This window comes from Pinus tabuliformis, chromosome 5_1 (assembly GCF_031772625.1).
Source record: "Pinus tabuliformis cultivar Carrire ecotype Pingquan chromosome 5_1, CPIR1, whole genome shotgun sequence".
Classification (NCBI taxonomy): domain Eukaryota; kingdom Viridiplantae; phylum Streptophyta; class Pinopsida; order Pinales; family Pinaceae; genus Pinus; species Pinus tabuliformis.
In genome coordinates, this window is record NC_142305.1 from 115,503,283 (window position 1) to 115,575,371 (window position 72,089).

General features: G+C 40.1%; 1 protein-coding gene across 1 annotated transcript; it reads left to right on the forward strand.

The window, feature by feature from the left end:
* The first annotated feature begins 20,982 nt into the window (after positions 1–20,982).
* Positions 20,983–37,666, forward strand: LOC149163693 (uncharacterized). The gene is made up of 2 exons (XM_089430786.1): positions 20,983–21,956; positions 37,317–37,666. Exons 1-2 carry the CDS (start codon positions 21,683–21,685, stop codon positions 37,487–37,489), a joined length of 447 nt encoding a protein of 148 aa, XP_089286912.1. The 5' UTR covers positions 20,983–21,682; the 3' UTR covers positions 37,490–37,666.
* The last annotated feature ends 34,423 nt before the right edge of the window (positions 37,667–72,089 follow it).

Sequence of the window (72,089 nt, forward strand, 5' to 3'; positions counted from 1 at the left end):
TCGAATCCCTTACAATAGCTATCTGACATTCCACCCTCTTTCTTTATTTTATTTACAGTTTTTTAACATGTTTAACAAGTCGACAAGATGAGCGATAGATTATTCCTCTTTTAGAAGTTCAAGGAATTCTTCTAAGAGTAAGTATTTAGATAGACGTTGTCCTTCATTTTATTTCGTAAAAAATTCGACAACTTGTTTCATTGAATCATTGTGATCCTACATGTTATAGTATTTTGTTGTACTTTTGATTGGACAAACTATTTGATGGTCTTGGTTGGTCATATTCTTCCCTGTGCCAGATCTGGTGACTATGTGAAGATTTTTAGTGTTTAGAATCTCATGGTTTGGAATAGTTTGTAGTAAGTTGACAGGCCTTTTGTTTAGGATTTTTTTTATGATTTTAGGATAGTCTTCTAATGAGTGGTTGCCTGACCTGTTAGCACTCCGTAAATTTCTCCAAGCTGAGGAGAGAAATCCCAGAGGTAACCACAAACCACTTTTAGGTTAAGGTCCAGTCCCCCTAACCTTGGAGAGGGCTCTCTCACTGGATCAACTATCAATCAAAGACTGATAGGATATGGATTTTAGACTGGTTATTAAGCTCAGAAGGTAGATGACATAAGATTTAATGAAAATTGTTGGGAGAGAGGGCCATTGAAGTATAAGATCATAGAACATTAGGGCATGCATGAGCCATCTAGATAACAAAGGCAAGGTAGGCGCATATTCCAAGTCAATTATCGATTGTAGTATAGTGAAGAATGAGGGAAACATAAAAATATCCAATCAAATGCAACAAAGCATATGATTATGAATTCTGCTACATAACTAATGACCAAATATTCAGAAGAACCATGAAAAAGCAATGAAGAATTCCATCATATATGAGATCCACAATTATCCTGAGCATCTAAGGATGAATTCAAGACAACAACTTCAGAAATGGATATCATATTAACATAAGGAAAACACAAACTTGAAACCACACACCATAAGAATCTTTGAAAACAGAGGCGCAAGCCTGCTCTGAGCTTTTTATTAAAATATTTACACACACAGGGTCTGTTTCGATTCAAACCAACCAACCAACTAACCCCTTCTTCCTTGTCCATCACGATCTTAAATACATTTACATCATAAAGATATCTCATGATTAGGTTCAATGTACGATCTATCCATTCAGAATGGACTGGAACACACACAATTAGCAACCCATTGTTTTTTCATCAAAAAATAGATAAAGCAACCTTAAACAACATCTTTGTCTTTTAAAGAAAAAACATAAAAACTACTTTATACCTATCCTTTCAACCTATCTAGATAACAAAATTATCTCACAAGATCTTATCTTGACATTGAAATCTCAGACTAATGATGAAAATGGAAAAGGCAGCTTAGGCTATGTTGTGCAGTAGTTGCGCAACAACTCCATGTTGGCATGCTTTCTTGTGTACTGGAGGAAAACTTGGCTGATGGTTGGGCGCTGAGTAGACATCTGAGTAGGCAATGGACCCTTTCATCCATTCTATGACAATTTACAACCTCAAAATATCCATTCCATCCATGTGCAGCGTGTGCGTAGTAGTTGTGCAGCACTATGCAGCGAAATTCAAAACTGTGTTTGGCACTTTCTTCCTGCCTCAAATCAAACAAGGTGGTTATATCTACTTCATTGAAATTCTATTATACACCAACAACCTCCAGAATAAAAAAATATCTATACATTTCCACATTTTCAAACCGAAATCCAAAAATTTCATCATTCTGTCAACAAAAACTGCGAAAATGGGCCACCAAGTGACACGTGTAACTCCCAAACGGTAGCACCTGTGTAAAATATGAGATAGGTTTTTGTACATAGATAGGTTCCAATCTGTATAGGTGGCCTTAAATATGCATTCGAAACTCCTAGTCTATGACACCTGTGCAAAAATTGGAAGAGGTTATTGTGCTTTGGTTCGTGCTTGAGAAAAAACTCTTTCAGTTTTTCAAAATTTGGTTCCATGTGGTCGGAATCAGCATTTCAAACTAATGACTAAAACATGGTATTTTTCACAACATTGTGCATCAAATAGTCTGAGTAGCACTGATGCGCAACGAATTTTCCACAATAAGTGTGACCTTGTTTCTTGTCAATTACTAACTAGGGATCAACCTGTGGTCTTCTGAATTGCCAGTTGATTAGCTCAGAACTAGCATGAAGGTATTGTGCATAAAATTAAGGTGATGTTCTGATTTAAATTACCCCCTGTCTTGTCCTATAGCGCAATGATGTTTGACCTGATGTTTTACAACACTCCACTTGATTTGGCATGAGCATAAAAGCATAGGAAATCATTAAAATGTTGGGAGTATAATGTCTCTTAGGTAATGGGGGGGTCAAGTAATATTATAAGTATGGGAAATGGTAGTGGTATCATGGGGAAATGGGTTGTAAAAATAGGGAAGCAAGGGTAGATAAGAATAGGGAATAAAATGTAGGATATTTTTAAGGACCATATCTCTTGACCATCAAAACTCTGACTATAATAAAATCAATTGAACAATTCTAATAGACATATGACTAACACATAACCCTTTCGACTTGACTATACAAAGATGTGCAACCATGACTCCCATCGACTTGACACTCTTTCATGCTTTTGGTGAACCCTTTATGACAAAAATTTGACGATGTCGGACAGTGACCTTTGAGGCTATGACAACAACAGTGGTCATAGGCTCGACTTATTCAAAAAATGAAAATTAAAGGATATGGAAAATACATTTGACGATGAAAACTAATGACCCTAACACAACCCACACATATTATAGAAATGTAATTCATCCTTGTCTTTTAAGGGGCATTCAGTCGAAATATGCCCCTCTTGCCAACAGGTATAACAATAAAATCTTCCTTGTCCTCGACCATGACCACGACCTCTACCATTATAACCGCCTCAACATTCTCCATAGCCTCCACGACCTCATCCTCTTCCATTAAATGGATATGATTCTGGGATTTCATCAGTAGCTTGAGTATGGTAAACAACGTGGTAGTTAGGTTTAACTTTCCCATTCAATGGACATTCCTGGGTGGAATGTACATTGTCTTCACAGATTGCACACCACTTTGGTTTGGAATTCTGTAAATTATAATGACATTCTTTAGTAGTATGACTAGAAGAAGTTTGAAAAATATCACAATATACTTCAGTTTGTATTCTTCTCACATCTTGATCAAAATAGTCTAAAAACTTACAGGTGTCTTTCGTGTGACCTTCCATATGAAAATTGGTACACCATAGGTGATTCTTCTGAAGTGATAGTTGAATTAAAGAATTTTGTAATTGTTCTAGTTTATCTTCAATCTTATTGTTGATTGGGCTGATAATGGATTAACCTTCATCATCTTGTTAGATTCACTATGCTAATTTAAGGGCTTCCTCACATGTATTACCTTCATGCATTCATAGTGGTCCGAAAATTTTCTACAACAAGCCTGCCACATACCATTGTACTAGAAGATTCTTGTCGATAGTATATGGGATTTGGCTTAATAAGTCTTTGAAGCATTTATCGTATTCTCGAACATATTCATTTGGCCTATGCTTGATTTCCTTTAGTTTTTGTGTTGCTAAATGTTTGATGTCTTGTGCCTTGAAAAATGTGAGGAAGCTAGTCTTGATCTCATCTTTTGTTTTATTTTTCTTTTCAGTTAGGTTCATGAACCATGTCAGAGCGTGCTTTTTAAGGCTACAACAAATTGGGCCATTTTCTTATCTTCATTGTTAATGTCATTCACAGTGCAAAATTTTTCACAGATAAACCAACGTCTTTTCGGGTCTTCATCCTCCTCATAGATGGGTATATGATTCAGGCCCATGTTGAGTGTTAGATGAAATTGATCGTTTCAATTAGTTTGGTCATCATCACTTGTGTTTTCTTCTTCACTACCAATGATGTTTTGGTATAACATCTCATTGGTCTGACAAGCCCTATATATATTCTGTGAACCGACTTACTTGTGGTCGTGACTCTTTGTCGACCGATTCCAAACTTTTGGTTTCTTCAACAGATACGAGCTGCAGTAGGGGAGGGTACGATCATGAGATTAGTCATTTGGAGAAGTATTTGTTCTAATCCATCATTATTATTTGATTGATCTTGGTTAACATTTTCATTTTCTTGAAGGTTTCTTTGTTGTTCCATGGTCTGCCAGACTGCAGGTATTTCAGAATAATTTCATGACTCAAGAAATTATCTAACGTTGGGACTTGATATAGATCTAATCGAAGCATTTCTTATTGTTGGACTAGAGTCGTCAACTTCCATAGTGTCTACTTGTTCTCTTGGGGTTATCAGTAGACATTCATTCTCTGTCGGTGTGGGTGGTGCTACGCTTCTCAACTCATCTAAGGAGTCATGTGCATCTCTGCTCTCACACTCTCTATTCTTCATTCTTTTCCTCTAGTATTCTTGCTCTCTAGTTTGCTTCTGTCTTTGTTGTCTTTTATCCCTTGCTAGTTTTTGTATGTCAGTCGATTGCTTGTATTGTCAGTCACTACTTGGTCTATTCTTTTCTTATTGTTGTTTCCTAACAGACGACTTCCTTCCTTCCATCTTTGTTGGTTATAAATACTTCTCCACTTTATCTTTTGATTTCATTGTCTTTCTTTATTTCTCACGATCCATTACCCCCCCCCCCCACCATGTTGACCCAACTAGTGTAAGTTCACAAGGATATACCCGTCGACCATATTTATTTGCTTAAAAATTAATCCCATGCTTCTTCCGTATCTTTGCAGCGATTATCGAGAAATTTTCACCACTTCGCTTGATCTTTCCTCTAGCCAGTGTTGATCAACGCCCCAATGGTGGTTGATACTTGACTATGTGGCATGCTCCTTTGTCAAGAAGAAACTTGTGTAATAAGGTTGGAATTGTGCAGAAGAAACTGTTGTGCAAATCGTCATAGAATCTAGTTTTTATACATTCTACATAGGTTCATTATTCTATGGCTTATTCTTCGCAGCAGTCTTCTAGAATACACTTGAGCCACTCATGTAGATTCGTTTAGCCATTGTTTGATAATTTTAGTAGTAGTCGTGCGTCCGTTTCATTTTGAGGTTTTTTCATGGGAGACACTATTGAGAAAACTTTTGATTTTTATTGGAGCACCTTCTATAAAGCGCTCATGTGATTTTGTGAAGAAATTACTTCTAGCTTTTGCAAGCAACAAGCAATTTGTTCGTGTGTAGTTCTTCAAATAATTATTAATATTTGCTTCTCACCATAATTATATCTTGTCTAAGGATAACATTTATGCTTGTACCATATATGACTCGAGTTCTGACTACCGACAACAGAACCAATGTTGTAATCTAGTGAATAACGAACATGGTTACCAGTAGACAGACTTCAAGCAATTATACAGTAAGCATATAAAGATACGAGAACACAATAATGGAGAGATAGCCAAGTTGAACACAAATATATTCTTATTATGTATCAAAAGACGATCATTACATTGCTATATAAACACATATATATAGACTAGTGGAACAATTATGCATGTCTCATTGTTTGACTGATTATGTTGCTCAAGATGCCATTAGTTAATATTACATTACAATGCAGACTGCCGACTTGACTGGGACTAGTCGACAGGGCCGACTAGCCCTTTTTTTATTCAACTAGTCGGTCAAGTCGAATGGCTCATCCAACAGATGAATTTGAAGTCATATGGTTTTTTCTTATTATTAATCAGATATGTGCCTTCAGATTATGTAACTTATTCCTTTAACCGGTATTCAGATTTCTTAAACCCTAGTAAACATTTAATTTTTGGTAGTTACTTGTAATAGGAACTTTGCAAGAAACAAAGAATCTGATGATAGGAATGCTAGCTTAATATTATATTTGGTCTTTATGAAAAATTTTGTTCCACCAACGATATATTCCCTTATTACTTTGAGTTGTGGGAAGTTCAAGGTATTCATTACCTGTGCTCAAATTCTTCATATGTTGCATCCTTTTAGAGATCAGACAATGTTTCTTTTTCCTTGACCAAGGTTGTTTGGATTTGGGATGCAATATTTACTGTATTTCTCACCTTAAGTTTCTGCCAATCAAGGGAAATGGATTAAAGCAAACAACCCATACACTAAACCATGACTAATGGTTCAAATACTAATTCTTCAGGTTCCAAAAATCTGAAACTCTTAAGTAAGCAATCAGGCTCTTGACTAAGTAGAGGATTACTATTTTCCTTCTCCTTCCCAACATTAATGAAATTTTCCTTAATCTCAAATTTTGAGCTTTTAGTTAATTATGCCTTCTAGAAATGGAAGAAGATTAAAGCTTGATTGCAGGGTGAAATTCAAGACAATTATGTGAAAGTTATCCAATATATTTAAAACTAGTGCAATCCCTTAGTTATTGGAGAGGATGCTACCATTTCAAAATGTATAAATTGCCTTCCCATGATATGGAGGAAGCACAAGATACATTCCATATATAAGATTAAGTATCACAAAGTGTAATCTACATGGAAACCAAATAAGTCTTGTCTTGGACTTGCCTTTATCCCAAATGATTCTAGCCAAGACAATAACATAGCAACAAAGATTGCATTATTTTACCTCACTGCAATAATTGCACGTTTGCAGGAAATCCAGCAAGGGCTGCATGCTTTGTGCGTCATGATAGAGTCAACATTACAAATTCATGCTCAAAAAATGAACTCCATTGTGAATTGATGAGAGCCTTGCCATACGAGGAACAGATGCATTGAAGGGTTCAAAGTCCAGTTCCAATGCATAGTCGTTCTTGGGCCTATAGATACATTATCACTAATATACTCAGTTTTCACATTGTAATAAAAAGATCTATCTTAAATAGGGATTTAATATGGATCTAATTTTTTTAAGTGCAAATATTTTTATGAGCTCAGATTATTTGAATGTTTTGTATGGTTATTTAATTTTTCTATTTTTATTTTTAGATTTTTATTTTGGTCAACATGAGAAAAAATTCAACATTGATGACCTACAGATAGGGTTACACATCATACTGGACTATAAAATGAGCCTCTCTACTCAACAAAAGAAACAAGATATATATAGACTATTTCATATGCATTATTTATGCATCATCCAGTCATAACACTGAATGTCAATATCACAGTTACAATGCAATACTCTGTCAAACTGATATCAATGCCTATTTCTTCCTAAATTTAGACATTATATATATTTAAACACAAAACCGAAAATATCAATGTGCATTTGCAACTTTTAGAGTATAGGCATGATTTTGTTCTCGACACCTTAAATTCCATCCAGGATACATGAATAATATGAATGCAGACACGTGATGATGCCACACAGGCTACCATATCCAATGGAAAATCCTAATTCTCTAGTTGTTGATTATGCCACTCATATTTTCAGTGATGAGAACACTAATGGTTGTTCTGTCATGTAAATCATGATTATGAATTCATTCTCATATGAAATGTATTTCATGCATAAAAAATGAATGTGTGTGTGGTGTGCACATATGTTTGTGTGGTCGTGTTTGTCTCTATCTGAACTTCTTACTTGTAAGCTTAAACGAGACTGAAATCTTGCCGCAGACGATTCATTTGTACATATACATAGCTATTTTATTTTTTGCAGCATAAGTATGATTAAATGATGGTGCAGATAGCTTAGGCTTATGAGATGTTTGCAGCTCCTAGGGTTCAAGAGAGAGTTGTTGATGGGTTGTTCAGAATTTTGGAAAGCATTGTACTTATCATACTGCTGAGATTGATAATAAAGAGCTCTCACATCAACTTTATGTGCACATGCATGTAAATGATGATAATTCCTCTACATTGGAAGGAAAATGGCAGCACAACAGAGCTCAACATTATTTTAATTTGGCTGAAATTTTTCTTGGGACTAGTATCTGTTTATTGAATTTTGATGTGTGTTGTATATTTTTTTTTTTTTACAAAGTCGGCTACTCATATATTAAAAAACGTGCTGAAGCAAACTATTACATAATAAGGGAAAGCATGAGAGCAGAGGTACAAAATCGGGTGCGCAGACCCAGTTTCCTCATAGCTTCTCTTGATTGAAAACCAAACTAAGTTTAGGCGGCTATATTGCCGTACAAAGGACCCTCCTAACCAAGCAAATTTGCAGTACATAAATCACGGAAAGTGAGGAGTGACCGAGTCTTCCTTCTGGGCACTTTCTCTGGTCGGAGCTTCTGCCTGATTGCTTTCAGTGAGAGTGCGAAGATGATCAATAACCGCCTCCATATGGATGCAGCGGTCCTTCAAAGCTTCAATCTCTTTCTTGCGTTTCCCCAACTTCTTTCGTTTGGATTCACGGTCAGCATAATAGTCCTCTGATAAGTCTTTAATCTGTTTTTTAATACTGTTGATCATTATGGTGTGTGCCAAGCACATATTGCACTCTTTGTTGTTGAAGAGCTTCCCCATTGGATCGTTGTTCTGTCCCTGATTGGAGGGCTGACCTTGGTTGTTCTCCATTGTCGCTGGCTGAGAAGAAGGGGCCGAGAGAGCGTTGCTGAGCAAAAACAGGATAACAAGGAGTCGGGGAGAAGAGAAGAGGGGAGGATGATCCCAGGAAACAGTATTGGGTGTTGAAGACGGGGTACTGTGGATGTCACGGGCTCCCAATATGCTCCAAGAGATGACAGAGACGCTTGAGGCTTGTGCTGAAGGTGCAGAGAGGATAAGAGCTTGTCCAGGGTTTAGAGGAGGAGGGTAGCTCGTGATCCGGGAGATGGTGGGGTTGATGACAGGAGACAGGGGTTGGGCGCAGTCCAGAAGAGTGGTTGAGATGCTGAACGTGCTCGAGCCAGCAGCTGAATCTACGAAGCTGAAGGGAGGAGGGTCTATGATCCTGATATATGAAAAACAGCCACTGTGAGGAAACAAAATAACCAAAGGGAAACAGCTTACCCCTGTAATGGAACTTGGAGAGTGGAAACTGAGATTGCCGCGGATTCCCGAACTATTCCAAATGGAGAAAGAGACTGTTAATGCTTGAGCAATGAGCGCAGAGAAGGTGAGAGTTTGTCCAGTATTTAAGGAAGGATGGAGGCTCGTGAATCGGGCGATGAAGGGATTAGTGACAGGAGACCGGGGATGGGCGCGGTCAAGGTGAATGATTAGGAAGCTGAGCGTGCTCGTGCCAAAGACAGAGGCTGCGGTACTGGAGGATGGCAAGACTGCGGTTTTGGGGCTCAATATCACACCTGCTCTGAAGTTCGTGATTTGATTCTTATCCCGATAATGATGAGATATCCCCGCGTACTCCTCTGAACAGCTTATGGATTTGCCAGGGGGGTCGAAAAGATATTCAAGGGGCACGAGGAGACTTCGAACTTGATGAAGGGGAAGGCTATGGAATATCTCTGACATAAACCTTTCCATTCTCACAGACTTGACCAATGTCTCTTCGGACTGCGAGATTTGCTTGACGATCAGCTTCCTTATTGTTGTCTCTGAGAATATGTTTAAATATTACCTCTCCCAGCTCTTTAATATTCTCCATAGTTCTATTCTTTATGTTGTTTAAGGTCCTTTGCTTATAGTCTCTCCCAGAGATCATGGCTTTGATTATTATGGCTGAATCCCCAAGAATGAGCAGGTTCCTGAGGCCAAGATTTTTTGCAATGTGAGAGCCTAGAAGTAGGCCATAAGCTTCCGCTTTATTGTTTGACATCTGGCCTAGACCCCATTCAAAGGAGGCCATGAGATTCCCCTGGCGATCCTTTATAATCCCTCCAGCACCAGCTTGGCCCGGATTCTTTTTGGAGGCCCCGTCAAAATACAAAACATGTCTTTTTTGATTTCTGATCCAATTGTTCACTTCATCCTCCGAACCCCGAAGCTTCCAGTTCTGATTGCCTTTCTTATGATTCAGATGATTTTTTGAGTTGGGATTGAGATTGAATTTCCCCAGCCAAAACTTGTGCCTCTCCTCCTTTACATCCAACGCTGTCTGAGGGACCCCTGTCGCTTCCAGAGACTCTGCAATGAGGGCAGAGGATTTTGCCACAATGTTTGATATCGTGGGCTTCTCATTATTGAAGATGCAATTGTTTCTCGCTTTCCAAATTTGCCAGCATACATTGGAGGGAATGCTGCTCCAGAGCCTTCGCATTATGGAGTTTACTTTTTTGGGCTGGTAGAGTCTCTTGTCCCAGCTTTTGTGAAGGTTCTGGATCTTGGGAGGGAGGGCTTCAGTGGAGATAGACTCAGAGAGAAGATTCCAGCAGGCTTTGGCAATCGGGCATTCAATGAAGAGGTGGGAGATAGTCTCTTCCGCAGACTTGCACATGCAGCAGATTGAGGGACCTTGGATGCCTCGTTTTCTGAGATTTTCAGCAGTGAGGATTTTGCCGTGCATTAGGGTCCAATTGAAGAGTTTGATCTTGGGTAGGCATTCGGTACTCCAGACAGCTTTGTGCAAGGGCCAGTTGTTTACAGAGGAGATGTCTTGGAGTGCTTTGTAGCCTTCTTTGACCGAATAGTTGCCACCATTTGGATTCCATATAAACTTGTCCTCTTTCCCTCTGTCTATAGGGGCAGAACCACTGAGGGAGCGCTTGAGGTCGGCCCAAAGCTGAGCAAGATTGTTAGGGAGGTTGAGAGGAATCCACCCAGCCCATCGATCCTCTTCCCAAACTGAGATGTCAAAGAGAGAGATGAGATTGGCTTCTGCCATCCACCTGCGAAGGGGATAAAGATGGGGAATTGAGCTTCTAGCCTGAGATCCCAGGATGCTGTCATTCCATATATTGACTTCTTTACCATTTCCAGGGGCCTTTGAGAAAAGGGATTTGCAAAGAGGAAGGGCTCTCTTAATGAGGTTCCAAGTCGGGGTGCCTTGTCTTTCAGGGGCATTTTCCATAAGGATGTTGCTGGTAGGGCCATGCAGATATTTCTTCTTAAGGACCGTCACCCACCAAGCTTCTTGTTCATTGAGGATCCGCCAGATGAGTTTGAATCCCATTGCTAAGTTGGCAAGCCTTGGGACCCTGATGCCAAGCCCTCCCTTCTCCATAGGAAGGATTACTTTTTCCCACTTAACCAAACTGAATTTCTTTGAGCCTTGTTTACCTCCTTGCCATAGGAAGCTGCGCATGATTAGCTCCATATGCTTATGTATGCTTGCCGGGGCAAGCGTGATGGCGAACTGGTAAATGGGGAGAGAGGCCAGGATGGATTTTATCAAAGTCATGCGGCCTGCTAAATTTAACCAATGCATTCCCCAATTTTGGAGTTTTCCTCTGAGCTTTTCAATGATCTTGACCCAGCTTTCAGATTTGATTTTTTCTTTGGCCAGAGGCAGCCCCAGATACATGAAGTGGGACCAATTTAGCTGGGCTGGAATTTCCATAATTCTGGATATGCGCTGAATGAGATGATTAGGGACATTCCAGGTATAAATCATGCACTTGTTGTTGCTTAGTTGGCCCCCGGATGCCTGAAGGAAAAGGTCTAGGGCTTTCTTGAATCTCCTAGCCATGATGCAAGAGGCACCCCCAATGAGCAAAGTGTCATCAGCAAATAAAGAGTGGTTAATGCCTTTCGAGCCTCTTATGATCTCTATCCCCATTATTTCTTTTCTCTTCCTCATATTTTCTAGCTTAGAGCTAAAGGCCTCTGCCATGAGTATGTAGAGAAAGGGAGACAGAGGGCACCCTTGCCTCAAACCCCTAGAGCTTTTGAAAGCTTTACTTGGTCTTCCATTGATGAGAGGGGCTGTCCAATTGCCTGAGATGCATTCGTGGACCCTGCTGATGAAGAGATCAGATAAGCCGAGTTTTTTGAGGACAGCTTGGAGAAAGGAGTGACTTACCCGGTCAAAGGCATTAGCCATGTCCATTTTCATAATCATACCTTTTTCATTCCTGTTGATGCTGCTGTGAATGGCTTCTTGGATGAGGATAACGTTGTCTGCTATTTGCCTTTTAGGCACAAAACCGCCTTGGTTTTCAGAGATGAGAGAGGGGAGGATAGGTTTGAGTCTATTAGCAAGAATTTTGGTTATAATTTTGTAAGACACATTACAAAGGGAGATCGGGCGAAAACGATTGAAAGTGAGAGGGTTCGGATCTTTGGGGATGAGGGCCAAGAAGGAAGATTTTATTCCGCTGCCCATCTTTCCTTTATTGAAGAAATTCCTAACCACTCTGATGTAGTCTTTCTTAATAGTGTCCCAATGAGTCCTGTAGAAGTCTATTGTGAGCCCATCTGGACCAGGCGCTTTATCTGAGGCCATGCTGCGGATTGTTGTCTCTATCTCTACTTCGGTGACTTCTCTGTCCAGCTCCGCGTTCTGTTCCGCTGTGGTATTGTTCTCCATTGAATCGAGGATTTCCCAACCTAATCTTTCATGTTGTTCCTCCGTGAGGAGATTTTGGAAGTGGGTGGACGCTGCCTCCTTGATTTGGTTTTGCTCTCTTATTTCTGTACCTTCAACTGTAATCTTTTCTATGTTATTGGCCGCTCTCCTCGTTTTCACGCTGTTGTGGAAGAAGGAGGTGTTTTTATCTCCTGACTTTAACCAAAGACACCTGGATTTCTGCCTTTGCTCTTCCTCCTCCTTTCTGTTTAACTTGTACAATTCCTTTTGGAGATCCCTTTCCGTAATCAGCTCTTCTTCCGTGTCCTGTCTCTCTTCTTTTTCATGGTTCCACTGCACTATCTTGGCTTGGAGGTCTGATTTGGTTTTGCTCTCAGCGATTGCATTTGATTTTGCCCATTGCTTTATTGCCGAACGAAGGATCTTGACCTTGGTTTCCCAGACATAATGCGGGGACCCTCTTACCTCTGTTAGCCAATGTTCTCTTACCATAGTTCGAAAGTCCTCTTGATCTTCCCACGCTCGGTTGTATCTGAACGGAAGCGGCCCTAGATTCGTTCCTTTGTCGAGCTTTAGAATCACTGGCTTGTGGTCAGAGAGATAGCCCTGGATGATGAAACTTTTAACACATGCATAACTGCTTACTATTTTCTCCTGCACCAAAATGCGATCCAGTCGCTCTTTAATGTTGTTTCTCCCTGTCCTCTTATTCGACCAGGTGAAGCGCCCATTTTGAGGGTGAAAATCCACCAAATGGTGGTTGAGAATGATTTCCTCCAAGGAATCCCTTGAGGAGTCAGCTAGAAAATTTCCTCCCATTTTTTCTTCCGCGTTTCTAATCAGATTCAGGTCCCCTCCGAGAAAGATGCTTCTATCCTGCATTTCCATGAGGTCTTCTTTAATGGAATTCCAGCATGCTGCTTTGTCATAGATTTGGGGAGGGGCATATACATTGTATATAGTGTAATCTGCTGTCTTTGATGTGTTTTGGATGTCTGAGCGGATCCACCAACTGCTGTTTTTTTGGTTTAGAAGGTTCCATTTTCTCTTGTCCCATATAGTGCCTATACCACCTGAGGCGCCCGAAGCGCTTATTGCAATTCCTTCGTAAATTTTGTTGTTTTTTAAGAATTTTTGGAAGTCCTGTTCATTGATTTTGGTCTCCTGGAGGAGGAGGATGTCCGGGTTTTCGGATTTGAGTAGGTCACGGACTGCGTTTGTCTTTAGGGAGGAGCCCATCCCCCTACAGTTCCAAGAGACCAGATTCATCATTTACTTATTCTGGTGTGGGAACCTCCCTTCTCTTTCCCCTTTTCTCCACTTCCTTTGGTCCTGTCCAGATAGGTGTCCATTGGTTGTTGAATCCCTGTAGTCATTTCCTTTGCTGCCGTCTCATCCCTTATCTCCTTATTTGATTTCCTTCCAACCTTCCTTGGGGGATCTACAGATGCACTACTTTCCTTAGATTTGTTCCTTGTTAGAATTCTTTCTACCGTGTGGGGGGGGGAGGAGGGCGGGGGAGAGGGGGGCAGGGGGGAGGCGGGGTTAACCGGGGGGGCTCTAGGGGATTGGGGAGGGGAAGGAGGGTCGACCTCAGAGAGGGTTTCGAATTGGTTGGAGGAAGCAGGGATGTTCGGGCCATGGAAGATAGGGGGCATGGAGGAGGAGGAGGGATTCTTGTTGCTGCCTTGTGGATGGTTGGGCCTCTTTTTCTTTACAGTTTCCCACACTTCATCAGCCTTCTCAGGGTTAGATTCAGAAAGATTTGCGTTAGCTTTAGGGCATCTATTTGCGAAATGACCATACTCATGACATACCTTGCATTTGAAAGGAAGTTGTTCGTAGTCCACTTGCTGAAGGTGAGTCCATTCGTCGACTCTGAGTTTGACGGCTTCCGGCAATCCCTTCCCCAAGTCTACTTCGACACAGATTCTGGCACATGCGTGCATGTTCTCTTTGGGCTCTGATCTGTCTATGTACTTTCCTATTCCATTTCCAATAGCTCTGACTGACTCATCTCCCCAGCAATGCAGGGGCAGGTGGGGGAGACGGACCCAAACAGGTACTGCATTAGGGACATCCATCTCTGGGTCGAAGCTGGGGGTCCACTTGTTCAGGTATAGACCTCTTGTGTCCATGAAGTATGGGCCGTTCCTGAATATTAGGTTTCGGTCTTCCACAGATTCGAAGAGGAAAGTGAAGAAACCTCTTCCACAAAAGCGAATCGCAATCTTGCCTTGAACCATCGAGTTCCAATTCCTTTCAACCCATCGCTGAACAGTGCGAGGGGAGGGCCATAAGCCCGTGAACTGACCAACTAAACCTCTTTCAGCAAGAGCCACTGCCGCTTTTCTTGGAAGGGCCGGGGGAATAGGGATTTCAGGGACTTCATCCATTTTCTTGACGAATCGAGATGTCACCGGCCTGGTCTTCTCCGTGGAGTTCTCCTGAGTTATAGAAGCAAATGATTTCATGAGGTCATCCGGATCTGGACCAGAAGGTCCCAAGGCGGCCATGATCAGGGGGCTGAGCAGAGCAGCCTAGCAGCGGCGCTGCTAGGCGCGGGACAGAGAGGGTCAGCAGCGGGCGGAAGAAGGGAAAGAGGAGCCTCAGAGCGAGGGCGAGGGAGGCTCGGCCAGAGGACGAGAGGCCCCGCAGCAGAGCTGCAAGGCGGGGGCAGCGAAAGAAGTCAGAGGGCTATCATGGCAGGGGGAGCGCAGCAGAGAGCACAGCAGCAACCTCGTGTGTTGTATATTGTTATGAATAAATATATAGGAAATAATGTAAAATAATGTAAATGATAATAATCATAAATAATGATTAGTTAATTAGTAATTAGGTTGAAAAAGCATGTCTAAATGAGACATGACTCTCCATGAAGAGACACCTGCTTGATATATAAGCAAGCCTCTCATTCTCATTGTATAATCATTCATATTCACACATTTAATATATAATATGTGTATCCTCATGGATATCTTTATATTCCAAGTCTTTTGGAGTAATTAATCTATAGAAGGAATTTTGTTCGCTTCATTTGGTATCAGGGGAGTTGATCCTCTGGCTGCTTCACCCTGCATAGAGCCACACTCTCCGATCTAGGCCCTTGGCCATCAAGGTTTTGTCAACATTGTTGCCGTCAAGTTTGAAGCGTTTCTCTACAAAAAGTTGGAGTTTCTCCATATCACCAATCAGGCCTTTGCCCGTTAATTAAAGAAAAGTCATATAAATATAATGTATTAATAAATAATAAAAAAGAGCAACAACTTACCTTGGCCACATCCTTCGCTAGCCAACACCATCTTTAAAAACACATTCAGTGTTCTAGTTAGCACACTTCACATCGATTAACTGCCCCACGATGATAATTACCACTTCCTGAGGACGTAGAAATTGACTGCGACTGTTATTGTGTATACAATTTTTTTTTGCTGATGATGAGTGGCATTTGTAAATTATAAAAAGGGTAATATAAATTCTAGGTATGTACGCTTGAGACGGCAAGAATTTTTGTTGAAAGTCGTGACGTTACATAACACATTTGCCAGTGTTGGATTAAATACATTACTAACATAAAAGTGATATTTTTAACACTTCCATCGTCCCTCTATCCAACTCGGTCACGATTGTGCACTCACAGCCACCATCCATTGTACACTTTCGAAACTCCAAACTGCAATGATTATTTTCCCATGCACATCACCGCAAGAGTTTTCCCTTCTGTCGGCTAGAACGCTATCCGTTGTCAGAATCCTCTCCGCCCGTCGTTTTGGTGACCGCGGGTCAACAGTCACGTTTGCAATAAAAACGGTGTGACTGTGGTGGAATAGTCTCGCCCTTTTGAATAATAATTTGATACATATTAAAGTTAATTAACTAATTTAATTAATTAATTTAATTAAATAAAAATATTATTATTATTTAAAAAAAATATTAAAAAATAAAATAATAAGTTATCTCTCTCTCTCTCTCTCTCTCTCTCTCTCTCTATATATATATATATATATATATCTATATCTATATCTATATCTATATCTATATATATATATATATATATATCTCTATATATATTTATTTATTTATTTATTTATTTATTTATATTTTGGAAGAAAAAAAACATTAAACAAAAAAAATTAATTAAAAAAAATTAATTAAAAAAAGGGAGATAAAGTAAGTGAAAAAAATATGGAATCTCTAAGTAATGAACAAAAACAATCATTCGCAAGAGATATAGAACAATTAATGACAAAACTTGAGTGACAACATGCTGATTTTAATGAGGAGAGAAAGAAAATGGAATCCATATTCCAAGTTGAACGTCCATCATCACTCCCACAAAACAATGTAATCCAGAGTACCGAGAAAGTGCAGCTAAAAGATCAAGAGAAAGACAAAATAACCAAACTTCGGCAAAACAAGAAAGTGTTACAATAGGAATATGAAGATCTTGTGGATATGCATTACAAAAAAGTAATGGAAAAGGACGAAGAAATTTCTCGCCTCAAAGACCATGTTGAAAAATTAATTGCACAAGTCAAGAAGACTAAGGTCACAAAGAAGGAACTCAAGAAGCACCTATTCGAACAAGAGGAGGAAAATTTACATTTAAAGAACCTTAATAAAAATTTATTAGAATAAATCAGAGATCTAAAAGATAAAAAGCTTAAAATTCAAAACACTGAAAATAAGGTTGATAAATCAGAAATCAAAGAACTTTTACATCTGAGAAATCATAATCAAAGTCTACTCACTCAAATTAAGAAACTTAAGGATGATAAGAAAGCATTAAAAGACAAGTTGGAACAATTCACTCAAGAAGAAGTGTCGAAATCCCCAGTCGTAACAATCCAAGTTGAAGATAAGGGAGTGAATGCTGATCTAGTGAATATGACAACTCAAGGAGAGAAGTCAGTTGAAGAAATAACACACTTAGATGCTGCAATTCAGATGATTAACATCCCAAGTGAAGGTTTTGTAACCAACTCAACGACATCGTCCCCTGAAGTAAATCAAAAAAATCCCACACCTAATAAGGGGAAGTCAAAGAAAAAAGGTTCCCTATCGACATCCGAATCATGAGAGTAGACAACTCAACCAAGCTACGTATCGGGACCATTCAGAATAGAAACAACAAACCGATGTTCCAGAGATAATGATGTAACCTCAATCCAGCCCTATGATGGCAAGTCATTACAAAATTCCAATGATCAGAATATTCCATAGAAGACTAATCTAGGATTGTCTGATCCCTTCTCAGTGCGACAATTTTGTTTGTCACTTAAAAGATCATATCAACATGTATCGACAAAGATGACAGTTTCGAGACAGAAAGACATTCGAAGCCGAAAAAGAGATCAAACCTTTTCATTAACAAGTTTTGAGGAGGAAGGCAATGTTATGAATAAATATATAGGAAATAATGTAAAATAATGTAAATGATAATAATTATAAATAATGATTAGCTAATTAGTAATCAGGTTGAAGAGACATGTCTAAATGAGAAATGACTCTCCATGAAGAGACACCTGCTTGATATATAAGCAAGCCTCTCATTCTCATTGTATAATCATTCATATTCACACATTTAATATATAATATTTGTATCCTCATGGATATCTTTATATTCCAAGTCTGTTGGAGTAATAAATCTGTAGAAGGGACTTTGTTCGCTTCTTATATACATTAATTGTATTTTTTAAGTTTGGCTTGGGTATCCTCTGTGAATGATATGCACTATTCAATCTTTAGTAGAAAATTGATGGTCTACAAGACTACAACTAAGAAAAGTCTTTCGGTAAAAATCACATAAGAGAAATTTTTGGTTGACGTGTTTCGAACCAACAAGTGTGGTTCATCACCAAGACTAGATGAAGAGACAGACCATGGCAAAGGCTTAAATAGAAAGCAACGTAAAGACCATAATTTCATGTAACAGATATATTTGAACAATAATATTTAAATTATGATATTAATTTATTAATATATTAAAAACAAGTAACAATTATATTAATATTTCATGTAATAGCTACATTAAAAAATTACAACTATTTTCTTTTTTCTTTGGAAATAGATATTTATTTATTACATGGTGCAATCATGAATTTTCACAACCATATTGAATAGCATGGCACTAGTAGGGTGCACTCACAACAAGTGTGATTACAAGTAATTTCACAATAGGATTGAATAGCTTGGCTAATAGGGTGCAATGAAAAATAATAAACAAAGTGATTACAAATAACGCGTGATTACAAATTATTTTGTACAGTATGGAATTGAATACAAATTATTTTGTACAGTATGGAATTGAATATCCTGGCACTAGTAGGTGCAATGACAACAATAAAGGATGTGTGATTATAAAGTATTTTGGGCAGTATTGAATCATGGTTTTGAAAATCAGTTCAAGTTGACTTGGACTTGGTCGAGTTGATTGTTGGTTGAACTGCCTTGGCCTAATATTGATTTGGTGGGCTGGTTGGTACCAAATTCAGGTAGATTGGTACCAAACTGCCCCTACTTGGCTGATTATGTACCTATTTGGCTAAGTAGATCCAGAAGCCCTTTTGTGATCTTTGCTTTGATGAGGAAAAAAACCCTATTCTCTAAACCCTAAAAAATTGTTATAAAGAAATCCCCGACCTTTGCTTTGGTAAGGAAAAAAAACCCTAATCTCTAAATCCAGAAAAATGATATAAAGAGAGCCCCACACCCACTCCCTCTATTTGGGTCACACCTTTCATTGAGTATTTGGAGTTTTGGAGCAGTGCTAAAATCTCAAATAGCAGTTGTGAGGTTTGAGCTGGGAGCTCGGTTGATTAATGACTTGTAAAATGTAGTAAGCTGATAATTTGTAGCTTGTTTTTTGGATTCTAGAGGTCATTTGGAGCCTTATTAATTATGTATTTTGTTGTTGACATGTATTGTATTGCACTCAGTGCCATTTTGATATATTTATTTAATTTCAATGACTTATTCTATTATTTCTTATGATAGGCAGTAATAAATGTGCATGGAAGACTATAAGAGAGATTGTTGCATTTGCTCAAATCTAGAAAGTAGAGTTGTCTGAGTGAACCCACAGATGGAGGCAATGAACATAAAGAGATGCAACCTTTCAAATCAAGTCTCTCGAGAAGAGATAGTCACCCTGTTGTAGATGTCATAGTTTTGAGCTTCACACATCCCTTAAGCTGCAAAACCTCCAGTTTAGTTAGCATGCCTGTAGATTTTGGAATATTTGTCAAAGATGTACATCCAGAGATCTTGAGAAACCACAAATTTCACAGGCAGCCAAGAGAAGAAGGCAATGCTGTAAGTGAAGTACCAAAGCTCAGATCAAGCAGTTGGAGAGATTTAAGGGGAAAAATTGCTTTAGGAAGGTGTGTACAAGATGTGCATCCCCTCAAATCAAGAACTAAAAGCTGGGCCATTTTCATGAAAACTACCGAGGAAGAAGTTGGTCGATGTTGCTATTATAAATTGAGAACTTTGTTGCTCTGTATAATGTTTCATCTAATGAAGATCCTTGAAAGGAATTAATATTGCATTCAGTCACAAATAGGAGACATTCCTTTTGGAAACAAGTCACCTGACAATTCCTATCTGTGTTGTTTATTGAAATTTTCCCTTGACATGCCTCAGATACTAAAGTGCTTTCAGACAAAAAAAAATGTTGAATTGTTTTGTTCGGAATATACAAACTCACCTGGCTTGAGTTCCTTGTCCTCAGTGCAGTTCATGTATGCATTACCATAACCCAAAGACTTGGTCATGACTCCCATGCATTTTGATGAAATCTCTTTGAGACTCCTACCATTAGGCTAGGACACACTACAGTGAAAATAGAATCCTGGTGGATTGCTTAATATTGGAAAGCAGACACATTCATTCTACTCAAAATCCAATATGCACCATCCCTGCCACATCCCTTTGAGACTTCCTGCCATTAGGGAGTGGCACGCTACATCAAGAATGGAATCCCGGTGGACAACTTAATATTAGATAGTAAACATTATCCACACTTCTCAAAATCTAATATGCACCATCTTCCAACTTCATCCCTTTGATTCTTCCTTCCATTAGTGTCAGGTACACTACAACAATAATGGAATCCTTGTGGACTGATTACTATTCAACATGTTGCATCACCTAGCCTTATCCCTTTGATACTCCTGCCATTAGTGTAGGGAACACTACAGCGAGAATGTAATCCTGGTGTACTGCTTTGTTTCCAATATGCACCATCACCCAGCCTCATCCCTTTGAATGTCCTGTCATTAGGGTAGGAAAACCTATGCTAGTAATTTGACAACAAATTAATGTAAATGTAAATTTGGATAAATTGTTTTAGTTATTGACAAGTCAGTTTCATACCAAATCAGTAGTTATGTAACTAAGGAGGCTCATATAAAACTGATGAATGCCCGAACTATTGTAACGGAGAATCATTTCATTGATTGAATAGAAATTCCAATCCCTTGCCCCATGGATGTTTCCTTGACACTTTGTCAGGGTTTTACCACGTAAATCCTGAGTTATTACTTGTATGGTTGTTGTCGGTTTCATTTCTTTCTTGTCTTGTAACCTCCATTAACTACAAATGGTATCAAAGGAATTGAGTTGAGTTTTGGAGGCGAATGCGTGTGAAAGGAAAAAAAAGGCTGTGTAAAATCCTGCAATTAAATTTTTTGAAGGCTGTCAAGGAGGGCACCACTGCTGCACCTGTTGCTGGCTTGCAAACCATGAGGAGCCAAAGCCCGTGGAGTGTTCTACGCTGCCAGACCAAACCCTCTGCCCTCTGCGTGTTGTTCTCTGCGTGGACTAAGGAGGCTGTCACCATTGTTGCCCGTTCAGTTTGAAGGCTATCAAGGAGGGCACCACTATTGCGCCTATTGCTAGCTTGCAAATCGTGAGGAGCTAAAGCCCGTGGAGTGTTCTACGCTGCCAGACCAAACCCTCTGCACTCTGTGTGCTGTTCTCTGCGTGGACTGAGGAGGATGTCACCATTGCTACCTGTTCAGTTTGAACACTGTCAAGGAGGGCACCACTGTTGCGCCTGTTGCTGGCTTGCAAACCGTGAGGAGCCAGAGCCCGTGGAGTGTTCTACACTGCCAGACCAAACCATCTGCCCTATGCATGCTGTTCTCTGCGTGGACTGAGGAGGCCATCACCGTTGCTGCCCGTTTAGTTTGAAGGTTGTCAAGGAGGGCACCACTGCTACGCTTGTTGCTGGCTTACAAACCGTGAGGAGCCAGAGCCCGTGGAGTGTTCTACGTTGCCAGACCAAACCCTCTGCCCTCTGCATGCTGTTCTCTGCGTGGACTGAGGAGGTTGTCACCGTTGCTGCTCGTTCAGTGCGTAGCAAAATAGTGAAGTGGTTCCATTGGCTGGGGCCCTCGTGCTTTCCAGAACCTGTCCAGTGGTTGCATGGTTCCGTTGTCCAGAACCTACGTGCCGACAAGGAGAAGCATGGATCAAGCTACATACTTGTTGCTGGCCACCTACGTGTTACCATTGCATCAGAGGCTGCGCTGCGTGAACATTACCCGTCGAAGAGAGATCATCTTGGAAGGCCAGGTATTTTCTTTTCAAAATTTGTGAATAAATTCAAGGTTTGTTGAAAGATTTCTTTGAATTGAAGAACAAAGATTTTTCCAGATTTCTTTGAATTGAAGAATTTTTTTTTTTTCCAGGAAACTGAAATTAAACAAAAGGATTTAAAAAAAATAAAATAAAAATTTGTAGGTTTTCTAAGTCAATTTGGAAAATTTGGGAAAATAAGATTATGAATTTTTTATTGGGGAATTTGTAAAAAAAAAATTCCGGAAAATTGAAGTAGGAAAAATAAAAAATAAAAACTTGGAAAATCCTTTGTTGGAAGAAGACTATCCATTTTTTTTTTTTGGAAACCCTAGTTGAAAGACTAAAACCCTAGGAGGAAAGAAATGGCCAAGATGTCGAATGCAAAGTTCGAGGTGGAGAAATTCACCGGCAAGAGCAACTTTGCTCTATGGAAACTAAAAGTTAGGGATTTTTTGGTGCAACAAGGGTTGCACAAAGCTTTGGACGGGGCAAATAAGAAACCTGCAAGCATGAAAGATTTGGACTGGGAGGACTTGGATGTCTGAGCTCTCAGTACCATCAGATTGTGCCTGGCTGATGAAGTTCTCTTCAACTTTGTTGAAGAGAGTACAACTTCAGGTTTATGGGAAAAACTAGAAAAATTATACATGACAAAGTCGTTAAGCAAAAGAATTTATTTGAAAAGACAACTGTACAGTCTTCGAATGAAGGAGGGTTCAAAAGTTGCAGAACATTTGAATGTCTTTAATACACTTATATGCCAATTAGCAGATATAGAAGTTAAAATTAAGGAAGAAGACAAAGCTATAACCTTGTTGTGTTCTCTGCCCGAATCATGGGATCCCTTCGTAGCTTCAATAAGTTTGAGCACCGCTAATTCTTTGAAATTTGAGTCAATTGTGGGAGCTCTCTTGTCTGAAGAAGTACGAAGGAAATCCAGTACTGAAACAACAACATCATAAGCCATGATAACTAGAGGGCGATCAAAGGAAAGAGGAGAAAAAACAAGGGGGTCTTCTAGATCTAAATCAAAGGGAAAGAAGTGTAAGGTGAAATGTTGGCACTGCAATGAAATTGGACACCTGAAGAAAGACTGTTGGAAATGAAAAGAGTCTGATAACCCGAAGAAGGAAGCAAATCAGGTTGATTCAGGTATTATAGATGAAGTTTTATTTGCTGAAGAATTATGTATGATAGATGAAACTTCACCTGTATGTAATGTCTCTTAGGGTTTTTAAAGCTGGCTGTTAGACTCTGATGCTTGTCATCACATGTGTCCACACAAAAATTGGTTTACTTCATATGAAAATGTAAATGGTAGTTCTGTGTTTATGGGTAATAATGTATCATGTCAGACTGTTGGGATGGGAAATATTAGGATTAAAATGTATGATAACATAGTTAGAAAATTAACTAGTGTTAGACATGTACCTGATTTGAAAAAAAAAATTGATTTCTTTAGGAGTGTTGGATTCGGATGGTTATAAGTTTACAGGTCAGAATGGAGTGTTGAAAGTCTCTAAAGGTGCCCTAGTTGTTATGAAAGCAGAAAAGGTCGGAAATCTTTACAGACTCAAAGGAAGTACTCAGGTCAGTGAAGCAGTGATTGTGTCAGAAAAATAAGAAGAAGGAACTCGCATATGGCATCAGCGATTGGGTCACATGAGTGAGAAGGGTCTTCAAATATTGATGAAACATAAATCACTTCTGTTATAGACAAATTTGTGCCTTACAGCAACAAGCATGAATTGTCAATAATCCAAGGGATCCAAAGTTCCCTAAACATGATGTTCCTACCCCTAGAGGAACAAGGTCAGCAAACCAACAGCTCTCAGATCAGTTCTCCACCTGAAAACACTCAAAAACAAGCAATCCTGAAATCAAAGCAGGTGCTCCACTAGGTTTCTGCGCTGAAACTCAGTTGCTCCATGGTGTACCTGCGTTGCAAAGCAAGTGGAACAAAGGCCACCTGCGCTGAGCGAGATGGGACAAGTGGCACACTGAGTCATTGCTCTGGAATCTTCCAAAAATGACACTTGGATCAGGTATTTCGCCTTGTGATGAGTCAGAGGCTCTATTTCTCCAAGTGGAAGCAAGGTTCTCCAAGTGGACTCAAGAACTGAAGATCAACTAAAGATTAACTGAAGAGAGAGAGGACACAAGGCAGCTACACATCAGTTGCAAGCTGACTCATCCTTTCTCAATTCATCTATATATTGAGCTCTCTCCTATGAGCTCAGGAGGCTGGAATTTTGTGCAAAGTAATGATATGCTGTTGGTTTCACTATAGAACTATTGGGTGATTGTTTGAGAGAGGTGAAGAGGAGAAATTCTTTCTGCTGGGAGGTGTTGCTGGGTTGGAGCCTTCAATGGTTGTAATACTCTCAGAACCTTTACTTCTTCATTAATAAAAGCTATTGAGGTTCTTCTATGTGCTCTTGTTTCAATAATATATTGTGATGATTGCATGTTTGGTTTACACTAATCCATGAACCAGTTATGATTGCATGCCTCTTGTAGTTTCCTTCTTTGTTATTTTGCAGGATCTCACTGTAGCTGGGCAAGCAAAAGAACAGGGAGCTAGGAGCAAGCGGCCAAAGAGAAGAGTTTGGATTCGACATTAAGCGCAAGGCAACGGTTAGTGCATTTCTCCATTCTCTTTTGCTTTCATAAAGAAGTAAACCTTAAGTAGTTTGTTTTACAGTTGTTGCTAAGGAACTATCACCCTTAGAGTGGGATAGGGTCATCCGAGTCGGATACTTTTCCCTACAACAAACTGGCGACCCCGCTGGGGATCGTATCTGTTTGATTGTTTGTAGTATTTTTCTATTCATTTCCTGAACAAAAGAGTACCAAATCGAAAAGCTTTTGACTATATCAAAAGCGAAGTAGAGGGCAGCTACTCTAGCTCATTTCTGAGCATGTTCATGATTTGAAGAGCTGATCTACAAGGATCCTTGTAAGCTCTTAGTGATAGCTTTTCACCTTCCTAATCATCCCTTTGAGTGTGCTTGACTGATTGCTTCTGATTTGAGCAAAAACTGTGCATTTTTGAGAAAATTATGACCCGGAAACTGTGAAAACGCAACTTTCGTTTTCCAAAGCAGGTAGTACATAGGCTACCTGCTTTGCAACGCAGGTCCCGAAGGGGCTACCTGCGCTGAGAGCCAGACTGGCTGTGCAGCACCTGCGTTGGCCCAATTTTGCCTAGTGCTGTTGGGGTTTCCTCCTTTTCTCTTGCCTGTTTTCACTATTGATTTGGCTGCCAGTTACCAGTCTTGCACCTGTTCTGAAACCAACATTACTTGCCATCATTCTGCCTATGTTATATAACGAAATTGTACTTGTTCTTTTGTATTTCTTACTCATTTACAATTTCCCATAACGAAAAGTAAACTAGTCTTTCTTTTGGCCTCTTAGATCTGAACCTGTGTTAGGCATTTTGCTGGTCTGAAGAGTTAGCTTGTTTGCTGTCCATAGCTGATTAGTCATTTACTTTCATCATTATGGTTTGATTTCATGCATTTCCAGTGATTAAGCAAGTGAATCTTAAGGTGTCTTTTGATTTTGGACAAGCTTGTTTACTTTCGCTTTAAATCGAAATCAAAGTTATATAACAACTTTCTTTTTGTAACCCATCCACATTAAGAAAGGGAAAAAGAAAATACATGCATTGTGCATTTTGCATTTGACTGTTTGCTTGACGATTTAGGAAAAATTTGCATTTAGTGTGTGCTCTATGATCTGTGTGAAAAGATTTGCCTTTCTTTTCCCTCAGTAGTTAAGGTTTTCAAAGTTGAAAGATTGAAAAGTTTGCTTCTCATCTTAGACTGCATTCAGGAATTTGTTACATACATCTCGTGGTGATCCTTAAAGGCAAACTGCTAAGCAAGATCAACATTAAAATAAATCCAATTTACATAACAACGCTTTGTAACATAACGCAAACAAATAGAGGTCTAGGTAGAGACGTGTTCCGGCGTCGTTAAACATAGTGACTGTCGATCTCTACGAAGGTGGGTGATTCCTCCTGAGAGTCGGTGGCACTAATACGGACTTGTGCTCCCACGTACCGTCGCGTATATATTGGGAGACCCCTATAGGCAATTATCCTTTATCCATAGGAAGCCGTGTCGGCCGCCCTACTGATCGCGATGCAGTGAACACAGCATTCACGAAGATCGACCACCCGTACCGTAAAACGTATTTTGTGGTTTCGCGAAAAATTTGGCACACCCTCTGCCTAGAACTCCAAAGAAGTTTCTTTTGGCCTTTTTCAAACTCTATAACTGAAAAAGTCCATCCGAGCATTTGTCACTTCGGGCTCGTTAATATATCGAAGGAGACTAGAGTCATCTTTAGCTTTTTCTCGACTCTTAAAACATGAAAAAGCAAGTTTGTGTCTAAAAGCGTCGTTAATAAAATTTATTTTAAACGGAACATAATCACCTGTTATTCCCACGTTGATCTTTCAGTTGAAAAGTATGGAGCCCACCAACCAAGGAAGTAACCTTGGTGGAAGTCCAAATCCCTTCTCCTCTTGGGGAGATGTTGGTGCGCCTCATATGGCCACATTGTCACTTCCAGGATTGACAATTGGCCTACCTATATGGCTCTTTTCAACTAATGTAGTTCAAATCACCACAAATCCTGAGCAGTCGAATCAACAGTCAGACCAGTCTAGAGCTACCCACCAGCCTTCCACTTCTTACATTTCTTCCTCTGATCCTTCATCTTCACAAGGTAGAGCCGGCAAAAGTCAGCCTCCCATGGAGAAGAAGGAAAAGAAGAAGAAAGAAAAGAAGCAGAAGGGGCCTATGGCGAAGGCGACTGGGGGCAAGCAAAAGACATCTGACAAAAATCCACACACTGCACCGACCGGGCCTAAATCGCCATGTGTCATTTGCAAAGGGACCCACTTCCATCGTGATTGTCCTTGTATTCCCCGGATACTAAGGGACTGGTCCCCCAGGTTGCATAATCCGGTAGCATCAACCTCTGGTAGTCATGTTGATTGCAATCCGTCAACTAGCGAGAGTGAAGGACGAAAAGGGAGACCAAGATCACCCTGTATGTTGTGTGAAGGCGATCACGCCATCCACCGATGTCCATTCTTAGATGAGGTGAAAAGAGTTTTGGAAGATCGTCCGGTATCACCGTTACGACTTCCTCCTGGATACCAAAAACTTGTGCCTAATCCCTCGATAGTTGAAAATCCAGCTGGCCCGCTCAAGTGGTCAGCTGAAGTGTCAGTCATTGAGAATGAACCAACTGAATCCAGACCAGACGAAAGTCTAAAGGTCGAAACGGCAGTTGACCCGGTTCTTCTTTCGGAGGTTTCATCCTCAAATGACACCGTCGTTGAAGATTCATCTTCAAATGACACCCTCACTGAAGAGAATAAGGATGACACCGTCCAGATTCTTTTCATCAACACAGACTCTGATGAGCATCAGGGCAATGCGCCCATTCCTTTATCGCAGGAAGGAACATCGTCAGGGTCGTATCCGGCCGTGTATTCGGTCCCACCACCAAGCAACCTGGTTGTATCCTTTGATTGGAACCAACTAGGCAGACCCCGGTTACCAGCCAGTATACCATTCAGAATCATTGTCCAAATCTATAGAATGGTAATGGCTGGAACCATCAGTGATGAAGGGGCATCTGTGAGTATCCTTTCCTCTATTGCTTGGAAAGCACTGGGTTCCCCGGCGCTTTTACCTGAGATGAGAAATCTATCGGGTTTTGATAAAGGAACCAGTCGTCCATTAGGGATTCTCCCCAATGTTCCCATTACATTGAGGAAGAAGACAGTTCATATGAATGTCATGGTCGTCCAAGGACCCTTGGATTATAACCTACTCCTTGGACGGGACTATATATATTGCATGGGAGCTATAGTCTCCTCACTCTTTAGAGTAGTGTGTTTTCCACACGAAGGAAAGATGGTCAAGCTCGTAGACCAACTTTCATTCCCGGGATCTCGCATCGCAAATAGTCAAATACCAACCCTAAACGGCTTATTCACTCAAGAAATGCCTCCACCCCCGGTTCTACTTCCCGATGAATGCGAGTAATTCGGAAAGAAAGAACTGGGACCCAGGGGGCATGCACCCTGGCCTGCCTTGGGCAGAGAAAACCTTGGGTATAAAGTTAATTTCCGCAGAAGAATAGACTAGTCCGTACCCCGTCCGAAAAAGGAAGAGAGGGTTGTTCTAGAATAAAATTCTTTTGTCAAAGTTATGTGAGCGAAAAGATCGTCTCCCTTTGTCTAAAAAAGTAGGCTCTCCTAAGGAGGAGATCCATTTGTGGCAGCAAGTAGCCACCATCTTTGAATGTCAAGCCTCACCCATTAAAACAATATGTTTTGAAGGATAAGTAGGGGCAGTCTTCAAAGAAAGAGATGAAATTGTTGCAACAAGTAGTCACCATCCTTAGCAACCTAATGATAGACACCGCCGAAAAGAGAGTTTAGTTTGCGGCAGCAAGCAAAACCATTTTTCGGATAATAAGTAAGAGGCAAACCTCCCTCCGTAACACCAATGTTTTATCTGTTGCGATCTTGCAAAACCTAAAAGTGAACTGATGGGAAGACAAGTACCGTCGGCACCGAAAAATAACGAGAAGACAAGTATCGTTAAAAATATAGCAAGACGACAAGTAGAAAAACAGAGGTGGGACGGAGGAGGGGTAGCCTTGAAATTATATTTTATACCTGGGGGCATGCAAACCTTTTGGAGTGCAAGCTAAGAGCGGTTATTTATCTGTTTTTTGGATTAGTCGTTTCCGAACTAGCATGAAAAAAGGATGTGGGGCAAAAGTTAAAACTTGCCAAATTGGAGTAGCTAGTGAGGTATAGCTCCTTAAATAAGAATACCTCACCTGAGGCGTTTCTTGTATTATGACTGGTAAGATCGAGCAGTTTTAGCACACAATTCATGCTCGTTAAAAAATAAACGCAAGATCCGAGCAGTTTTAGCGCATAGTTCATGCTCGTTAAAAAATAAACATAAGTTGTGAGCAATCTTCCCCTAGAGTTCAAGCTCACCCAGAAAAAATGAACCGGTAAATAACCTTGGTAAATGTAACCTTTGACAGCCATATTAAAGCCCTTGGTCGTGTTCTTGCAGTCTCACCTCCATCCGTTCATTTGGCCAATCGTTCATCTCCATATGTTTGTTTACCCGTTTTGAGGAACAGCTGCGAAGAGTGATTTCACTAAGCCATCCTTGTGACACTGCCATGATTGGAATATTCCAACCTGTACCTGGAATCTGCTGCTACCCTGTTAATCACTCGTTCCTCGAAAGACGAGTCGTCTTTAAGCTCTTTTCACTGACTCGTAAAATATGAAAAGATTGCCGAGTTTTGGCCTTCCAGCTCGTTAAAGCGACCGGAAAGCTATCCCTCCTCTAGATTTTAATCTTTTTGGACCTGAGGGATTATTGCACAAAAAGATCGAGCGCTTGTTTTGTTCGGCTCGTTAAAGCAATCGAAAATTCATCCCTTCTGTATTGTTTTATACTTTTTCGGACTTAAGGGATTAGAAGACGAAAAGGAATTTTGGAGTTAACTTTCCGTACCTTTTCAGACTCTCTAAAAATGAAAAGGACCGAGTTTTCCTTGTCGTTAGACTCGTTAAAATGATTAAATAGCGACAAACTTGTCTTTAGATGAGAACGAGTTTCCCTATCGCTAGGCTCGTTAAAACATAGCGATGGGCTTGCCCGAAGGGCAGGTTATAGAACAAGCATATGTTATCCTCCTCAAGCTTGACAAAAATAAAGAGGTACTGGTCAGCAATGACTGGGGAAAAATTGGGAGAACCTCACAGCATTAATGGTAGCAAGTCGCTCTTGAACATGACACTTTGTCCTCCGTATCACATCGGGTTGGGTTGTTTCATTCACCGGTCTCATAACCATGGTCCTCGCCACACCATCCACAATTGGGGTAATGCTACCGATCCATCACATCAGTGTCGTTATATGTTCAAGAGATGTGGTTCTGCAAAGAGTCAACCGTGTCCCATCCACTGCCATACATTATCCTTCATCCACTTCATGACCGCCACCCTGAATCATACATCACAGTTTGTTTTCACCTCATCACAATCACTAGCTCCGTTCCGTGTCACTGATGTGGGATTCATTAAGGCCCTCCTTTGACGGATCGCTCCTTGTCGACATCAGCTCATTATCCAAGGAGTTGATCTAGGAACAACCCCTTCAGTACTTTGAAGCTTGCATGCCTCAATGGCAAGTTTCTCACTTCCAGCGACAGGTATACATCAATGACCTTCGACCAGAGGATTTTGCATGGTGGTCGATGCCAAGTCCTTTATTCCCGCCATGTGAATTGTACTGCTATACCTTGAGGGTCATCATCCTTATCGGTGATTCCTCTCGCGCTTGTTAACGGTTTACATCATTGGCCGGTAATCAAGCGATGTCTTTCCATGTTCGACTTCAAGAAATTCTCACATGGATCGACTTGTACATCGAGTGAAGATCGGAAGAGATTGAAGACCCCGGATCTAGTTTCATCCATCCGGGCTGCGATATATATTCAGGATATAAAGACATTTGATATGTACATCATTGCAGCAGATGATCATCCTTCTCAAAGGATGATAATTTCAGCAGAGAATTATCAGTCTACAATCAGACGATCGTCTGTTCTATGTACCAAAATGTATTTATAAAGCTGAGCATGGGAATGCCCGCCTCAGCTAGATCATGAAAATGTATGAAAAATAATGTATCGTATTGTATCTTATTACAGGACACTTCTCAGCAGATTGAATGAACTTCGGATCCTCTCAATAAAGCATTTCACCCGATAAACGACCTCATACTTTAGGGGGCATCTGTTATAGACAAATTTGTGCCTTACAGCAACAAGCATGAATTGTCAATAATCCAAGGGATCCAAAGTTCCCTAAACATGATGTTCCTACCCCTAGAGGAACAAGGTCAGCAAACCAACAGCTCTCAGATCAGTTCTCCACCTGAAAACACTCAAAAACAAGCAATCCTGAAATCAAAGCAGGTGCTCCACTAGGTTTCTGCGCTGAAACTCAGTTGCTCCATGGTGTACCTGCGTTGCAAAGCAAGTGGAACAAAGGCCACCTGCGCTGAGCGAGATGGGACAAGTGGCACACTAAGTCATTGCTCTGGAATCTTCCAAAAATGACACTTGGATCAGGTATTTCGCCTTGTGATGAGTCAGAGGCTCTGTTTCTCCAAGTGGAAGCAAGGTTCTCCAAGTGGACTCAAGAACTGAAGATCAACTAAAGATTAACTGAAGAGAGAGAGGACACAAGGCAGCTACACATCAGTTGCAAGCTGACTCATCCTTTCTCAATTCATCTATATATTGAGCTCTCTCCTATGAGCTCAGGAGGCTGGAATTTTGTGCAAAGTAATGATATGCTGTTGGTTTCACTATAGAACTATTGGGTGATTGTTTGAGAGAGGTGAAGAGGAGAAATTCTTTCTGCTGGGAGGTGTTGCTGGGTTGGAGCCTTCAATGGTTGTAATACTCTCAGAACCTTTACTTCTTCATTAATAAAAGCTATTGAGGTTCTTCTATGTGCTCTTGTTTCAATAATATATTGTGATGATTGCATGTTTGGTTTACACTAATCCATGAACCAGTTATGATTGCATGCCTCTTGTAGTTTCCTTCTTTGTTATTTTGCAGGATCTCACTGTAGCTGGGCAAGCAAAAGAACAGGGAGCTAGGAGCAAGCGGCCAAAGAGAAGAGTTTGGATTCGACATTAAGCGCAAGGCAACAGTTAGTGCATTTCTCCATTCTCTTTTGCTTTCATAAAGAAGTAAACCTTAAGTAGTTTGTTTTACAGTTGTTGCTAAGGAACTATCACCCTTAGAGTGGGATAGGGTCATCCGAGTCGGATACTTTTCCCTACAACAACTTCCTGATTTGAAATCTTTGAATTTAGATTTCAGTAAACATTGTGTGTATGGAAAATAGTGTAAACAAAGATTTAAAACTAGAAATCATAATAGTAAAGATATTTTAGACTATATTCATTCTGATCTGTGGGGACCATCTCCTATTGTATCATATGGAGGTGCTCTATATTTTTTAACGTTTATTGATGATTTCTCCCATAAAGTTTGGGTCTTTATGCTAAAAAAGAAAGCTAATGTATTCAATATCTTTAAACAATTTAAAGCAATGGTAGAGAAAAGAACATGAAAATCAATTAAATGTTTAAGAACTGACAATGGTGGTGAATTCACTTCAATAGAATTTGAACAATACTGTAAGGATGAAGGAATTGTTAGACACAAAACTACTATTTATACTCCTCAGCAAAATGGTGTTGCTGAACGTATGAATCAGACTCTTATGGAAAGAGCCAGAAGCATGATTAGCAATGCTAACTTGCAAAAGGAGTTGTGGGTAGAAGCAGTATCCACTACTTGTTATTTAGTTAACAGATCACCTTCAGTAGCAATTAATTGTAAAATTCCTGAAGAAGTTTGGTCAGGTCAGTCTTGTGATTATTCACATTTAAGGATATTTGGTTGTGATGCTTATGCTCTTATTCCTAAAAATCAGCATTCAAAATTAGATCCAAATCGAAATGTTATGTCTTTGTTGGGCATGACTATGCGGTGAAAGGATACAGGTTGTGGGATCCTACATCGCAGAAGATAGTCATTAGTAGAGATGTAACATTTGATGAATCTTCTTTTTTAAAATCAAATGTTGAAAGAATTGAACAGGAACAGGTATCACCAAATCAACAAATTCAGTTGGAGGCTAGACCTTTCGGTGACAGTCAAAAGGAAGAAGAGACTTCTAGAGAAAAAAATGTTGAAGATACAAAGGAAATTGCTGAAGTTTCTGAACCAGTTCAACAACCAATCACTCTAAGAAGGTCTACAAGGGAAAGAAAAACTCCCGAAAGGTATGAAGATTCTGCTTCATCTTTTGCTTTGATTATTGAAGATGGGGAACCTTCTTGTTATCAGGAAGCAGTAGATGATACAGATAACGAAAAATGGAAAACAACTATGTAAGAAGAAATGGATTCCTTAGCCAAGAACAATACCTGGGATCTTGTAGAACTTCCTGAAGGAAGAAGTGTTGTTGGATGCAAATGGGTCTTCAAACTGAAACGGAAAGTTGATGGAAGTATCGAAAGGTATAAGACGAGACTGGTAGCAAAAGGGTATTCTCAGGTTGAAGGTATCGAATTTCATGAGATTTTTTCACCAATTGTAAAACTTGTTTCTATTCTATTGTGTTGGCACTAACTGCATTACTTAACCTTGAGTTAGAACAGTTAGATGTTAAACAACTTTTCTACATGATGATTTGAATGAAGAGTTACATATGGAACAACCAGAAGGTTTTGTACAAGGTCACAGCAGAAGATTAGTTTGCAAGCTCAAGAAATCAGTGTATGGTCTGAGGTAGTCTCCCAGACAATGGTACAAGAAGTTTGACTCCTTCATGGTGAGCTAGAACCTTATTAGAAGTGAGTATGATCATTGTGTATACTTCAAAAGTTTCAATGGCATATTCATTATCTTAGCTTTGTATGTTGATGATATGCTTATTGTAAGCAAAAGCATGGAAGAGATCAACAGGTTAAAGGCTCAGCTCTCTAGGACATTTGATATGAAGGATCTTGGAGCAGAAAAATGTATCTTGGGCATAGAGATACACAGAGACAGGAAAAATGGTAAGCTTTGGTTATCACAGCAGAAGTATGTGGAGAAAGTACTTGAAAAGTTCTATATGAACAATGTGAAACCTGTTAATGTTCCATTAGCTTCCCATTTTAAGCTTTCTTCAGTTTTGAGTGCTAGAACTGATGAAGAAAAGCAGTATATGTCTCATGTACCATATGAAAATGTTGTAGGCAACTTAATGTATGCGATGGTATCTACAAGACCTGACGTTTCACATGCAGTTGGAGTTGTCAGCAAGTTCATGGCAAATCTAGGTGAAGAACATTGGCGAGCAGTGAAATGGGTGCTTTGATATCTAAGAGGCACAAGTGACCATTGCATCATCTTTAATGGTAGTGAAGAATCAGTCTGCAAATATGTAGATGCTGATTATGCAGGTGATTTGGAAAAAATAAAATCTACTACGGGTTATGTCTTTACTCTTGCAGGTGGAGCAATTAGTTGGACGTCAAAGCTTCAAGAAACAGTTGCATTGTCCATTACCGAAGAAGAATATATAGTTGCTTCAGATGCCAGTAAAGAAGCAATCTGGTTAAAGGGTCTACTTGATGAGATTGGAAGGATGCAGGGGAAAGTGAATGTACTTTGTGACAGTCAAAGTGCTACTCACTTGGCTACAGATCCTGCTTATCACAGCAGAACCAAGCACATTGATGTAAGTTATCATTTTCTGAGACATGTGATCGATGGCGGAAAAGTAGCTCTTCAAAAGGTCCATACACGAGAGAATTGTGCAAACATATTCACAAAGCCAGTTACAGTAGAGAAGCTGCAATGGTGTTTAGCTTCTCTTGGCTTGCAGAAAAGATGATGAATAGGCATGGGCAAGGGATTAGGAAAATTGTTGTCAAGGTGGAGTTTGTTGGTAATTTGACAACAAATTAATGTAAATGTAAATTTGGATAAATTGTTTTAGTTATTGACAAGCTAGTTTCATACCAAATCAATAGTTATGTAACTAAGGAAGCTCATATAAAATTGATGAATGCCTGAACTATTGTAACGGAGAATCATTTCATTGATTGAATAGAAATTACAATCCCTTGCCCCGTGAATGTTTCCTTGACACTCTGTCAGGGTTTTACCACGTAAATCCTTAGTTATTACTTGTATGGTTGTTGTCGGTTTCATTTCTTTCTTGTCTTGTAACCTCCATTAACTACAACCTACAACAAAAATGGATTCCTGTTGAGCTGCTTAAAGAAAGTAGACACACTTGAACTGTCCAAAATCCAGTATGCACCATCTTCTAGCCTTACCCCTTTGAGGCTTCCTTCCATTAAGGTGGGGCACACTACATCAAGAATGGGATCCTGGTGGACAACTTAGTAGTCCATCAACCTCATCAAGTAGAATTAGGACCCAATTGACATTGATGCATATTAGAAGGAAAGTTTCTTGCATTGCTCAAAATCTAATATGCACGATTGCACATGAACAAACTAGATAATTTTCTTTTTTTAACATAGCTCTAGGAGCTGCTTAAGCTTTCCCACTAAGTATTAAATTGATTATACTTATTTGGTGCCATTGACCTACTTTTGTGGTACATTAATAAAATTGTGTTATCTTATCTTATCCCCTATCATATCAAGTTTAGTTCCTTTGTTTACTTTTAACTCATCTGGATTAAGTTTGTGTTGAGTTTGGTGACTATGAGGCTCGGCTAAAATTTTATATTGCCAAACAACGTAATAAAATTTGACATTAAACAGATATGATAATCATGAAATTTGCACGGCAATATTAAAATATATTCCTAAAAGACAATATATCTGGATCATCTGAGAGCCCTATATGGATTCTTCTCAATTTATGCACATAATTTGGTACACCTTCTAATTATGTAGAATCATGTATAAGGGTCTATTATCAACATTCTAGGTAGTTTGAAAAAAGGACATATTTCAACAAACTACTTATTTTACTATGTTCAGCTCATTGGGTACAGTTGGGAAATATGTATCTAACTGAATGCTTTCTGGGTAGTTATGGAAAGACGTTCTGGACAAAGTAATATTTTCCTGGTATCAAAGCTTCCTTTAACTATCAATGATAATTTAATGTACATTGCTTTAATAAAAGGCTGGGCTGCAAATGCAGGCTGCAGCTGTCACAAGCACTGTCAAAAGGTTACACAAACTCAAAATTGGGTTGGCTTATGCCAAAACACTCGAGGGCAAACATCCATCAACAACATAAAACAAAGTATCACATTCAATTGTGCCACAAGGAATCCAACCAGATGCATACAACGCTAAACGATAATGCCCACAGAAATTTGGTGTTCATCATGATCATCTGGGGCAGGGCCCCAACTCGTTACTTGGGGGGTTGAGTCTTGACTACAAGAAAATATTTGAACTTCTCTGATTGCTAATATTAAATCTATATATTTTTGCATCTCTGGATTACATTGGCCAAAAAAACATTTTGCATCCTGAATGTTTCTAAGAGGTTGCCCCTGCCCTAAGTAAAAATTGATAATGTATATCCTCCCGCTTGTGTAATTTTTTCATGTTAAGTAACAAGGAAATGGTTTATTTAGCTTCAAGTTTTCTTTTAATTTTTAAGAAAGTCCGTATTATTCAGTGCAACAGCACATGGGGGAATTTAGCTGTAAGCATTAAAAAAACACAAATCATTTGTGATCCCATTCCCTATTTTAGTTTTGGGCAGTAGGATCTTCTAACACCATGGACATTCCCAGTTTTATCTCCATTATTTTTATTATGTGCATGATGGGCATTGATGTATTGAAGTCTTGTAGCACTTCCATGCAACCGCATTTTATACCTTGGTAATCTTAATTTCATTATAGTATATACCTTCTCAGGGTTCAGAAAACCTGTGCTATATCAGGTTTGATTCATGCTATATGATGTAGGATATTTTTGCTTCTGCGTGCTTATACAGTTGATTTTTTGATATTTATACCAGGCCTCTTGAACAGCTTCATTGAAAACACCCAATAGGGTATTTTTGTCTGATTTTTGTATTTGCTTGTTCTTTTAGCAAAATGTTCACAAATCAATTTTCGTGCTCGGTAATTTTATGTTCTGAATCCTGATGACTCATGAGTGTACGTAGTTGATTCTTTTTTCAGGACTGAAGATTTAAGAAGTTTATAATTGAAAAGGTTTACATGGATGCGTCTTTGTTTTATATTCTTGGTTAGAAGAAGTCCCATCACTTGGCCGATCTTTCATTCCTTTCAATTTTTAACATCTTGGTTGAGACCATGCTGCTTTTTTATTTTGACAGACAGTAAATAGATTATTTTCCTGTCTTGCTTCCAGCCAGCAGTCACTCTCCCAGTTTTGGGTTTAACAAGTTTGTCAAATAGTGATGGAATATATTTTTAACTTTTTGGTTTTCGTGTTCCTTATTCGGACAAGAAAAGTCCCTCTATTTTGTTTCATTTTTCTGTCGGCATAATTTGAAGCAGTATATGTCTCCAGTGGCCAGCACCTAGATGCCATGCGTGCCTCGTTAAGTTTCATCAATATCTAAATTCATTTGTTGTTTCCACCATAAATAATTGTTTACGAGCATACATATACAACAATTTTAATATGTAGATATTCTGAAATTGCTATGAAATTCTTGTTTTCTCCGAAGATGTTCATGGAGAGAGGCATGTGGCAGATGGTGCTGAAGAAGAGGAACAGACAGATGATGTGCAAAAGGAGAAACAGAAGGATGGTGCTCAGGAAGAGGAAGAGAAACAGGTACATGTTGAGAAAGATGAACAACGGATAGATGGTGTTCAAGAAGAGAAGAAAAAAATATGAATATATTCTTAGAAAGCAAGTTAGAAGGGTTTTTGATGTTTTGCACCTACTGTGTTGCATGTTGCTTTGTAAGTTGTGTGGAAACTTTATGCCTGTTTGCAATGACTATTCTGATGCATTCTGCAAACACAGATGTAAAGTTGGTGATTTACTTTTCATGTACCTCATAAATTGGGCCCTTGTGAATATTTACATTTTATAGTGGATCCATTGGTTCTAAGTCTCTGCGGCTAATAGAGGTATTATATATACTTCTGTTGTTTTGAGTATGCTTTGTCAAATTTTATTATGAGTTAATTTCGCTGCAGTATTTGAATTTTCTGTAACATATTTTGTGGTACACATGAAACTTTTTGATGGTGATTAGTTTTTCATGTGTCTTTTTTTAACCAGAACAAAAAACATTTTATTATCAAAAGGGTTGTAGACTAAATAACAACGTGAACATAGATCGGTCAAGTGCCTCACAAAAGCAAAATAAGCAGTGCTGAACGGCTACATGAAGTAGTTCACGACTAACTATATGACATACCTTTCAAGTATGCTTGCTTGACAAAATTTCCTTCCTAATAACTTTGAAAAACATAGATGAACACATAGCTTAATGATAGACATTATTACTGTTTGTTTCCTCCTAACCGAGATCTGAAGGGGAAGAGTTTTGTTGTTCTATGCCCATTTGCTCCGTAAGTTAGTGAAATGTTTCATCTTCTTTAACATGAGCTTGAGCAGAGGTAGTTGATGACCTGTTGTTAGAGGCTTCTGACAATGCCTGTTTTTGAAGATTGATGGCCAGATTTTGCAACAAACTGGTGATATTGGCGTGCTGGGAGTTGCAATGGTGTTCAATTTTCTGAATCTTCATTGTCACAAAGAGTAATGAACTTCTGTTGGAATGTATGTTCTCTTCATGCCCCCAAAGGATTCACCTGAATTCTTGAACGTCTCTATTGTCCATTCTTTCCTTCTCTGCCAGCTCAACCAGACAAGGAATTGCATGTACCAAACATATGGTATTTGCTTGTCTGAACTAGGAAAAGGGTTTCTACCTGCCCTACAATCTCTGAAAAACTTGGAGACAAAGTGAAGCTCCAAACCCAAATTCCTTTTACAATGAGTCCAAATAAAATCATATCCAGCAGAAAGCAAACAGGGAATCACAGTTTAGAACTAAATGTAAAAAAGAACGGTGCAAATAACTTGGAATAGTTTCTTCACCAAGAGCTATTATTGCCAACACTAAATTTCCAACCAACAACTGATGCAGTTGGCCCTATTGTAGATGGCATAGTTCTGAGCTTCACATATCCACTGAGCTGCAAAACCTCCAGTTTAGTTAGCATGCCTATAGATTTTGAAAGATTTGTCAAAGATGTACATCCAGAGATCTTGAGAAACAGCAAATTTCGCAGGCAGGCAAGAGAAGAAGGCAATGATGTAAGTGAAGTACAAAAGCTCAGATCAAGCGGTTGGACAGATTTAAGGGTAGAGATTGCTTTAGGATGGTGTGTACAAGAAGTTTCCCAGTAATGGTGATGTGCAAAAAGAATCTAGTGCCATTGCTCCAAAAAAATTGAAAAAAAAGCATTCAAAAGAAAAAAAAAAAAATTACCAATTCAAAGGCAAAACATAAACAAGATCCATCAAAAGAGGGTACTATGCTTGAAACAGAGAATGAACACATGAGCAAAATTACAGTGCCTGCAAGTGCACCTCTAGATAATAACACAACTGTGTCTCAGTTGGCAAAGAAGTGCATGAACTAAAAACCACAAGTCGCGGACAGCCACACAGAACTGTGCCCTAATCCTCTGATAACGAGAGCATATTCAAAGGAATTTTTTAAAGAATATTTCACATCCTATTTGAAATAACAACGTTGTTTGTGTTGAATTTCCTTTGAATTTAAACAATGGAGAGATCTGATTTTACAAAGAATTATTGGAGGAAAATTTTCCACATATGGAATACTTAAATGCAATTGTGTTTAATGAATCACAATGTATACAGTAGAACTAAGATAGACTCCCATTTGTCTTAGATGCATAAACGTTGGAATCCTCAAATCAGTCATATTTGTAGGCCTATCAACCACGGCTACTATTTTCATTTCATCAGAGGAAGTAGAAGTAGCACTGCCTCGAAGAAAAGTAGCACTGCCTCTCAGACTCAGCCCAGCAGCACCAATTAGAGGAATCATCTCTTGATTCTTTTAGCACTTCAGAAGAAGAATTTCAAGTTAATATGGGCCAGTATTCTGATTCTGAATCATCTGAATGTTCTTGCTCTAATTCAGAAGATTGTGCATGTCATATATTTTATGAAGATGACTCTGAATTTTTGTACAGTTCCAGCGAAGAGGAAGAAAGGACAAAGCCTCCTAAAGAAAAAGTCCTAATGGCATCTGCTGAAGAAGAGGCAGAAATGAAGATTTTATCTTCTTGCAAGGCTTTTGGTACTGTCCTTTTCTTGCAAGGCTGCATTGGTGCTTTCCCCCTGCTGAGATTGAGCGAGTGGGACTTTTCTCAATTCTAATTTCAAGTTCTTATTACTCTCTTCAAGTTCTTCCACATGAGAGTTAAAAAATCCCTCATATAGTACAATATGGAAGCATTGTTTTTAATAAACACATTTCCCACCATGATATGTAGCACAAAACCACTTCTGATTCTTCTAACATGCAATTCTCTGCCGTGATGGAGTGCTTGTAATGCAGCACGTGCATTCAGGACACATGCAAAAGTCAGCTGGTCAAACTCCAAGTCCACTTTTTGCATTTAATGAAACAATTTCAGCGTCACATCATAACAACCATTAAGCACATACGTTGACATTATGACATTTTATGATCCCACAATATTCACTTGAGTTTCACATAAATTACCTCTCTACATGCTTAATATGCCCATCCACGAGTATTTGGATCAAATTTCTTGCAATGAGTTCATGGGAAAAATTGAGATATTTGTTAAACCTATGGAAGCTTTCTCCATATGTTTCCACTGCACTATTTACCCACCCTTGCATGTAAATATTCCAAAGTTCTATCAAATCCCTTTGCACTACAATATCATCATCCATCATCCAAGGAGAGAACTTTATAGAGCACGGGAGAGAGCTCAAGGAGGTAGAAGCGAAGGAGCTTAAAGATACATAGATAATCTAGATTCTGATACTTCAAATTAGAGTTTGCATTCATACGATGCAACCTAAATTTCCTTTATAGATGCAGAGCCACGCTGTCTCAAAACTAAAACTAGGCTATAACTATTTTTCATCCATGTAAAGTCATCAATGGTGTGAATATGAATTGTTGTTTTTCTTGGGGTTTAGCCAAGAATCACATTTTCATAGCTGCATAGTTTAGCTTATGAGTGACCAAATGAAATACATGATTGAGCCAGTGGGAGATTTTTCAATTCTAATTTCAAGTTCTTATTCCTCTCTTCAAGTTCTTCCACACAATAGTTAACGAATCCCTCATATAGGAGAATATGGAAGCATTGTCTTTAATAAACACATTTCCCACCATGATATGTAACACAAATCCACTTTTGATTATGCTAGCATGCAATTCCTTGTCGTGATGGAGTGCTTGTATGTCAGCACATGCACTTAGGGCACATGCTATAAATGTCGACTCTATCAGTTTTGTTAGGGGATGTGAACGTTAGGTGTTTTATCATGTGAACTTTGCTTTACAGTTTTGTTGACGGTGCTGAAAATCTATCAACCAAGGGGGTCTCCACGATGTGAAGTCCCAATTAGACCTCACACAGTTCGGAATAGGATTTCCATTCGAAGTATCAACCTGATTGCCATATATTCTTATAGATTTGCCTTGGCTTTAGCTATCAGCAAGAGAGAGAATCGTGTATGTGCCTTTGCTAAAAAACAAGTGTGTCTGATGAATGTCCGGTTGCAAGTGTATCAAGGTTCTTCTACTACAGAGGGAGGAAAGGTGAGCCTCTAAGAGAGAGGTAATAGTACCACCCTAGTAGAGGCGCACACAAGTGAAAATAGAATCGCCTAATATCAAGCATAATAGTCCACATAGATGCGACAATTGTTACAACCATTACAACACATTTTCAATTAGATAAGCACTAAAATAATTGAAATAGTTCAATTCCTTTAGTAATGGTGAAAACTGTAGAAATTTCTCTATAGATCAGCTAGCTTCGATACCATATTGAAATTCTCACTGTAGATTAATCTGATTATGCAATGTACTAAAGCAAAATACTTAATCTACTTCTACTATCAAATTTGCGGAAACTTAATCGATTTTGAGCAAGATCAAACAGAACACATATAATAGAGAAGAAGAATCAATACACATGAAACACAGAAGAATACTCTGGAGAAAGCCTCAACTAAAAACCCCGCTATCTGTATTATCATACAAGGTGGAAATATCTCAGGATTACACAAAGCTTTAGCTCTCACAGCTATCCAGCTCTCAGTACAATCTCTCACTGCTGCTCATAGGAAAACAAGGCTTCTCACAAACCTACTCCTCTGCCCTCCAAGCCTCCTATTTCCTTGCACTGTTCCTCTGGGATGATTCACCTTCAACCAAGTGGAACACTGCTCTTACACACTATAAAACTGCACAATCCTCAAGGAACCTTATTCCTTCTGCATGGATGAGTTTCCTTTATAGGAAAATTCCTCCAATTGAAAGTACAATGCCTCTGTCTTTAATCTCAACTGGGTCTTTGTTTGAACTGACATGCATGAGTTATTTATGAGAGAATATTCAATTATCTGGAGAACACTAGTTGCATGCATGCATGCATTAACTGACTGAACTCACAATTAGTTCCCCAATCTGTTTGGAACTAATTTAACTGCACTTAACTCAGTTAACTGAGCTAACTAATTACAACTCATCCTTATCTCCTTAATTAAGGGATAACTTCCTCAATCAAAGGGATAATTGTTGCATGTCTTCACAAAGACTTCATGTTTGATTTCCACCAACTAATTAACTCAAGGTGAATTAATTAATTATTGTTCAAATAGTTGGTGAAACTAAATTCGAATTTTAATTCTCAATTTTAATTTATGGACAAATTAAAATTGGAATATATCCTGAAATGCTATCTATAGCAATGTTATTTTTAGCATTTCTTGTTGCTATTTTCAACACTCCCTCTCAACAAGAAATGCATTCAACTCAAACCCAATCCTGAACCTTTGGAATGTTTTGCATGCAACACTTCTCTCAAGTGTTGTTGCTCCAGCAACTTCAGAAACGAAAAAAAATATCCAACTTGAATCAGAATGATGCCTCTATCATTAAAGTCTCTAACTGTTATTGCCTCTGTCGATTGAAAACTCTGCACCTTTATGCTCTTCAATATCTGACTGCTCTAGCCTCTGTCACTTTGATCTCTGACTACATCAATCACACTGATTCCTCCTGCTGCATCTGTGTTGCTGCTGGTCCTATCTCCCACCATGCATCCGCACTGCACCTCCTCTCATCATGTTGCATTGTGCTGCCCATTGCTGCACTGCAACTCAGTTACTGAGAAGTAAGTAACTGATCTCCCAACTGACCTCCCTGTTGGGCTAGAAACACCCTTTGATGTTGCATCTTCCTTTGCTGCTCCATCTGCAGCTGTCTCTACCCACTCAGCCAGTCCAACTACTCCTCGTTTCGGCTCCCGTAGCAAGGTTTAATCAAAGAGATTGGGTACCTCAAGGATCCTGCCCCTATTTCATACTTCTTGGGACTATCTCTTCACATCACCCCACCTCACACCTGGAGGTATGGCTGCATGTGATCCCTTTGCCCAATTAGCTCGAAATTTCCCCCTACTGGAGGTCTCTGCATGAGTGGATGCCTCCACTCGATCTCCTCTCAGCTTCTTCAGTTGTGGCTGTTCCACAACCTCCTAAAGTTGCTTCACCAATTGTGACTCCTCCACAATTGTCTGAGACTTCTTTTGAGGCTGCATGTTGAGAGGTAATGTACTCTCCCTCTCAACCACCAAGTCTCCAACATTTGCCTTGCTCCTCAAGGATTTGCATGCATCTTGAACCTCAAGAGCATACAGGTTCTTGACTCGTGAACCGATCTGCTTCACCTGTCTCGTGGTGATGTGTCTAAGGAAAACCTTTCCCTTACTGAAGACAACATCGTAGCCTTTGTCCTCCAACATCGCGATCGATACCAAGTTCTTCTTCAGTCCAGGCACATACTTCACATCTGTCAAGGTAATGAGAGCTCCATGCTCCCTTTGAAAAGAAATCGTGCCCACTCCTGAAACACTATACCTTTCATCATTACCCATCTCTATGCACATCTGGAGGTCTTTCTCCTCCAAGGTACTGAACAAACTCTTATCGTCGGTCATGTGGAATGAGGCTCCACTGTCAAGAAACCAACCACAACCCATCATCGATGAAACCATGCATGCGATGAGGGTAAAATCCAATTCGAACTGAGAGGCCAATGCCTCACCTTCAGATCCTTCCGAGGATCCCTTCTTGGATTTCTTCAATGGACAATTAGTTGCATAATGGCCCACCTCATGAAAATTAAAGCATCTCACTTTAGATTTGTCAATCTTCTTCCCACCATGGGAAGAACTCAATTTGGAATGAGAATCCTTCTCCTTCCCTTTCCTTGCCTTACTAGCTAAGGCTAGATTTTCTTCATCCTCCTTGGATGAAGAACCATCTCTAGTGCTCCTCCTGATCTCCTCCTGCATCAGATCCGACCACAGTCATTCCCAATTTGGCAGTTTCTCTCTTCCATTCACTGAGTCCTGGTAGCTATGCCAGCTCTTAGGAAGACTAAGGAGAGCAAGACTCACCATGTCATCATCATCTGTCGTGATTCCTACACTTCCAAGCTCATCTCTGCAGGTGGTGAGCTTGTTCAAATATGTAGAGATCGTGTCACCCTTTTCACACTTGATTTTCCGAAGCTTGTCCTTCAGCGCCAGCTTCCTCTGGTCGCTATTGTTCTGATATAGATCCTTCAATGTCTTCCACATTGAAAACAGAGTCTTCTTCCCATGTAGACTCGAGACAATGTGGTCTCGAACTCCCTCTAGAAGAATACTCCTCGCTCTCACCACACATTTCTTCCATTCTGCCAATTCTTGGGCATTAGTTGCTATTGGCTTGGAGACTTCTTGATCAATGAAATCCTTCAAGCCGTTGTCCTCAAATACGACTTCCATGTGATCCTTCTAGGCTATGTAATTCGAGCTGCCATCCAGGGCATACTCAAGTCTCAAGCCATTGAACGCCATTGGTGAACTTTGAGATGTGATAAGAAAAAAAATTTGTACCTACAATCAAGAACTTCAAAACTTTGAACTTCTCCCTTCTTTGTATATTGTTCTCTGCTTTGATCACCTTTGCTCTGATACTAGGTAGAAATTTCTCTATAGATCAGCTAGCTCCGATACCATGTAGAAATTCTCACTGTAGATTAATCTGATTATGCGATGTACTAAAGCAAAATACTTAATCTACTTCTACTATCAAACTTGCGGAAGCTTAGTCGATTTTGATCAAGATCAAACAGAACACATATAATAGAGAAGAAGAATCAATACACATGAAACACAGAAGAATACTCTGGGGAAAGCCTCAGCTAAAAACCCCGCTATCTGTATTATCATACAAGGTGGAAATATCTCAAGATTACACAAAGCTTTAGCTCTCATAGCTATCCAGCTCTTAGTACAATCCCTGACTGCTACTCATAGGCAAACAAGGCTTCTCACAAACCTACTCCTCTACCCTCCAAGCCTCCTATTTCCTTGCGTTGTTCCTCTACGATGATTCACCAAGTGGAACACTGCTCTTACACACTGTAAAACTACGCAATCCTCAAGGAAAATTATTCCTTCTGCATGGATGAGTTTCCTTTATAGGAAAATTCCTCCAACTGATAGTACAATGTCCCTGTCTTTAATCTCAACTGGGTCTTTGTCTGAACTGACATGCATGAGTTATTTATGAGAGAATATTCAGTTATCTAGAGAACACTAGTTGCATGCATGCATGCATTAACTGATTGAACTCACAATTAGTTCCACAAACTATTTGGAACTAATTTAACTGGACTTAACTTAGTTAACTGAGCTAACTAATTACAACTCAAATACAACTCATCCTTATCTCCTTAATTAAAGGATAAATTCCTCAATCAAAGGGATAATTGTTGCATGTCTTCACAAAGACTTCATGTTTGATTTTCACCAACTAATTAACTCAAGATGAATTAATTAATTATTTTTCAAATAGCTGGTGAGACTAAATTTGAATTTGAATTCTCAATTTTAATTCAGGGACAAATTAAAATTGGAATATATCCTGAAATGCTATCTATAGCAATGTTATTTTTAGCATTTCTTGTTGCTATTTTCAAACAAATATGAATCATAAACATTCACAGAAAAATGCTACAAATATTCACAATCCATGCATGAAAACGTGATGGCCATCAAGCTTCATGTATTAAGTATTAGTCCCGAGATACATGAATACAATGAACATCACTAGCTCCAATAGTGGAGCGTTGGAGCCATGACTTGCTCCCCAAAAGTAATGACTCTGTCTATTTGATGCCTTATTGAAGAAGCCAAGGTGAAAAGTCTTTTGCATGAACAATGAGGGTGTATATATATAACAAATGGAGCGATCCTTCACCCCCCTTATGACTCTTGGACTACCCTCATGATTGTTTAACTTCTCATGACTTTCGACTTCCTACATGACTCTTCACATTACATAGATGACTCTTAGACTCCACTTTACATTATATTTTCCAATATAGAATTACATAATCCACGAATGATGTGGCACACGATAGCTCATGACATGACATGACATTGATGACATGGCAATGTCAAGTCACTTTTTGTTGCTGCTTCTTTATGTCTTCTTGAAAATATGGTGCATGTTCTTCTTCTTCCTCCTCCTTATGACTTGAAGATAATGAGTCTTCAATGTGGTCTTGATGTTCCATCTTCTATTATAATCCAATGTTCCTTAGTCTTCTTGCCTGATGATCATCTTATCTCCTCAGCGCCTTAAGTGTCTTCTAGCATGTTCTCCTTCTCCATCTTCTTCATCATCATTCTGTCATGACATAATATAATACTTGTGATTGCAATCCACCCATGACAAGATGACATTAGCTCAATAATCCCCCAACCTAAGATGCTTTATGAAATCACTTGTTAGGGCTGGAACTAGTGACTGGTTGAGTTACTGACTCAGGGATTGCACAGTTCAAGAGGCCAAGGTCTAAGACTGAGGCTTGAGACTGTGCAATGCATAGTTCATGATGGCCGGGGTCAAATGATTGTGTACTTAAGGGACTCAAGGACTCACGCTGGAGGCTTGAGCCTTGAGACTGCACAATGAGTAGTTTTAGAGGCATGGGAAGAGGGATTGCATAGTTGAGGGACTCAAGGGCTCAAGATGGAGGCTTGAGGCTTGAGACTCTGCAGTGCACAGTTCTAAAGGCTTGCGCTGAGTGATTGCACAGTTGAGGGATTCAAGTAACTAGGCTGAGGACTTGAGCACTGAGTTTCACCACTGCACAGTGATGGAAGGACATGGAAGCCATGTGATTGCGTAGTTTAGGAGCTCAACGCTGAGGCTTGAGGACTGAGATTGTGCAGTGTGCATTTCTGGGAGGCCCATGAGACAAGGCTGCTGCTTGAGGGCTGAGACTACGCAATGCACAATTCAAGTTGGCTAAAGGAGGCTGAGTGGTCCGATCAGAGAGTTTTCCCAATTTGACTAAATATCAGATCAGTGAGAGGAAGATAGAAAAATGCATGACTTTAAACATGACCACACACTTAGATCACTTGAAGACACAACATGGAACACTCAAAACACATGAACAACATCCTTTCCTTAATGCAACAACTTTGCGATGACCTACACCAAGTGCGACACCAAAGATACACTTTGCAACGACCGTGACGACACTTGTGCGACAATGCTTGAAACTTTGGAAATGAGTGCGATACATGTTTACATGGTAATACCAACTCATTTACACAAAGGTTACCCCTTGAAACCACCAAAACTAGCTTTCATGCATTGTGCGACACTCCACATGCTAAAATACGACATTTACTATATGAAGAGAAAAGTGCGAACGACACTTGCGATACGCGAACGACAGTGAAAGTGACACATGCTAGAGTGAAGATAACATGAAAATGACACTAATTAAAGTGAAAGCAAGTGAAAGTGACAATCGAAAGCATGAAAACGAAACTCGTGAAAGCGAAGGTGCGCAAAATCTACAGTTTGAAAAACTCACCAAAATAGAAGTACAAACACAACCAAAAGTGAGGGACTGTCAATGACAGTGCGCACTGACTGTCGACATGGGTTGAACATTACACATGCACTGTCTTGATGGACTGTGCTATGCTTGTTCAAGCTTGCGTAAAAGAATGCACTCATGAACTTTTTGTGAACTGAGCATGTGTGAGCAAGTGACTTTGACCAATTAAGTGACCATGAAACAACCGATCACAATATCCACAGTAGGCTCCAAAATTAAAGTGTAGGTAAAATTTTGGAGGGTGTTTTTCATAGCAACAACACTTGGTAACACACTGGTAGAACTCCAACGTCTTTGCCTTGGTCAATTATTTCGTGCAGGGTCTAGTTCTTCAGGGAGTATTAATTCATCATTCAGATTACCATGACTTCTCCACTTACCCCATGCATAAACATAGTCCTCTTCATTCCTTTACTCGATTAAATACAAACACAAGATCAATGATCACACAATGTTTCGAATCAAGAAAGGGTAATGAAGTTTGCGAGCTTTAGATTTTCAGAGTATAGTTTTTCATCTCTAGTGTTGCTCTGCTTCTAGTAGTTCTGGACAGTACCCCGACGAAGTCACTTCATGGACACAAACATTGCTCCGTTGTCAACATGCCTGGATAGTACCCTGAAGAAGTTTCTTGCTTCACCTCTCTATGTAGAAAGTCTTTCTTCTTTCGTCTTTATTCATTTATTTTATATAGGACCACGCATCGACACTTTAATTTCATAGGTGGAAGAGAGATCCTAACTTATTGAGAGCAACAGAGGCTGTCCCTTCAGAGAAACATATATAAGACCTCTGATATTGGTTTGCTCATTCAAATTTTCCCCTTGTCCTTCTCTACTTGATTGGATCATCCTGGAAACATCGAAACATAAAGACCCTAGTGTAGGCATGAAGTTTCTAGAATAGACATGGAGATCATGGTTTGACACAAGGCTTTCCTTACGCAAGGATCATATTTTATGTCGGAACGTCATTGACCAAAAGGTGTAACCAAGACAAGGAAGAAATACAAAGAGTTAGCCAAATGTTGCAGTGTCACGAAGTCCTTTTCTATTTTTCTAGATTGTCTTTCAAGCCCACATAGGATACCCTTCATGCAATGTCTCATTAAACAAAACACAAAAACAAACACAACAAGGAAACAAAACTAGGAGGACAAAAACAAAAGGAGGCTAACCGAAAAGAGGATGCAAGACAAAAGTTAGAAAACACAAGAGAAACTACAGAAAATGAGTGCAGGATGAATGTGCAAAGGAAACTAACATGCAACTAAACCTACTCCTAACCCAAACAGCTAGAAGGTCGGGGTCAAGTATAATGAAATTTCCAATGAAGCCACCGTATTTGTTCCTGACCTGCAGTCACAAAGATATGATCAATTAAAAATGATATAAAGTTGTCTGCAATAGAAAAGATAAGAGCTTGAATAATTTGCACAACAAATTGAAGATCTTGCTTGTCAACATAAATATATGTCATAGCCACTACCTCTAACTAACTTGTGTTCTTACCTTTTCGGTGAAAACCATAATTACACAAACCTTGGAAACTTCTTACGAACATATCTTCATATGCACTTCACTTCTTAGAAAGAATGAGGAAAGATCGAAACTTGTTATTTGCAGCGAAGCTTGACAAGTAGGATTGCTCCAACCATTCAATGATTGGATCGTAAAATTTGAACAGCCCTCTTGAAAACCTTGAAATCCTTGAAGAGGCAAATTTTCAATTAAAGACATAGTATCAAGATGAGAATATTGTGAGGGGAAATGAATATGATCATATTCAGAGGGCTTGTCAAAATAGTGAGAACCTGACATAACCATAATCGAAGGCTGAAGTGCCTCCACTACTTGACAAGTACCTGAATAGTGAGATGTTAAACCGTAAGGATCAAATAATGTAGGACAGCTATCATCAAATTTGTTGATGGGAAAATGGTAAATTAAACGACAATCATCGTGATCAGATGGTTTGATTAATGCTTCAGATTCCCAGTTAGTAGTTAGCAGAGATAAATCAATTTGAACAGCTCCGCGAATGCTCTGATCAATAGAACCAAATTCCTCGTTATTAGGTCCCTATAATACTAGTGATTCCCCCATTACTATTGTCATTGTATCCCTTATTGTTATTATTGTGCCCCTATTATCTCCATATTGTTATTAGTGTGCCCTATAGAAGCCCACTATTGTTATTGTTGTGCCCTTATATTATTATTGTTATGTCGACTTTGATTATATTGTGACCCCTTAGACTCCTATATATAGAAAGGAGGTTTAGTCATTTGTATCAACAAATAATTGTTCATTTGTGTAATGTAAAGGAGGCTGCCCCTGGGGAAAGGAGATTTTCTCTTAAGCAAACGACGGATCTAGGGTTTCGAATGGATGCCTTCGGCTTTCGCTTCCTGGGCAAGAATGGCCTGCTCCGAGCCGCCACAGATTTGGATGGAAGCCTGATGCCCGTGTACACATGGTCGACCGAAGACTACAGGTAGCAAACGATAGATCTGAAGGGGCGGCTGCAAATCGATGGGAGAGATAAAACGCTGCGACACAGTCTTAATCTCAGCATGCTGAGCGGTGGCGTGGCCTGCGTGTGGGCCAGCGATGCTGAGAACTGGGTATACGCCTCCACTCACCCCGATTTCAACGACCTTATCAAGCGCATCACGATCTGCAAGGTGAGCATCATGAAGAAGGTTTTTCTAGACAGGTATCAGGGTTTCCATGGTCATAAATCCTTGATGGATGGTGACGGAGGAAGTGGATACGCGGAGGCAGAGATAGCTAGATCTTTGCAGATAGGAGGTATCAAGCCCTCTAACTCTAGAATCACCACAGATCCGCCAGATCTGAAGAGCAATCATATAGATCGGGGTTTAACCGACTATGTCAGATGCATGAACTGGACGGCAGCGGTTTTTGGATCTGCAGGCATACCCATCGAATCTGCTGTCGGAGGAAAGAAAGGGGGGCTGCATGGTACAGATCCGCTCTCCCCTGTCCACAAAGACAGCAGATCTGGCCTGGATCTAACCGATCTGGCCAAAAAACAAAAGAGGAGCCTACGTATGGGTACAGATCCTCTGCCTCCCACCGATCCAACGAGGGGCGGCATCAAACGATTGAAAGGGCATACAGCGTTTGGAGGGACAGAGCCAGACGGTCCAAAAGCGATTCAAATTTTCATAAGAACCTTGTCAGGGAATACAATCTGCATGCAAATAAGAACAGGGATGCTGATAAAAAATATAAAGGACGATATTCAAGAATTATCAGGCATATCAGCAAGTCAGCTGAGCTTGGTCTATGCAGGACACACTCTACAGGAAGAATTTACAGTGCAACATTATGGAATAGTGAGAGATTCAACAATTTTTCTAAGTACGAGGCTGAGAGGAGGAAGCTTCGGATCTAGCTCAAAGGGCACAGGTTCGTTCAAGGACGCTGTCAAAGGAAAAGGGGAAGCCACCAACAAGCCAGCGCCATCACAAGATCTGCCTGGTCCTTATATAGTGGAGCAAAGTAAGCAGAACCCAGTTCTGACAATCGATCTGCCGGAGGTAAACAACTTTCATGATGATCTCTCTTCTTTGGCAGTCATTTGTAGATTCAATGGGTTTTGGCCAAAAACAGATGCTTTACGGCATTGGATCCATTCCACATGGACACCAAATTGTGACATCCTTTTATGCACAAAGGGTTTTTTTATTGTAAAATTCGACACAGTGGAGGAAAAAGACCATGCCCTCCATGAGGGGCCATGGTTCTGGGGCAACGCAGGGCTCTTTACGACCCCTTGGTTTCCGGGATTTGACCCCTCCTCTATGGTGGTCTCCAAAATGTCGGTCTGGGTAAGGTTGCATAATCTCCCGCTTCACTTCTGGCTTCCCAAAGTATTTGAAGCAATGGGGAATGCAATAGGCAAATACATCAAGCAAGATGTCGAAAGAATTGCTAGATGCATTCACACTTTTGCCAGAATTTGTGTTGAAGTTGACCTCAGTCAAGGGCTTCCTGACAACATCATCTTGATCCATAACAACTCCCAGTGGAAACAACCACTAGATTACGAAAACACGGCTTTCAGATGCCGAGGATGTCAACAGACAGGACATCTCCGTATCAACTGTCCTCAAGCCAAAAAGGAAAACAGAAGGAACAAGAAACAAGCAAAAAAACCAAGAGGATGGCAGAATACAGTGAATCCAGAAGAAGAAACAAAAGACGAGGAGGAAGACAATCCTCCACCTGCAAATGACGATGACCCAATTGGAGGCGAAGCCGCGGCATCCTCTCCCATAGCACCGTCAAAGGATCCACAGCTCCACCCAAATCAGACAGACAAGATAAACGATGACCAGAACATGGGAGGGATAAAGCGGCACCACCAATCAGACACATCAGATTCAGACAAGGAATCAGGCTCGCAGAAAGTTGAAACACAGTTAGTCATAGCCTCGATCGAGCCCACCCAAGGCGAGTGGCGCAAGGTCGAAAAGAAAAAAGGAAGAAAAACCTAAAGAGTGAGTCTTACTCACATATGAAATTCAGTTTTTTTTCCTGCTTCCACTTCTCTCCCTCTCTCTCTCTCTACTATCTTCTCATCATTTTTTGCACGTTAGTCATGTAACGTTGCGTTTGGTGCCATGGCACTGGAGCCCATTGGGCAGCTTATGGGAATGCATCATGCATCTGCAATTGTAACTTTTCATTTTTTAAATAAAAGGTTACAGATTTTTTCCACGGGAAAAAAAAAGGAGGTTGCCCCCTCGAAGAGGCTGATTTTGAAGTCGTTGATCTATCTTTTCTATCTTTTCGTGAGCTGGTTTCATAACATTTGGTATCAGAGCTTTGGATTCTAGGGTTTCGCTGCTCCAAAATAGGGCACCGTGGAATTGTCATTATAAATTTTTTTCTACGACGTTTCAGAAGCTAAAAAACAAACCCATTTGAGATGAAATCTCGATGGTCCTCAAGACTGAATTTCAGATCTTGTATCGCTATATTTTTGGAGATATGATCCAAGGAAGGTAGGGTTTTTACAGGCTTTAGAATTACATCGCAAATAGGTGACCTTCGGAAAATTGTCATAAATTTCCCTCTGAGTATCAAATTAAAATTTCGTAAGTAGTTGCAGAAATGGGACGAACTGTAGTTTTTTGTGCATCATTTTCAGGTCCTAAGGTTGAAACAGTGACACATGGAACTTCATACAAGTTTGCTCTACTGAAAAAGTGTATAATCAGGTCATCTTGGGAGATTGGGCATAACACTTTCTTGGAGAATCCAATTTTGATAAGACTGGTGGCATTGGAAAGAGGACTCAGAGGGCTACCATAATTCACAATTTCAGACCTTGGAGATCCGAAATTTCAGAGATACATCAAATTCAATATCGAGCTCCTACAAAGTGAAAAAATATGTGTAGCTTTTTAAAATTTTGCATAAGTTCGGTTTGAAAAATTAGTTTGAAGGAATTCAAAGGGCATAGTGAAGAATAATTATCATTAATTAATGCCCCGAAGAAAGAAAATGGAAACACCTAGTAAGCAACCTGAAAGCTCTAGCATGACTCATGAAGAAGAGGAAGAAATGCAACATGATATATCAAAATTACGAGACCAAGTGCAACAAATTTCATTCTCACAAAAAGTAACAGAAGCTAAGATGGATTGTTTATAGAAAGGCGTGGAAGATAAGATGGATGGTTTAAAGAAAGGCGTGGAAGTAAGATGGATGGTATGAAAGACAAAGATCGATATGAGTAAGTTTGATGGCAAGGATCCTGTAACATGGATACTACAAATGGAGCAATATTTCGATCTCCATAATGTGCAAAACACACAAAAAGTACGTATTGAAACTTTATATTTGGAACCAAATTAGTTTGTATGGTATCGATGGCTTTGCTCTCGTAAACAAATTGTCACTTGGGCAATTTTTACGGAAGAAATGATAGCACATTATGAGGATACAAAAAGAAACACTTTTTTTAGCCAATTGATAAATCTCAAACAAAATGGTTCGATGATGGAGCACATTGAGGACTTCCAAAAATTGAATATAAGGGTAAAATATATTCCAGAGCAGCATAGGATTGATGTGTTCATAAAGACTTTAAAGGATAACATCCAACATGAGGTTCGCCTTTGAGAACCTAATTCATTGGAGAAGGCATTTAGGTTGGCAAGAAAAATGGAAAGCAAAATTATGGCAACAAGGAAGCCTACCACTCACAACTATAAAGATGGAAGTTTTGTTGCCCCTAGCCTTCCACAACCTACAAGGTTGACACCACAAAAATTGTAAGAAAAAATAGCAAAAGGGCATTTTTACAGTTGTGATAGCAAATACACTAAAGGTCATAAGTGTGCTGAGAAGAAATTATTTTACATAGATTGTGAAGAGGAGGAAGAAAAGGAACAAGAAACATAAAAAAGAAGAGGATATACACTAGGAACAAACCCTAGAGAAAGAAGAAATGAATCGGACCATATATTGTAATGCATTGGCGAGAATTACCACTCCTCAAACTATCAAGATAGAAGGACATATCAAGAAGAGAGAGGTAATAGTGCTGATTGATTCGGGAAGTACCCATAATTTTATTCATTGTAAGATAGCCAAGGAATTGAATTTCTTCCTATATCCAGCACCAGAGTGTCAAGTGATGGTGGCAAGTGGAGGAATCATAAATTGCTTTGGAAAGTGCCATAATATCAAGCTATCCATGGGAGAATATGTATTGTGTTGTCGCGCAGATTGGCACGACAACGCTCAGACCGGGGGCTGTCACTCTGATCCCCGATCCCTCCATTTAAGCCTGCCTCCCGCGGCTAAGGGGGGTAGTCCCTGTAAGATGATGAGACCAACTGTCGACCAGTTGGTTGGGAGACACGAGATACGATATAAAAAGGGACTCGATGGATTTGGTTAAATTAGCAGACCAGTGCCTTAAAAGACTGTTATTACAATGATTACTTGTTAAATGATACAGAAACATCAACCGTGAACAGCAATCATTTGTTATCAGCTTAATCACATGACCAAAACGATATCTGGCAACTGAAAATTTTAAAAGAAATGAATGCTTTAAACCACCACAAGTCACAAACCATTAACCAGATATCATATTTCGTATCTCGACTTGAAAATTTAGATCTCAGTATGAAAGATATAACATGATAGACAACTGCAACTGGCAAAATAGTTTTTCCACGAAATTTTTATATTTTTTCAATTTTATTTTATTTTTTATTTTATTTTATTTTTTTTATAAAAAAATTAAAAATAAAACTTAAAATCTATTCTAACATTAACTATACAAAATTAAAATTCAAAACCAAAACCCTAATATAAATTAAAATAAAAAAGGAAAAATTCAAATAAAATCTAAAGTCTAAATCCTAAAGTCTAAAAGTAACAAGAAACTTACAAAAAAAAATTATTTTTATTTTTTATTTAAAAGCTTCAAACAAAATAAAACAAGACTAAATTCTAAATAAACTAAATGAAGAAAATTTAAACTAAACTAAAAATAAATTAAAATCTATGTAAATTTAAATTACAATCTATGCTAAAACTACGATGCATAAAACAAGACATTGAAAAGAAAACTAAAACGTGACCATGGCTATAGCTTGAGATCAAAAATGATTCATTTACCTGGGCAAACGAAGATAAGGGAAACCGCATAAGAAACTTAGACGCATACATCACAGTAAATAAATAAAAGAACGCTCAGCGTAAATAATGCATCCTGGCTTTAACCCGATGCCTGAAGGAAAAGGCGTGAAACGATGTTACCTCAGCCGCCGGATCACCTGGAATTTTCGATGAAGATCTTGACTGATACCCTCGTGATTTACTGGCCCGGAACGAAAATGTGAATGAATGCAAACCGATCCAGTGATTAAAGCATATCAAGGCGTGAAAAACATGACTCGGCCCGTATTTATTTACTGTCTTGCACAGGTTCTGGTGGCGGAATGCTATTTCGTAGTGCAGGCTGGCCCGTAGAAAGAAATGGCGGAGGGAAAACACATGAATCAGTTTGAAACCTTTGAACCTGTATTCTAATGGCATCCATCTGTCTAGAGTGTTCAACCTTTATAGCACTGATTTGTCTGGCATAGTGCTCCTGCATGTCTTTTATTACTTTAACATTCTCTTCCTTTATGTCCATCAAGCAATGTTGCATAAAATTTATTTCTTCTTTATGATTCGCTTGCATGTCAACCAACTGATTATTATGATTGAACGTCATGATAGTCATTTCCTCATCCATAGTTAATAACTTGTTTTGCATAGAGTCAATTTCCTTATCATGATCAGTTTTCATGGTCACCATATTTTCCTCTAAGACTGACATCTTGCTTTGCATGATTCTAATTTCTGTTTCATGATTAGTCTTCATGGCCTCAATTTCTTTAGCATGGTGACTTTGCGTGACCTCAATCTCCCTATTACGTTTTTCCAGGTGGGTGCATAAAGTTTTCACATCATTGACATAATTAGTTTGATTGATTTCCATATTTCTTACCAGCATCATTAGATCTCGTATAATTTGCTTTTGCTCTTCTTTTTCATTCTCATTGGTCCCTGATTTTTCACTATCATGAACTTGATCTGCAATATTTCCGGTGGATGACACATTCTGACATGATGAATCGTCTTGGGATCTTTCAGCTGGACCTCTTATCAAATTACTTTCATTCTGTTGCACAATTTTAGAGGTAGAGGGCAAGCTATTTGGACTATCATATCTATCTTTAAAAGCATTGAGAATGTCTTGTAAAGAAGTGAAGAAATCATTAGGAAATTTATTAAACCAATTCAAGGCATCACCCTCTAAAGAATGGACAAATAGACGCATCTTGAAATCTTCATGATTATATTGAGGAAATCTACTATATAAGATCATTACACAAGTAAACCTGTTTAAATGTTGTCCAACAGTGACCAAATCACCACCCGAGAACTTAAATAATTTACCAACGGCCTCTTTTGGAAGATCATGGAGATTATCAGTAAAATGACATGGTTTAAATGAATAATCCATGATGAACAATAAGGGATCAACTGGATGATAGAAAAAGATTTCTGCTCAAGAAAATTAAGAGATGAAAGAAGTGGAGTCGCCACTTGAACAATGAATCTGATTCTAGGATCCAAAAAGCAATCAACAAACAGGTGTGCGGGAGGCTTCTTGTCTGGGAAAAATAAGAAAGTGGAGTCGCCACCCAAACAAGAAACAAACCGAAGAGATGCTACTGATATGGGATGAAAAGATGCCAAAAATATTGAATCTGCCAACTCAACTGAGAGCTGAGAGATGAGAAGATGAATGTCGATGAAACTCCGGGAACAGAAAGACTCTGTCCCCGGCAACGGCGCCAAAAAAGCCCAATGATTTCCATTCCAATGGGTGGTGTTGATGTTGTACTAGGAGTCTAATGGCTACAATCCTTGGGTACAATAGCTTTTAATTTTCAAGAACTTTTCATGAAATTTTCTGTGGAAGGAAAGGAATTTGAATTAAGGGGTATCACAAAGAAATTGGGAAAGATAATCAGCTCTAACGGAATGACAAAGCTCCTAAAGAAAGAACAATGAGGAATAATTGCACAATTATGTTCGCTAGAGGTTCCCACATTGAAATAATTTATTTCTCCGGATCTCCAAAAAGTCTTGGGCAAGCATTCCAAGGTATTTGAGACTCCCAAAGACCTCCCACCTATTTGTTATCATGATCATGCTATTCATTTGATTCTACGAAATGTTCCTCCAAACATCAGGCCTTACAGATATCCCTATGCCCAAAAGAGTGAAGTTGAACGTATGGTTGTAGATATGCTAGAGGCTGGTATAATTGAACCTAGTCAAAGTTCTTTCTCTACTCTAGTAGTATTGGTGCACAATAAGGATGGGTCATGGCGCATGTGTCCGGATTATACGGAGCTCAACAAGCTCATTATTAAAGATAAATTTCTCATTCCTTTCATTGATGAATTATTGGATGAATTGCATGGATCAATTTACTTCACCAAGTTGGATCTTCATTCAGTATATCATCAAATCATAATGAAGACTGAAGACATTATGAAAACAACATTTAGAACTCATGAGGGTCATTATGAATTTTTGGTCATGCCTTTTGGCCTTACCAATGCACCTTCTACATTTCAACATTTGATGAATTCCATTTTCAAACCCTTCCTTAGAAAATTTGTGTTAGTATTTTTTGATGATATACTAATATATAGCAAGTCTTGGAAGGATCACATTCAACATGTTGACAGGATGCTCAAACTATTGGAGGAGAAACAATTATATGTAAAAAGCTCCAAATGTTTCTTTGGAGTACAAGAGGTGGAATATCTGGGTCATATTGTATCTCATGAGGGTGTTAAGGTAGAACCTAGAAAAATTAAAGCCATTAAGGAATGGAAAATCCCCACATCCATAAAGCATCTGCGATGATTTCTCAGGTTGACAGGATATTATCGCAAGTTTTTTAAGAATTATGGAGAATAGCAGCACCTCTAACAACATTATTGAAGAAAGATGCATTTTCATGGACTCCAGAAGAAACGAAGACCTTTGAACATCTTAAAGAGGCAATGTGCCAAGCACCGGTCTTAGCTATGTTGGACTTCACAAAAACCTTTATTGTGGAATGTGATGCCACGGAATGGAATTGGTTCTGTTTTAATGCAAGAAGAAAGACCCATTGCTTTCGAAAGTTGTCCAATCAAAGGAAAGTATTTACACAAATCTATTTATGAGAAGGAAATATTGGAAATACTACATGCACTTAAGAAATGGCGACCCTACCTAATGGGAAGACACTTCAAGGTAAAAACGGATCATGATAGTTTTAAATAATTTTTAGAACAAAGATTATCTTCAGAAGAGCAGCAAATATGGGTCACAAAGATGTTGGGTTATGACTTTGAAATCATCTATGAAAAAGGGAAGCAAAATGTTGTGGTAGATGCATTCTCAAGAAAGGATGAGGATGTGGAAGAATTTCTTTGCGCTGTTGGGTGCGGGATCCCCCAAGGGCAGTTTTGGGGCTTGGAGCCCAGATTTTGGTCAATTTTGTAATTCCAATATAAAGACTCCGCATTTTGTGGGTGCGGAGCGCATAGTTTGTTAAAGAGTCGTAGGGTTGTTCGCCCTTAATTTTGATAATGTAATGTCGGTTGTAGAAGATCTACCCATGGTCCGCGGACCATGGGATTGTATAAATAGAGCAAAGCTCTAAGTAGTTAAGGCAGCTAATCACAGAATGTCTAAGGAATGATGATGTATGCGAGATAGATCTGAAGTGTAAAGTCTAGTTTTGGGTCGTAGAGTAAGAAAAGGCTCTACAGCTGAGTGCGCAGGGCGAGTCGAGTCTGTAATAAGTTGGAAGTATTAATAAAGAGAAGTTTCTATCAATTTTGCGTCTGTATTTCTTGTTTTATGCATTTGTTATATTGGGTATGAATTTCACTTTAATGCTTATATGACGCACGAATGTGTATAACTGTGTTGGTTAAGTGAACGCAAGGAGGAATATTTGTTTTCGCGAAGATAATTAAGACCTATCACTAAGATAAATAAGATACTTAGTCTAGGTTGGGAAATAGCACAATTCACTGCCATAGCAGTGCGAAAGCATCTCAGCCCTTGGTTAGGGCTGCGTGAAGACTGACTATAACACTTCGCGAGGGTACTGAAGGGTAGAACAGGGCGCGTCGCAACTTGTGTGAAGGAAGGTATAGTTGGACTGAACCGACATCACATCCATCTCAAGGGTGTGGAAACTTGGTTCCAACATCCCCCCATACTACTTCAAGTGAGACTTCAGTCTGCGCTCTGCGGGCTGATACCGAAAGGGCCAGTAGTGTAGGGATTTGTTTGGCTAAATAACTATAAACTTGGGTTAGGCCCCCATAAGCTAAAAAATGGTTTCGTTGCCAGGACTAGAAACTGCATAAGAGATGTGTGACGTCGTATCATTGGAATCCAACTAAGAAAGAAATTGAAGGCTGGTTGGACAAAAGAATTCACGACTTCATGACGCAAGAGAATAGAAACCCGCAACTGTCAAAAGAAGAGTGGCTAGACAACTACCTATATACGAAGATCCACGAAATATTTTTCGTGTCCTTCCCTACTGAGCTATACGAGTGGATCGCGAAGCTAGCAGATAGCCAAGGAAGGTGGAAACTTGACGGTCCTATTGTGTGGACCCTAGAGCTAGTGCAAAGGTTGGAAGCATCGAAGGATAAGATCACACGCGTCGTCAATCATTGGCTCGATCATATTATAGGAGGATTCATTACTGAGTTCGTGGTTGACACCTTAGTTAGCTACAGTGAGGCAGAGTGACGCTTTCTCAAAGGACCGCGAGGTAAGTACGTAAAGTCTTTGAATACTTGGATTAAAATGTTGTTGTGTGAAAAGCGGGTTATGCAGTTACCTTGATGTTCGGGGCTATGCGAAGTGGAAAGGTTTACAGGAATGAAGGAAATAAGGGTCCAGAAAATAACCCCTTGATTTCACCTCCACGAGGGGACGAGGAAGAGCTCGTGAAGGTCTCTCCGTGAAGTGCTATTCATCTAATAAGACAAAGAATTCTGTGAATACCACCTCCAGCCACACCACCACCAGAGTCATCACCATCACCTCCATCTTCACCCATACCAACTCCACCACCACTGCGATTTAGTATGGCAAACACAGTGAAGTTGCCTGTGTTCAAAGGTTTGGGAAATGAGGATCCGAACCAATTCTAATTCGTTGTAAGAGATGTATGGGAAGCGCAAGGTGTTACAAATGACCATATAAAGAAAGTGACACTGGTTAGTGCCCTGCAGGATCGTGTGCTGACTTGGTATATTAAGTATTCCAACGATAACCCGAATGCGAGAGTCGCGGATATCCAAACAACACTAAATAGATAATTTAGCAGGCCTAAATCTGAAGCATAGTTGATCGTGGGATTTAAATAGATCACGATGCTACCAGGTGAGACTCCTTGGGAACTAGATCAAAGGTTGAAATGTATGATTCACGAAGCCAATATGAATCTGATAGATGGACAACATTGCGAGTGGTTTGTAGCTTCGCTACTACCACATTTAAGGAGTGTGCTATCGCAACAGAAGATAACAACTCAGGCAGAGGCCTTAGAGATTGCTATGAGGCTACATGAGACCCCGATGCAGGATCCTAACCTAGGAGTTCAACAGATCCACGCGCAGTTGAAGAATCTGTGCCTTGAGATGCAGAGTCTGAAACAGGACAGGATGGTTTGACCAGAAGTGCGCGAAGAAGTATGGTGTGTGAAATGCAAGGGTCAGGGTCATGAAAAATACCACTGCCCGATTTTTACAAATTACCTCGCAGGAGGAGGACTGATGCCTTTAAGGACAGAAGCTCAAGCAGGACCTAGCGTGGCACCTGCTTTGTGGTGCGCGATCTATCAAATAGCCAGAAAGCATGCCACAGACAATTGTCACCTGTTACAGAAGTATACGCAAAATTCGCAATAGTTTTGTTTTACAACTTGTGTAGGTCGGTGGGACAGGACAAGCGCACTTGCAGAAGCTATGCGTTGATGACGGAAAAAACTCCCACCTACAGAGTTCAGGCCGAAACACGACCCATTGACCTTAATGTAGAAATGGCGCGAACAGGATTTCAGGGGCGCAGATGAGGCTGAGGTGGAGGAGGACTTGGTAGAGGTCGCAGACAGTTGATTTGCTATAGTTGTGGAGGGCCAGGACACTATGCCCGTGATTGCACAAATCCAACACGCCCGTCGTGCAAGTATTGCACACTGTTTTATCAAGGGACAGAAGACTATCCTACTCTGATAGCTAGGATATGTGAAAAAGGAGCGCTACCGCCTCCCCCGACTCAGAACCTGCAGATGATGAGGTCTAAGCCGCGCAAGGAAGACCCAAATGTAAAAATTGTGCTCCAAAGTGGAATTGCGACAGGAGATGACAAGGGGAAACAACCAGAAGAGAGTACTTGGGTTCGCAAAGCTCCGACAAAAGAAGCTGAGTTTGATTTGCAGCGCGCTCGAGAAACCTTCATGGAAGCTAAGAAGAGCTTCGTTGATGCCTCAACTTCAGAAAGCAAAGATAAACTAGAGCCGGAAATGGACCCATCTATGCTCACAACTTTCCTGGAAACTTGTATGAAGTTATTGCGCGACAATAACGCTGTAAAAGGGTTACAGGAACTCATCAACAGATGCACTGGGACCGCGCCAAGAGAACGGCACATAGTCCGAAAGATTGGAAAACATAAGACAAGGATAGGGTGTGAAATGAGACTTACAGTGCAGATTAGAGAATATGAGATGGATCAAGTCATTCTGGATTTGGGATCAGATGTGAATGCTCTACCGAAACAGACATGGGAGCGAATGGGAAGACCTACACTATAGTGGTCTCCAATTCACCTGAGAATGGCGAACCAATAGAAAATAATACCCATGGATCGATTGCAAGGAATAACTGTGGATATTGAGGGAGCGAGCGCGTTGGCGGACTTCGAAGTGATAGAGATTGTTGATGATAACAATCCCTACCCCACGCTCTTGGGAAGGGCCACTGATATGAATGGGGTAATTGATTTGAAGAAGCACAAAATGATCTTTGAGAAGAAGTCATTACGCGTAATTGTACCCCTGGACCCTGATGAAGGATCGCGCTATACGGAGCCGATCCGCGACTATGAGAGTGATGATGATTTGGACTGCATCTATAAGATAACAGCGCGAGACCAAGACTGGGTGAATCCTACTGTATATGGACGGATTACATGGGAGCACGAGAGTTCCTACACTTCGTATTCCGACGAAGAAGTAGAACGATGGCAGAATTGGTTACACGAAGTAACTACGTTGAATTGTAACATGATGACCCGGTCGTTGCGCTCTCTGTCAACAGAAGTAAGAGATATGCCTACTTATGATGATCTAAATGAGGTAGATACCTTCTTGGATGCATTTGAAAGGGAGGTGCTGGAAAAGCAATGCTTCCAGGCCTTGGACTGGGTACTACGTGTTACACCCGCAAGATGGTGGGGTACGCACAAAGGTAGCTTTGATGATTCGCGCGAATGTAAGAGAATGATGAGAGCGTGCTTTGGAAAGCCTAAGATGCGACTGGCAAACAAGTATGATGGATAGGATGACCTACGCGTGCAACTGGCCAAGTGGACGCAGACCTATGGAGAAGAACCCCAACTTGCGCAGATGCACATGTACTCCGCGCTAAAATACTTAGTCAATAAGCATGTGTTGGGGGGGCGAACTTGCAGATGGCTCCTAATCTTGGGAAGACATTATGCAGGAAGAGAAACTGCAAAAAAGCATTCAAAAAAGTATTGGAAACCGCATTGAGCAAGGTATGCAATGCTCAACGAAGTGATTGGGACCTACGCATACCTGCAGTGTTATGGGCTTAACGAACGACATGTAAGAAACTGACGGGACAGACACCTTTTAGGCTTGTCTATGGAGTGGAAGCTGTAATTCCTATGGAATATATCGTGCCTAGTCTGCGCATAGCAGCGCTCACAGGTATGACAGATCGCGGAGCCCTAGAGGAGAGGCTCGCGCAGCTAGAAGAGCTCGAAGAAGAATGATTTTTGGTTGGATTCCACCAACAGGTCCAAAAGCAGTGCGAAAAGGCATGGCACGACTGACACATCAAGCTACGCACATTCAAGGTAAACAATCTGGTTTTGTTGTATGATAGTAAGTTTGATAAATTCCCAGGAAATTCACAATGCACTGGTTAGGGCCGTATATTATTAAGGAGATTACAGATGGTGGCATAGTACAGTTGGTAAAGTTGAATGGTGATCCATTCCCAGGAAAAGTGAATGGCAGTCATTTGAATCCATACATAGGTGGCCCAGCCACCTGACTAGCTGATCAAAGCACAGTCTTAGCGCTCTAGGCAGCTAAAAGGAGGCGCGGGACTATAAACTACTCTACTCGAGAACTGCGTGACGTCAGGACTGCGCACAGTAGCGAAGTGTCACAGGGTCTGCGACAGCGCGAAGACAACTATGCTGGCACGCAAGTCTGTCGGAAAGTGACTGTTATAGTCACTATTCATGATGTGATGCTTAGTTTGAGGCCGAATGGAGGAGCAGCAGGCATTTAAGCCGAACTTTACGGGCTAGATTCTTGAAAATCTACTGCCAATCTAGCATTAATGGACCAAATGTGGGGGGAACAGTCAAATTCAAATTCAAAAGGCGCTATAAATTACAAACGGTTGTCCAACAAACAACACTTGACAATTTTAGAACTGAGTTGTTGCGCGCTCGGATATTCATGAACCAAGACTTATTCGATATTCTGAAAGCACATTCATTGCTTGAGCAATTACTAGAGAACTGTGGAATCACACTATGGCAGCACCCGAAGAAGCCATGGACATAGGCGTAGTGACAACTGAGGTAGCCGCACAGGAAATTGCAGAAGTAGAAGCCCCAGAGAGTGTCAGAATTATCGCAGAGGTCCCTAAATCACTACGCACACCGAGACCTAAGAAGGATAAGCATACCACGATACCGGTGCACGTCTCACCTAGAAATTTGCTAAGGGCCAAGCTAACAATGGAGGAAAAGTGGAAGGCCATCAATTTGGAGGCCGATGAGGAGGAAGAGTTTGAAGAAATCTTGGTGGAGGAGGAGGATGTAGAGATGGAAGTTGAAACCCAGGGTGCGGACCCTCTCACCAGGCTGCCTACATATGTTCCTCCGTGAAAGGGTAAAGCCAAGGTGCCCAAGGATATAGATGAGAGCAAGAGCTCTCTGCAAACTCTGCTGCTCCCAGATGATATTATTTTTGAAGGAGCGCACTTGGGATAGGTTCCTGTATTGAAATTTGAAGATTGGGACCTCGTGGACCACGAGAAGTTCCCGCATTTGGTGACCATGCAGCTAATGCGCCAAAAGACAGACGCATCGGCTGGAATAATAGAGTTGGAGCCACGCAAATGGCTCATAGATGTTGAGAAAGCAGGGTTGCTAAACCTGCTCTGTGTTATATACCTAGGGGGGATAATATGGGTACAAAGGGAGGTACCCAAGGTAATAATGTAATAATGAGATGGGCCATAGTAATAAATAAGGTGGTTAACCCATATCATGTAAGGGACCACAAGTAGTTAGTAATAATGTAATGGGCCTATGGTATTAGTTCGATGGTATGAGGGAACCATGGTAATGATCCATGGTATTGTATGTATGAGGCCTATATAGAGGCTAGAGACTCCTCATGGGGAGATGTCAAGGGAGTGTGAAGGTTTATTGTGTGAACTAGCATATGGCTTGTGGAGTGTTCTCCTTCCTTAAGGAGTGAATGTATGGTGTTGCCCTACCTTAAGGGTTGAATCAATAAAGAATCATTTCATATTATTTCTGGGTTTATTTGCATTGTCTTATATTTTCATATCAGATCTATAATATTTCCAAGTTAGATCTATAACAAGTGGTATCAGAGCTATAACACTCTGGGTTCCGCATTACCACCACACCCCATTGACCATTTTCGTCATCAGGTAGCTACTCTACTTGGTGCATGATGGGTGCTTGTGGCTGGAGGAGCCCATCCCCATCACAGACCATCTGATTCACAGGATCACATGGCTCCCTTGCACAAGGGAGGATCCAACAAATATTTCGGAGGGAAAAAGTGACGATTTGGCCATCGCGGAGGCAATGAAAAATAAATTTAAGTTGGAGAAAAAGAAGCGAGGGTACGCCATCTCCAACATCAACAACCCTGCAGTCAAGGTCGTGACACAGATATTGGCAGGGAAGGTGATGCGGAAGTTTCGCATGGATGAGGTGCTTGCGCCAGTGATTGCACTAGCAGCGCAATGCGAAGAAGGGGACCAGTTCAACTAGGAAAACTATCTATGCGGTGAGTTCCTTGCGAACTGTCACGAGGCACTAGAGCAGGGGAAAAAATTCCATTATGCATGGCTCCTATTATCGATAGTACTGGTGGCATGGGAGTTGCCCAAAGATAGCCAGTTCCCGTCGATCGCGCAGGACCTTCCAGAGGCAGCGAAGTACGCTTCATTGTGGGCAACCAGGGATGCACAAAGGATAAGGGAGAGAAAGATATTTTGGGTGCTCATGGAAATGAACATCAGGATGGGGATCAATCGCAAGCCGTGATTATCACCCATGGTCTAAAATAGTCTGCAGAGCTTTGTGGAGTTCAAGGCAAATTTCCACCATGTCTTCATTAGGGCACGGAAGTGCCCCACAAAGACGTGGCATGAGTTACCATACTTGGCAACTGACAATTTAATTTTCATGGTCCTTAAGTCTTGGCCGCTGGAGTGGCATACTCCAGCTGGCTCTGCAGTGGAAGCAGAGAAGTCTGTCGTGCAGCGGAAGAAGGAAGAGACGAAACTGCGGATGGCATAGCTGGTGGAAAAGCGTAGGAAGGAAGAAGTAGCGGTTAAGGCCCAGGCGGCGCGCGACACTGCAAAGTTAGCCAAGGAGCAGCAAAAGACAGTAGAGGAAGAGCACGAAGGACAAAAGTTTCCTTCGCCCGACCCAGAGACCAATACAGAACAAGGTGGTACAGACCCACAAACAACGTCCACCTAGCTAAAGCGTCCGTGACCACAAGAGCAGGTAGGGCTGCTAAAGAAGACAAAGGCCTCAAAAACATCTTTCGACCCTATCACCCTTACTGAAGGAGACTTGCACGATATTGGCGAAACGGTGAGGGATGTCACCGCGGAGGTCCTCTAGCAGTTTGATGAAGAACACCAGTTGGTATTGGGGGCTCTCCAGACACAAATACAAGAGTTGCAGGTGCACACTCCACAGGCTGGCACAGTGTCCACCAGCCTCACAGTCGGTACTTCAGCTGCCGAGGAAATGCTGCGTGCCAAGGTGACCAACACAATAGTGCTACCAGATGGAGCACTCATGACAAAGAATGAGGTCGAAAAGCCTATGGTTAGCAGCTTGACACGGGTCGGGTTAAACATGGTTGCGCTCCCTCGGGAGATGCTCTATCTTTTGTAGGATGAGTCACTGCAGAACTTCGGGCCACAGAGAGTCACACTATACATAATGAGAGAGAAGCGCATCAACATTGAGCAGTTGAGCTTGCAACGCAATGAGGCAGTGGCGTAGAACAGACAGATACTGTAGGTTGTGGGCGAAACCTGCTAGATGGTCCCAGAGTTGGCCATCCAAGTAGAGGAACCGGTGGAGGCGTGCGTCCGAAAGTTAGCCACAGGGGTGTATGACGCCAGAGCTGAAATGGCCAGGGTTCAGCTAGAGCTGAACCTTCAGATAACAGAGCTACAGTTGAAGGCACAACCTTCAACTCCACTGGAGGTCAGAGAACAGTGCACCACCATGATCACAACAACAATGGTGGTCGTTGACAGTGTGGTGACAAACTGCATGAAGTTGTTCGAGCAATTGTTTGAGGTCTTGACCACCCTGCAGGAGGACTCAAACATAGAGTGACTAGAGACAGAGGCGCGTGAGCTGCAACAGAGGTACGACGAGGTAAAAGGGATTGCACAGACGGTTGCCCTTACACAAAAGCTTGCAAGGATGCAGCAGGCAAAGGCGCTCAAGGAGCAGGTGGATGCCGCTCAACATAAAGAGGCAGTTTTGAAAGCGCACCTACAACCGTGGATCGATGAGGCTTATACCATTACAACCTCCATTGAAGCAAAGCTCGCGCAGCTGCAAGCAACAGAGGAAAGGATTCAGAGCAGCATTTCAACGATAGAAGTCACCGAAAAACGCGTAGAGGAAGTTCAGCAGGTAGTCGCTCAGTGCACTACTGAACTTGCAGCGATCCAATCAGAGTTGGGAGGTCTTCGCGCAAAGATCTCTGCACCTACAGAGTGACTCAAGGGCGAGTCACGATGTTTGTGTTGGGGTCCTGTTGGGTGCGGGATCCCCCAAGGGCAGTTTTGGGGCTTAGAGCCCAGATTTTGGTCAATTTTGTAATTCCAATGTAAATACTCCGCATTTTGTGGGTGCGGAGCGCGTAGTTTGTTAAAGAGTCATAGGGTTGTCCGCCCTTAATTTTGATAATGTAATGTCAGTTGTAGAAGATCTACCCATGGTCTGCAGACCATGGGATTATATAAATATAACAAATCTCTAAGTAGTTAAGGTAGCTAATCACAGAATGTCTAAGGAATGATGATGTATGCGAGATAGATCTGAACTGTAAAGTCTAGTTTTGGGTCTTAGAGTAGGAAGAGGTTCTGCAGCTGAGTGCGCAAAGGCCTAGTAGTCCGTAGCTGAGTGCGTGGACCCCTGCAGCTGAGTGCGCAGGGCAAGTCGAGTCTGTAATAAGTTGGAATTATTAATAAAGAGAAGTTTCTATTAATTCTGCATTTGTATTTGCTATTCTATGCATCTGTTATATTGGGTATGAATTTCACTTTAATGCTTATATGATGCACGAATGTGTATAACTGTATTGGTTAAGTGAACACAAGGAGGAATATCTATTTTCGTGAAGATAATTAAGACCTGTCACTAAGATAAGTAAGATACTTAGTCTAGGTTGGGAAATAGCGCAGTTCGCTGCCGTAGCAGCGCAAAAGCATCTCAGCCCCTGGTTAGGGCTGCGTGAAGACTGAATATAACACTTCGCGAGGGTACTGAAGGGTGGAACAGGGTGTGTCACAACCTACGCAACGGAAGGTATAGTTGGACTGAACTGACATCACATCCATCTCAAGGGTGCGAAACCTTGGTTCTAGCATCCCCCCATACTGCTTCGAGTGAGACTTCAGTCCACACTTCGCGAGTTGATGCCAAAAGGGCTAGTAGTGTAGGGATTTGTTTGGCTAAATAAATCTGAAACTGGGTCAGGTCCCCATAAGCCAACATGCGCCATTTCTATTATCCAACCAGATTGAATAAACGAAACAAGGGATGAATGGAAGAATGACGAAGAAGTTCACTCATTCAAAAGTTACAACAAGTTCCCAATACATCTGATACATTTAGCTGGAAAAATGATTCGTTATGGTACAAAGATTGCTTATACCTAGGTAAGAATTCCCAACTCAAACAAAAGATTCTTATGGAATTGCACACTTCTCCCTTAGGAGGGCACTCAGGATTTTTAAAAACTTACCACAGGGTTAAGAAGGAATTTTTTTGGGATGGCCTTAAATCGGATATTCAAAAGTTTGTGGAAAAATGTTTGGTTTTCCAAAAAAATAAATTTGAAACAATTAAGACCCCAGGTCCATTACAACCTTTATCCATTTGAAGCCAACATTGGGAGGAGGTTTCAATGGATTTTATCACAGGTTTACCCAAGTCCGAAGGAAACAGTGTCATCATGGTGGTAGTTGACAAACTTACCAAGTATGCACACTTTTGTGCATTATCTCATCCATTTAAAGTGAGTATAGTTTCTAATGCATTTGTGGAAACAATTCAAAAGCTACGTGGAAACCCAAATATTATTATAAGCGACAGAGATCCCATTTTCACTGGAAATTTTTGGACATAATTATTTTCTTGTCTTGGTACTCAGTTAGCTCATAACTCATCTTATCATCCTCAATTTGATGGGAAAAATGAGATAGTAAACAAATGTTTGGAAGGATATCTGTGTTTCTTTGTCTCTGATAAACAGACACAATGGGTGAAATGGTTGCCTTTGGCTGAATGGTCGTATAACACTTCCTTCCATACTGCAATAAAAATGACCCCATTTATGGAACTTTATGGATATCATCCACCATCCATCACATCATATTTAAGAGAAAATTCTAAGGTTCAGGCAACGGAAGATCACATCGAGCATCAACAACAAGTTCTCCAACTTTTAAAGGATAACCTCACTTTGGCACAAAATAGAATGAAACAATAGGCATATCAACATCGCAGCGAAATAAGTTTTTATGTAGGTCACTGGGTATTCCTACCGCTACAACCATATAAGAAAATGTCCCTCAAGCAAGCTAAGAAGGATAATAAATTATCACCAAAGTATTATGGTCCATACAAGGTGTTGTAAAAGATTGGTACTATGGCATATAAATTGGAGCTTTCTGCAGCGTCCCGAGTGCACCCAGTTTTCCATGTTTCATGTTTAAAGAAGGTTATAGGTGACAAGCTACTAGTTCAAACAATATTGCAAGAACTTGATGAGGAAGGAAAAATCATATTGGAACCTGAAGCAGTCACAGAAACAGCAACTCGACAGCTATGAAATCGATCAATTTCAAAGTATCTCATCAAGTGGAAGAACTTACTCGTTGAAGATTTCGCATGGGAGGATGATAATTTTATACAGAAGCATCCAGAACTACTCAAGCATTGACGACAACACTTTTTTTAAGGAGAGGGGCATGTTAGGTCCCTATAATACTAGTGATTCCCCCATTACTATTGTCATTGTATCCCTTATTGTTATTATTGTGCCCCTATTGTCCCCATATTGTTATTAATGTGCCCCATAGAAGCCCACTATTGTTATTCTTGTGCCCTTATATTATTATTGTTATGTCGGCTTTGATTATATTGTGACCCCTTAGACTCCTCTATATAGAAAGGAGGTTTAATCATTTGTATCATCCAAGAATTGTTCATTTGTGTAATGTAAAGGAGGTTGCCCCCTCGAAGAGGTTGATTTTGAAGTTGTTGATCTATCTTTTCTATCTTTTTGTGAGTTGGTTTCATAACACTCGCATGTCGAATGTGACAAACCATTTTCCTGTAACTGGTGACAAACTGTACAAGCATCATAATCATCAAAATAATTTAAAAGGAATGCCAACACAAAAAATATATGAGACCATTCAAGACATAGTGAACGATGAAGAACTTGATTCACACAACAACTCATGCATTCATTAGCACTCAAGAGGATTTTAGGTATGATGAAGAAACATATTAACCGTATAACATTCACAAGACAACCATGAGCTGACTATTCTCAAATGAATTTGATAGACATGATTGCTTCGGTAAAAGATGATTTCTGAAATAATTTATTTCTCAGTTCTATGATTCTATGAGAGATACACATTCCAAACTCGAGTTTGATACAAGAGAATTTCATGAAGATGAATCAACTGAAGAAGATTCATGAATCTGATCAAAAATAAAATATTGAAATCTTGAAAGACTACATCCGCAGTACCAAACATATTTCAATATGAAATTTACATCTAGTGAAACCATGCAAAGAGAAATATTTCGCGAGAGAAACCAAATCTGACTTAGTTCAAGGACCTTACTAGAGTCGTGAGATCCTAACATAACCATCAATGAAAATTGAATTGCCTCGACTCCCTCACAAGTCCCAAAACTTTCAAGGATTGTAAAATCATATTTTGAATATTGAACCAGATCATGCACAATGTAAGGATAAATACTACCACTTATTTCAATAAGACCACTGCAACCATCTTTGCCACTGATTTGATCAGATTTTACAAATCCAATAACTAGAATACTCAAGTCGAAAGATTCTTCTGATCGCAAAGCCAAAGATGAACGAATCGAGGAGATTTCCTAAGCAAGCTTATTTGAAGAATTGTCTTTATGCAAAACAAGAGATGATGAGGGATGGAAAGGATACTCGATGATTTGATTGTTTTCTCTTTCATCATGGATATCCTCACCACCTTGTGCCAATTGAGAAGTTAACTCATCGGATGAAGAACTTGAAGAGCATGGAGTGTCTCCATCACAAGTAGATGCATCACAAACAATAGGGCACAAGGGATAGTGAGATGAAGAGGAGGTTTCAGTAAGAACATATCCTTTGACCAGATCAAATTCTAAATCTAAATCTTCCAAATTAAAATCTTCTTGAGGAACCAGAATATCAATTGGTGCACTTGGGCATCCATCATCATATATATCGATGAAGTCATCCTCATTAGAATGATTGTTTCCCAAGACTTGAGATTGATTATGCAAATTGATCGCATTTGATTGACTACCAAGATTACCATATTCAATATCAGCCAAGAATGAGGAAACACCATCTTCAGACAGAAGATTTTGAAAAAGAGAAGAAATATTGAAATAATCTTCACCTTCCTGGTCCTCTACCTATGTAATGTGACTACCTTGAACCTGATCACAATTGGGACCAATAACTTGAAAATCAATAGTGTGAAAAACTAGCTGCTAGAGTAGATTGATCAAGTGAATCATGGTAGAAAGAGTCATGGCACGTAGA

Excerpts from the sequence above, each read along its gene's own strand:
- LOC149163693 (XM_089430786.1), top strand. The coding sequence starts at position 21,683 with ATGCTGTTCTCTGCGTGGACTGAGGAGGTTGTCACCGTTGCTGCTCGT. Across the intron at positions 21,957-37,316 it reads AGATCATCTTGGAAGGCCAG|ATGTTCATGGAGAGAGGCAT; the intron begins GTATTTTCTTTT and ends TTTTCTCCGAAG.